Source organism: Vulpes vulpes, chromosome 16 (assembly GCF_048418805.1).
Source record: "Vulpes vulpes isolate BD-2025 chromosome 16, VulVul3, whole genome shotgun sequence".
NCBI classification, from domain to species: Eukaryota; Metazoa; Chordata; class Mammalia; order Carnivora; family Canidae; genus Vulpes; species Vulpes vulpes.
Window position 1 is genome coordinate 13,747,142 of NC_132795.1, and position 72,089 is coordinate 13,819,230.

The following is a 72,089-nucleotide window of genomic DNA, read 5'->3' on the forward strand; positions in this document are numbered from 1 at the left end:
ACTCCATGAGATGGTGCTATGCTACTGCAAGACAATATCCAAATCTCCAGTTTCATAAAACTTGGCATTATTTATCCTTGACCTGTTAGTTTACATCAATTTTTTTTTCTCAAAAACTGTTGGAGAAAAAAATATAGTTAATCAATCTAACTAAAAAAGGACTTGACTTATGATAAAATCTATTACTTAAATCAGAGGTTGGCAAATTTTCTTAAAGGACCAGACAGCAAATACATTAAGCTTTGTGGGCCATATTGGGGTTTCTGTCACTACTACTTAGAATGCCATTGTATCAGAAAAGCAGCCAAAGACAATTTAGAGATAAACGCATGTGACTGTGTGCCAGTACGACTTTATTTACAAAAGCAGACGACGGGCTCACGGGCTGTAGTTGCCTCTGGATATAAATCACAGATGAAATGGAACCACCATTTATGTCAGTTTGCAAACCGGCCTCCATATACCGGGCAGAGAGAGACTCAAGGAAGAAGCAGACCATTCCAGACTGGCAGGTGGCAGGCTTTTATAAGCAATGCAACTCACATATGACACTTGTCTTGTGTAGCCACAGATGAATAGACCTCTGCGCATGTCTGCCAAAATCTGGAAAGTTTATATAGAGGCTTCAATGGAGTTGAATCACATATTCAGTCCAGAGGGTCCCAAGAACACCTTCCTCTCTCAAGGCTATGTCCTTTACAGTTCCCACTGTGAGGACGGTAGGTCGGAGAGCGAGTGAGGAGCCTTTGATTACCTGGCACTAGCTTTCAGTCCATCGTGGTCATGTCCTCTTGATGATCTCCCCCAACAATTTATCAATGAACATGTTTACTGCACTAAAACTGATATTTCTGTAAGAGAAACAGACTCCGGGGTGGACTCTTCATGATCCTTTCCTCCTGACATTCATGCCTTTCTGTGATTCTTTCCCCTTGAGTGTGGGCAGGACCTGAGACTTCCTTTTAGACCATAGAATATTACAGTGGTTTGGGGATGTCACAACTGTAATTAGGTTTTGTTATATAAGACTCGGTCTGCTAGCAGACTTGCTCTTGGAGACTGTCCTTGCTGATGTGATAAATAAATGGCCATGTTGGAGGAGTCCACATAGAAAGAAGCTGAGGGTCACCTCCGACGCATAGTCGATGAGAAACTGGAGCCCTCAGTTCTGTAGCCACAAGGAAATGAATTCTGCTAACAAGCTGGGTGGCAGAAATTAGACCCCTCCCCAGTTGAACCTCTAGATGAGAACCCGGCTTTAGCTGACACTTCATTTGTGGTCTTGCAGAGGACTCATTTAGGTTGTGCCTGGACTCCTGACCCACAAAACTGTAAAATAATGTGTGTTGTTTTAAACTTCTGTTTGTTATGCAGCAATAGAAAACTAATATATCAAACTAATATATCATAGTTTCATATATGTACTATATCTAACTTTACAGTTATAGCTCTATACATATGTATTTATTTGTATTAATTCTATTTATACTTAAATATTTCTTTACATCTTTGCCCTTCCTCTGAAATTCATTTGCTTTGACTGTGGCTTTTGCCTTGCTTTAAAGATGTTATAAGACAAAAGAACAAAACCAGAAAGGATAGGAATTTCAAAAACTGGATTATAGTTTTAGAAAGCTATCCTCTTATGAGAATAGGATAGACTTGTGGGAAAAAACCCAAAGGTCAAAAATCGATAGTTCATAGTGCAAATCTGGTTTCTATTGTTTTGCTTTGTAATATGTTTTCAAAGAATTTGAATGCTGTCCACCTGACGTCTTTACATTGATGTTATGTATCTGAAACCCTTTGAGTTTGCATCCCATGGCATGGAGAAAAAGGAAAACAGCGAACACAAAACAAAGGAAAAAGGGAAGGAAGGGAAGAAGGAAGGGAGAGAGGGAGGAAGGAAGGAAGGAAGGAAGGAAGGAAGGAAGGAAGGAAGGAAGAAAGGAAGGAAGGAAGGGAGGAAGGAAGGATGGAAGGAAGGAGCATGCCAATGATAGTAAAATGTCTATGGTAGCTGGAAATGAGTTGCCTTTCTTGTGAGAAAGTAGAAGTCTCAGAGAAAGCAATGGGAGTGTAAATGACTGGATGAATGCTAAGATGAGGGGTCTTGTTCTCTGATCATCATGCTGGGTTTAGAGAAAGTAGAAAACAAAAGAAGATGTGAGAACTGAAGGGATTCTACAGCAGATGTGCTTCCCTGAAACGTCAACACCCATCTGGCCTCATCTTTCATGACCACACAATGTGCAGAGTATCAGTTGGGATCTGAGGGTCATGTTTGGAGTCCTGAGACTTCTGCTTTGTTGTTGTCTTGATGTCCATTCTGTAACCATTTCTAAAGGTAAATGAAACTGATGCCTAGTGGAATCTATTGTGTCACAACTCACAATGTGAGTTTGATTTTAATATGATTCCAAGAGTACTAATGCTGGTCGAGCAAACAGCATAGAATGACTGGAAAAGGTAAAATAAGAGAAGAGAGGAATCTGGAGCTCAGTGTCATGGAAAGCCAGCAAATATATGAACTTTAAAAAAAGGAAATAGGCAAAAGGAAGTCAAGTAATTGAATGAAGATTGGTTGCACATAAAGTTGACTATTGACTGAGTTGGGGGAGGGGAGAGCCATCAGCATCCACTTCTCTCTGCCCTTGAACTGGTTCTCTCTTCTTTTTCACTTATGCCCACACTATCATATCTCTGTCCTAAGATTTCCTTTAAGATATAGACTATTTCATGGTGCGCTGAGGCCACAGCTACTGCTTAACGTGATGGAGGCTAACCCCAGCACCCTCGCTCCACATAGAGAATAAGAAGAGAATGGATCCTCTTACCTGCACTGCATTTGAATTATTCACAAATTTCTTCATTCTGCCTTGTTCTTTCCCTTTTCTGCATCTCTGTGTGTCCCTCTGTTTCTTTCTCTGCATCTCTGTCCCTCTTTCACACACACACACACACACGCGTATGTGCACACACATGCATATACACACAGAGCTTTGTTGAAAGTATTTCCTAAGTGGCTTCCATGAAATTGTTGTAGGGATGAGGAAGTGGGGAAACAGATCTTTCCCACCTAACTTTGGATTTATTATTGAGTAAATTGGAGTGAAGATGACCAAGAAGAGATGCATAGAGGACATAGACATACACTGGCTGAGAGGTTTCCACTTTTAGGAGCCATCACTGGGGATAAAAAGCAATGTTAAATTACGGGAGATAAAATATTGAACTGTTGCAAAATTTTTTCTCATATTTTTGGTATGATAATTTGAGATTGTTTTCTAATTTATACTGTAATGTTCTATCCAGCAAAAACAATGTGGATGCTTTTTTCTTGAAGAATTTCAAGGAGAATTATCTTTGTCTTTAAAAGTTATCTACACAGATAATAATAGTTCATTTTGGTTTCCAAAATCCTGTTATATATCTTTATCAATATTTGAGCAACTGTAATTCTTTCAAGGTTATAAGTAAAAATATTGACATAATCTCCGACTTATAGCAAATACTACCCTGATGCATTATGATAAGAGTCTCTTCCATGCTTATGGGTATCATTCCTATTCCGATTTTTATCTCTAAGCTGCTATTACTCCCAGGGAAGTTGATGAGAAAGTGTTTTATTTGGATTTTTCAGGGTTTATCAAAGATTTATACTAGGAATTCAGAGTTTTTGACCAATGTCATCCACTCAAAGATAATTCTTATTCATTTGACTAATGACATTATCAGTATTGTACAAGTACACTTTGCATATAATTTATTTACTTTTCACTTTGGGAGTTTTGTTTTTTGCTTTGGTTTTTAATTTTCATTTTCTTCTTTGATAAAGTCGATACTGTTGAGTAAAAGGTAGATATTTTAGAAAAAGTCAAATTCTAGATGAGAATATTTAAGAGGTAAGATTTATGCCCACTCTGTGAAGCTAATAGGCTCTTTATAGTTCCGTGTGACAGAGTAGATGATAATCAATGGGTCATTGCAAAGGAATGACTGTTGTCACATTGTGGCAACAATGACCCAAGCTTTCTACATTGACAAGTTTCCTGTTCCTCAGAAAATAGCATTATAATAAGCTTCTATCTAAGGGAAATGGTGTCAGATGATGAAACACTACATTTTTGTTAAATTGTGGGTAATAATAGCATCTGGCACTTTGTCTCTCATTGACTAAATTAACTAGTAAAAATCAACTATGTACATATGACACATATATACATGCATAAATACATAATTATATATTTTTTCTTCTTCTAGGTCTTTTATTTTTCTCTGATCATAGAAGTTAATTGTGGAAGTTCGTGGAATTGTCTGCATAGGCAGTGTGATTTGAAATCTCACTGTCACTATCTGTGAAAGATGACTGCACATAATTGGATAATTGGAATGTAGAGTTTTTTTCAGAAACATTAGCATCTATTCATATCGAGTCACTAAACTGGATTGCTTCAAGGAATGTAGATGACCAGAGAACAATCAGTTTCAGAATTTGCATTAAATATGAGTTAAGTGATTTGTTTACCTCACAAGTGATGGTATTTATGCAAAATAATGAGTGGTTCAGTAAGTCAAGGAGAGTTTACCCTCACATTTACCCTCTATCAGGTCTAAAACTATTACAACTATCCAGAATGCATTTTCTGTGCGATTGTGGCTCCTTGAATCCTAAAGTGACACAAATTAATACTACAGAGACAGGCCATAGAATTACAGAGATATGCTATCCTTCATGTTCTGAATGTGACTTTTCCGGTCAATATTGTCTTAGAGATGGAGGCTTTCACAGAACTTGCACTGACTTCAAAATTGCAACCGCTTTACTGTCCTTTTCAGCTGCTTCTTATTCCTCTCAACACCATTGGTCAAGCATCTCTTCTTTTAGGACCACAGAGAAGAAAAGAAAGAAATCATTACTCAAAGAGCTTGCAGTCTATGGGATGTAGGGGATAAGGTTTAACTTTGATTTCAATCCTTTTTCCCCCTCCTAATGGATAACAGTGAGAAAAACATCAGTATGTATTTGAGGAAGGAACATACCATGTTATGTACCTCTTACTTGGAGATGAAATAAATGCTCCACTTATTATGCACATTATATGTGATATGTATAGAGAAGATAGAAATGTAAGTTCCTGTCATAGGCGGTGAAATTGCACAACTTATATAGCACATGCGGAGTGCTCTATAAATACCGGTAACATTTCCTCGTCTTCTGTCCCCATATATGAAATTCAGAAGAGGCCCAAATATGTTGGGACTGTGTCCTTTAGTAGGAGTTGGGATTTTAAGTTCTTGGTTGAGAAGTATTAGTGAAATCAACTTCTATCATTTTCCAGACACTTAGCATTGAACTTTCCACAGTGCAGCTTATTCAAATGCAAGGAAAATGATTTTTGCAATTACTCTAGCTTGTATGGAGACAAAAGATATACTTTGATGGAGCTGTTAACTCCTGAACGTGGCCTCATAAAGCGACTTGAGCAAGTGCTTACGTGCTAACAGAGGGGTTAAGCAAAGATTATGTCATCTAAACCAAACACTCATTATTCTCAGAAATAATCGAGAGACAATGTATATTTATGTATATACACATGTGGGGAGGAGTTTATATCTGAAATCTAGACACATTGACTGGACTAGATAGCATTTTATGTACAAAAAACTAAAGATAGACATGATAACTTAGAGTGTTTGCCTATCTTGCAATTAAAAATTTTATATTAGTAAAATGTATATAGTCAAAATTTATAAATATATATAAATACAGTTATATAGACACATACATGTAAATCTACATACATACACTATGGAGATGTATATCAAACCAAGAAGAGTAGGCTTATTAATGGCCTGTAATGACCATACATCATGGTAAATCTTTCTCCTTTTTACCTTTACATTTTCTGGAACCTGATCTATAAGGTGTGTTTCTTTCCTTCAGCGTATCTTTGTTTGCCTTTTAATTTGGCCTGCAAAGCTTTTTCGTATTTGAAATATTTGGTCTACTTACAGCTGTAACTGAAGCTTCCTCTTTTTGTTGTCCTTTTCTGTCCCTCCTATTTTATGTCCTTTTCTGTCTCCCTTCTTTTGCCTTTTTGACTAGCGTTCAGAAGTTTTTCTGTTATTTCCATTCTATGAACTTCTTACTTTTACCTCCTGATTCTTCCTTCAGTGGTGACCTTGGATATTATAATATGCAGCCTTGCCTTGTTGCAATTTAATACAAATTAGCCCATTTACCACTTCCCTCAAAATGCAAGGACATTAGAATAGTTTAACTTAACTTGCCTCCCTCCTGTGTTTTTAAAATCCCTTTGACATTTTTTGTATACATAATTCAAGCACTCAAAATATTGTTACCTTGTATAGCCAAGATTCATTTATATTTATTATATCCTTACTATTTTTGATTTTTCTTTTTTCTAAAGCCCTAGGCTTCCATCTAAGCATCTACATTTATTCTCTTTATGCCTGAAGAATGCTTTTGTAGTAAAACCCGCTACTCATGAATTCTATAATCTTATTTTTCTGAAAATGTCTTTATTTTGCTTTCATGTTCATGGCTGTTTTTACTCTATATCAAACTCTAAATTATTATTGTTGTTTATTTACTTATTTTTACTTTAAGGATGTCATTTCATTATTTTCTGGCTTCCATTTATTCTACCGAGAAGTTAACTTTTGGTTTCATTGTTGCATCTTTGCAAGTAATATCTGGTTTATAGTAGCGTTACTGTGATGTCCTCAGATGCAATTTGCTCCATAGTTAGGCTGCTTGGAGTTCAGAGTGTTTCTTGAATCTGTGTTTTTCATCACTGGAAATATGGAATACTATTCCTGCCTCAGGTTCCTCTCTTTCCTTTCAGTGACCCTAATTATACGTATGTTAATCCTACTCATCTTTTCCCATAATGCTCTAATGATCTTTGGTATGTTCTTCATGCTTTTTACTTCCCATGCTTTACTTTGGAAATTTTCTATCTTCCAGTTTGATAATTTGCTGTGAGAGATATCTATTGAATTCTTAATGTTGATTAGTTTAGCTTTTGGCTCTAGACATTCCATTTAACTTGTTTTTATGGTTTATGGTTCTGTGCTTAAATTCACTAGATTGTTTAAATTCTTGAAAATACGAATCAAAGTTAGTAGAGGATCCATGTGTAATCTTCTGTGGCTCTGTTTTGGTTTTCTTTTCTTTAAATCTTGGGTTTTGTTAAATTTTCCCATCCCATTAATGTAGAACTTGGCCACATGACTTATTTTGGCCAAAGGGATGTTAGTGGGTACAGCAGAGTGGAACAGTGGAAAGTGCTTTGTGGCTTGGTTTGGTCTCTTACATTTTTGTCACTGCCAGGAGAAGAACATGTTTTGGATAGCCTGTTACTCTCAGGAGAATGAGAGGCATGTAGAACACCCAAACTGATCCTAAAGTCTGGATATGAGCTCTCTTGATTTTACCTGAAATCAGATGAGCCCAGCAGATTTTTCCTTTTTCTTTTCTTTTCTTTTCTTTTCTTTTCTTTTCTTTCTTTCTCTCTCTCTTTTTTTTCTTAAGAGAAAATGCAAGTGGGAGGTAGGAGCAGAAGGAGAGAGAGACAAAATCTTAAGCAAGCTCCATGCCCAGCATGGAGCCCAATGTGGGGCTCATTCTCACCACCCTGAGATCATGACCTGAGCCAAAATCAAGAGTCAGATGCTTAACCCACCAAGCCACTCAGGTGTCCCTGAGCCCAGCAGATCTTAAGTCAGGTGAAGGAGAAATAAATCCTTCCTGTGGCACAACACTGTTTTGGGGTTGTTGATGCACACATTTTTGTGGAAACACCTTACAAATACACAAATCTATAAATAATTTGTTAGTATTGGCTTGTTTAAAATTAACATAACAAAATAATTCTTTCTTCATTCTTTATTACTATTCACAACTCTTGGACTAAAATATAGTGCTAATTTGAATTCTGAGTAAATTCCAAATCAGTTTTTATGAGTTTTAAATTGGTTAAATTGTCTTTATTTCTTAGATTTTCTTTTCTTTCCTCTTCTTTTGATTTGGCCTTATCCATATATGCTTTTCTCAGAAAAACTCTGCCAAGTAATTTTTGATGTTCTCCCCTTAAATCTGACAAATAATATATTCCGAATTCAAAGGAATGGCATTTTTCTCTTTTTGAATGACTCATTTGGCAGTTTCTTATTCTACCACTGATTATTTCTCTAATGTTTTTAAAAATAAATTATTTCCAGTTCCATAGTAATCACTAATCAGAATTTTCCAAGCAGGTATATTCTTAGAATTTACTTTAATGATAACATACCTATCTGAAATACATGGTACACACTCTTGCACCTTAAGTATTAACCTGAAAATAAACATTTCAGTGCATTATCTCCTGATAAACAGTATTCTAATAACCTCAAGAATTATCAGCCCACATCTCACTTGCTATCATGAAGTGGTTTCAATACACACACACACACACACACACACACACACAATCAAATCCTAAATAATAATACAAGTAAGATCACAACGTTGAAGTTGTGTTTGCAAAGTAATTTTTGGAGTCATAAAATTTGAGACTTAATTCTTTTGCAAGAAGTAACACATTCCCATTTGTAAACTTCTCATCATATTGAAATTGTATTATGGTCCCAGATCTTTAGGGTCTTTCAATGTCCACCAGTCTCTACAAATGACTCTGACTTCCATAATTCATTGGTTGTCTTAGACCAACCCATTGTTCACTTCTAGGGGCAACGCAGCAACTAATTCCAAGTGGGGAGGAATGAAAGACAAAGATAAACACCATTCTGAACTGGGTCATTCTAGACTGAAAACATTGAGAAGACTCATGAGTGCTTTATTCTCCTACACTTAACATGTAGTCACAGGTTCTTCTCTGTAGGAGCGTCCCTTGAGCCACACCACTGTATTTGCCTCAGGCAACTCTTCTCTTCATAAGAAGGAGCATAACTATTTTTGTGAGACCTTCTCTAAGTGACCCACCTAGACATAAATGCTTTACTACTCTGTTCTCATTACTGTTAGCTACACTTTTGTTCATTAACTGCTTCTAGTTTTGCTTTCCATTAGATGGTAAACTCTAGGAGAGCAGAGGCCATGATTCATGTTAATATAAAGGTAGGAATCTCCTTGATACCCAAAATGTATCTTAGAATTAAAGGAAATCCTCAGATACAGAACTAAGAATAGGAATCCAGTTTTTCTCTTCTTTATTTTCAACCACACAGATAAGTGTTGTAAGAGTTAAATATTTTCATTTCTAGGTTATTTACTATACATGAAACAAAAATTTGACTTTGTGGTTTGGGCACACGAGTATCTCATGTATACTTAACAGTTTTCAAAATTATCTGAGAATTGCAGGTTTGGGTTTTTCCCCCCATTTACTGAGTTATAAATTTGGGTCAAAATATTATCTTTGAATGCGCTAAAAGTATGTTGTCTTTAAAATAATTTCCCCAACCCAAATAAGCAGTATCACTTTCCCACATACTTAATTCTTTATAACTTGGAGATATTGGCCATCCATCATCAACACACAAAGCTGACTTAAGAGAGACTCAGCATCAATGAGACATTTCTCTAGAAGAATCATATATCCTTACCCTTACAATTATTATCCCCTTTTTGCCTTAAAATTTTGCAGATAGAAGCTGGAAATTTATGGGAATTTGTATTAATTATGGTCTTCCTAAAATTTTCTGTTATTGTCCTGTGTTTATAAGTGTATGAAATTGGCTTCTGAAGGATGGTAACTTTGGATATTACTTTTTGAAAACCTACATAGTTAATTCCAGCTTCTCAGCTTTTTCTTGTCATTATAGGGACCTTTAGAAAGCTATTGTAGTCTTGGAGGCATCATTATTGGCCAACTGTCATTTACCCTTCCAGGAAAGTGGCTAAAGCCCAACAAACGACTAGCTATCTAGTGGCCAGAATGACTTCTCTCTTGCTCTCACCAAGTTGTAGATCCTCATGACCCACTCTAAACCATGACCACAGTAACCACATAGAATAGCTTTTCCAGAATGATCCTAATTTTCACTGTATGTTTAATTATCAGGCTGGGTGACAGGAAATGTGTGCCTACTTTTGATTTAGAAGACAGTGTCTAGGCTTGGTCATAACTTACCGCTAGCTTAATCATAGAAAGTAAAAGAGAGGGGAGCTTGGCTGGCTCAGTCAGAAGAGCATGTGACTCTTGATCTTGGAGTCATGGATTCAAACCTCACATTCAGTGTAGAGATTACTAAAGAAAATTAATAAATTTTAAAAAATAAAGTAAAGAAAGATATCATACTAGCTCCAACCTAAATGATCATTTATTCCAAATTAGAGTGTCTTAGGTAAATGTTAATTATTTGGAATTCAAAGACACTCATATTCAAATATGATAGATATAAAACATCTTCCAAAGACAAAACTAAATAGTTTTACCTTTTCTAGAAATTTGTGGATGATAGTATGTTAAATATTCCATGTTTAAAGAGGGTTCTTGAATGTGAACCCTATTTCTCGAGATGACTGGAGAAAACACAATTCTATTTGGGTTCTTCATATGATAAATATGACTTGAAAGACCTAGGTATTTGCTATTCTTATTTTCTTATTTCCTTGCTGCCTATTAATTCTTCCTCCCAGTCATATTTGTTTTCTGTTTCTGTCACTTTACCAAAGCTGCTTTTTGTTAAAATTACCAGTGCATTATTTGCTAGAGCTTCCATAACAAAGTACTGCAGGCTGGGTAGTTTAAACAAGTATTTTTTTGTTGTGTTTTCTCACAATCTTGGAGGGTGAATATCTGAATTTAAGGTGTTGGCTGGATTGATTTCTTCTGATGCCTCTCAGTTTGAAGTTGGCCATCTTCTCCCTGTGTTCACATGTTCCCAAGAGGTGTATTTTTTATTTCCCAATTCCCTCTTCTTATAAGGACTCCAGTTATGTTGGATTAGATTATTATCCAATGATGTCATTTTAACTAAATTAACTCTTTAAAAATCCTATCTCCAAGTATAGTACACAGCCAAACATATGGCCATCCATAAACCATCTACAAACCTGGTCTCTGGTACTTTGTTTTGGCAACACTCACAAGTTAAATTAAATTAAATAGATTAAATTACAGAGTTTCAGGTAAAAGGTAAAAATGTTCAGTGATCTTATTTGCCACCCCGAGTTTAGAGCAAGGTAGCTCACTAAGTGTGTAGGAGAAAGGTAGTAAAAATGAGGAGACTTGAGATGCAAGAGAGAAGTGTATTTATACAATTTTTTAGCCTTGGGACTTGTAACTTCAATAGATACAATATGAGAAGCAGGCGAAGACCAAGTTTCTCTGAGTGAAGAGAGACTTAGGAGCCAGCTCAGCAAATAATAAAGTTTGAAGATGAATTTTAGATTTCTATACAGATACTTGATGGAGGTATTTTTGAATAAGGGTCTTGGGACATTCTACCCAAGTGGCTGCTCTGAGAAATCCCCATTAGAAGGGTCATATTAAGCATGTATTATAAACAATCATTTTGGAGTCAGAAAGATTTTATTTGAATCCTGGCTCAGTCCTTAGAGAATGATGTGGCTTTGGACAGCTTAATTAACATTAACTTGTTCTCTTCTATGGAATGTGATTGTAGAATGATGTCTAACCTCATGAACATGCTATAGAATGAATGAGCTGGCTCAGGTAAGGAGGCAATATATTTCCTGCTGTGATCAATAGATGCTGATGTTAGCCGACTCTGCTAGAGCGGTAAACAGGTTTCTTGTTCCCATTCAAGCTAAAGATTTCAAAGTGACCTTAATTTAATTTAAATTAATAGTTGAAAAGGAATTGCTGGCTCTGAGAACCAGGTGTTCACAGAGTAAATGTCCAAGAATCATCTATATCTTTTATAGTGTCTATTAGCTATTCACCATTTTCTGAAACCATTTAATAAAAAAAACCTTACAAGATCAACTCTCTTCCTTCCCACAAAAAGAGACTGGTGGGAATTTTTGGAGAATATTTTGCAGACTATAAGAAATCTATTTAATCATGAGTGTGATGTGTTTCTAAATCCATTAGTTCTGAAGTTGTATTTCACACAACTCTACTAAAGTGCTACCTGTGATTATTTCCTTGGTAGAAGAAAGAAAAGGAGAACTGTGGTAGCCTACAGATAGATGCAGAGTGTTCTCTGTAAAACATTTCTATGATTATATATCCTTGGAAAAGAAGTTAAAGGCCAGTACTGAGTATGTTCAAAGTTAGAAATTGAGTGTGCAGTGTGGGTTTTTTTTTTTTTCTTTTTGTTTTTAAAGATTTTATTTGTTTATTTGAGAGAGAACCAACTAGAGAGAGTGAAAGCATCAAAGGGGGCAGGAGTTGGGGCTAGAAGGATGGGCAGAGGGAAAGGGAGAAGCAGACTCCCCTGCTGAGCAGAGGGCCCAATGCAGGACTGGATCCCAGGACTCCTTCAATCATGAACTGAGCCAAAGGTAGCCGCTTCCCTGACTGAGCGCCCCTGACTATGTTATATTTTAAATAAGGAGACCAAGCTAGAGGAATGTAATTTCCCACATTACATAAAGAGACTGAAGAGTCTTCTTCTGAGTACATGGTAAGAGAAAAGGAGGTTTGAAAGGCAAGCTCCCATGTGTTAGGTAGCAGCCTGGGAGAGCAGGAGGGTTCAGAGGCCTGTTTCTGGTGGACAGGATTGCAGTGGGAAGCCCAAGAGGATTTCATCATCATTGGGGAATGGAGCCGCTTATGATGAATTGGAGGCTAAGCAAGGCCTCTATGTAATCATCTGAAGAAGCCATGCTGTAACCCAAGAAGGGAGAGAAATATCACAAAGGTCAGCAGCCATATTCATCATGAGAGAGATGCTGGGGAGAGCCAGAGCCCTCTGTGGTGGGGGGTGTGGGGGTGCTCAGAAATGAGGGAGAATTGCCCTCAGTGCCACTTGTATGATTTCCTTCTCTACGGAACCCTCATGCAGTTCCTTATTTTCTTCTTTTTCTTTTTAAAAATGCTGGGTGTTACCACTTAATCCAAACTGAGGATAAGAATGATTTGGATGAGGTAGTCCAGAGAGACTGTTCTGTGTGACTCTGTTTTGTTCCTCAAAGTCAGTGAATATGAACCTGGAACTTTGAGCCCTGTGGTCAAAGCATAGATATCAGGAGATGAACTCATGTCACTTGTTAGGAACAAAGGACATTTTCTATGACTAAAGCCGTGCTCACATTTTCTCAGCTTCCTGAGCTTTCAATGAGGTGATCGCTTCAAAAGACACACTAAATAAGAAAAATAGAGATATAAGTCACAAAGTAATGAATACACGATTGCTCACATTTATTTACTGAGCAGAAAAACTTGCTCCTGCAAGGTTGTCATTCTGTCACCTTTTGTAAACTTATCCTTAATCTAAAAATTTGACAAGGATGAAGTCTTTTGAGTGAGGTCAATTTATTAGCCCTCCACTCCAGTTGAGATGGAAAAAAAATAAAATGAAACTTCAAAGTGGCTAGAATCTCTCTTAACTATAGTAGAAAGACTGTATTAAAGCCTGGAGCATTTCCCCCTCCTTCTGTGCAAAAGATGTGATTATTGGATTGTGTGATAATAAACCAAATGAAATTCTGCTTGAGTGTCAGTGTGCAAGCCCCACATGTTCTTTGGGTTTTGTTTTGACAATGCATTAAAGGCTGACAAGTAGAAAAGATAATTTTTGAAATTGTGTTAGTTTGATGAGGACTCCCTTGCCACTCCTCTATCAACATGTGCTATCCCATTATTTAGAACTTCCACTCTGACAAACTGTAAGAGACTCTTAATCATAGGAAACAAAGTGAGGGTTGCAGGGAAACGTGGGTGGGGGCATGGGGTAACTGAGTAATGGACTTTAAGGGTGGCACGTAATGTAATGAACACTAGGTATTGTATAAGAATGATGAATCCCTGAACTCTACCCCCGAAACTAGTAATACACGATACGATAATTAATTGAATTGAAATTTAAAAAAAAGAACCTCAGCTCTGCTCTTACAGAGTTTATATTCATTGTGTTCTCATCCTGGATGATATGACTTCTCTCTAAATAAGAACTCCTATCTGTACTCTGTTATCTCAACTATCTCAAAAAAGTCAAGATGTTTTTGCAGCCTTTTTTATAAGACAATAAAGGAGTCAATTCTTTGACAAGGCTTCCCACACAATTCCTCTACTAACTTAACATTTTCACAGCAATTTGGAATAGTTATTTATAAGTGCTATGCATTTTATTGGATTAACTTTACTGTTTTTTCTAATTAGTAGAAAATCTTTAGCATTGGCATATAGATTTATAAGGACTCATTAGATCGTTCATATTTAAAAGGACTTGTTCCAGTAACCACATCTACTTTCTTTCCCACACATAGATTCTGTTAATAAATTTTCTCACCTAATTGCTCCTTAAAAGAGAAAACAGAAGTTTTTTTACATGCTCAACCGCAGGGAGCCATTTTGAAAAGCTTCTCCACATATTGAGAGGTTTAAACTCGTATTTTTGTCTGAAGTGAACAAAAATCAACTCAGATCAATAAAAATATTAATCTAAACAAACTATTAATCTAAAATAGTTGATCTCATAGTCATAAAAAATTATTGAGGAGCTCATTTGTTCTATTCTGTCTCATTTTAGACATTTATGAAGACATTTTAACATATTTAATTTTATTCCTTCATTAAAATGAATCATCTTACCTCCCTAATTTCTCTCAGGAACACCTAAAACACATACAGTGGAGTGTGAATAGGGTTTGAGGAGCACAGTGGAAGGTGAGAAGTAAAAGCAGGGAATTTGAATAGTAATGATGTAGTTGGGGATGGTGAGTGCACTGAATCACAGTCATGACTGTGAATAGTTGGGGACTGTGAGACAGCAGAATGGACTTCAACTACTGTGAGAAAATATTAAGTGTGATGGTTTGTGCATTTTATTTTATTATTAAAGGGGAAATTATATTTATTTTTAAAAATATTTTATTTATTTATTTGAGAGAGAGCACACATGAGATAGCACAAGTTGAGGGGGCATTGGCAGAGGGAGACGGAGAAGCAGACTCGTCACTGAGTAGGGAGCCTGACGTGGGGCTTGATCTCAGGACCCCAGGATCATGACTTGAATTGAAGGCAGCCACTTAACCAACTGAGCCACCCAGGTGCCCCTGGACTGTGCATTTTAATCAGAATCACACTACTCTTGGCTTTCTATCCAGGAAATGAAGTTTCAGTCCTTCTAGTGGTGAAGATGATAGAGTTAGGTAGATGCAGCCACATTACTATTCGATTTCCTGTTCAAGAGTAGTGGAAATGGTTTCCTGAAGCTAGACATTCAAAAGTAAGTCCCTTGGGGCATGTGAGTGGCTCAGTTAGTTAAGCGCCCAACTCTTGGTTTCTGCTCAGGTCATGATCTCAGGGTCCTGTGATCCATTGCTGCCTTCAGTGCATAGTCTGCTTGAGATTCTCTCTCCCTTTCCTTCTGCTCCTCCCCCGCTCACACTCTTTTGTCTCTCTCTCTCCCTACAAAGCAAATAAATAAATCTTAAAAAAAATAGTAAGTTTACATGTTTCAATAAACCATTTCAAATTCTAAAGAAAATATGATTCATACTTTTATGGAAATACCAAGGACTTTAGATGGTTGATCGATTTTGAAAGAAAAAGAAGAGAGTAAATTAAGATGATGTGATATCACAATGAAATTGATGGGATTGCTGGTGTAAGATTTTATAAACATTTTGGGAAAGTATCTGGCAGTGTCTAATAAGTTAAAACTCTCCCTATCCCTTGAGCAAGCAATGCCATCCTTAGGTATAGACCAAAGAGGAATGAAAGTATCAGTGAAAGACTTTTAGAAGCGTGTTCATGGCAGCATCTTAGCGAGAACACCGAGGCAACCATGGACAAGAGGATGGATAAACATTGTGACATATTCATATAGCAAAATATGTAAATCACAAAGTGCTCAGCATAAAAAAGAACTGGATAATGATACATGGAATGATAGGGATAAATGTCAAAAACATACTGAGAGAAGCTAGCACATGATTCAACCCAGCCTCATCCCCATAAATAACACAGGTATCAAAGAAACTAAAATTGTTAAATTTGTCTGTTTCCCATTCCCTTGTTATGCAACTTGCTTCTAATTGTTTTTGTTTTTTGTTTTTTTTTTGTATCTCAGCAGATGGCTTGGCTAAAGTATCTATTTTTCTTCTCTAGTATTTCCCCCATTCTCCAGCATAAATGCTTAAGTAATAGAGACTACACTTGTTGTATGATGAAATTTTATTTTTATTTGAAGTAGTTCTGATCACAGTTTCTATTCATTGGGGGCAAAAAGGGTCTAACTTCTTTTAAAGCAATCTCTTGAAGTTGTATGGCAGTACAGCTACTAGCTGTCAAACTTGCAGGATGAAATATCCCCCTATAAAACCTCTTCAACATTTCAAATTGAGTAGTTTTCCTTATGAAATTTCATTCATAATTGATCTGTAGCACCAGTTTATTAAGACTGAAAAGCTCACATGAAAAGAAACAGACAATGTTAAAAGGCTTATATCTATTAAAGAAATTCAATAGATGATGACTGATCTTCAAAAGCAGAAAACACCAGACTCAGAGGGGTTCACTGGTGAATTCTACCAAACATTTAGGGAAGAGACTCTATCAATTCTCCACAGTCTTTTCCAGAAAATAGAATCAGAGGAAATACTGCCCAAGTCATTCTTCAAGGCCAAAAGGTAAAATACACAGAATAGTTTACACAATATTTAGGGAGAGAAAGTCAGAGGACTGATACTATGCAATGGCAAGATTTACTATAAAATCGCAGTAATAAAGGCAATGTCTTATTGGTGAAACAATAGATAGACAATAGAACAGAGTAGAAAGCTGAGAAATAGACCCACACGAATATAGTTAACTGATCTTTGACAAAAGAACAATTCACTACACAAGAGACAATCTCTTCAAAAAAAAAGGTGACAAAAAAAAGACCTAAAAGTCAGCATCTAGAATTTCTAATATATTTCAAAATTTAAGAAAGAGTTACTTCACCTGGAATTTACAACACTACTGTAAGACAGGACTATATATCTTTGTTTTTTTTTTCTATCACTGTAGTGATCGCAAGCCCAGCAAGGTTTAGTAAGTTGTTCAACATTTCTGATCATGTTAGCAACATGGCAGGATTTCAAGTAATAGTTAAACATTAAACTACAGTGATGTCTTTTCAACAAAGTAGGTATCTTTTTATCACAGGCACAGATTTCAAAAACACACATATGTTACTTGTTCTAATTTTTACGAAGATAGAATTCTACTTTTTCATATATAGATATATCTAAGTCTCTGACTTTATGATTAAAAGTTCCTTGGTTAGTATGAACACACATGAGAAGGTCCTGATAAATTTATGGAGGAAAAAGATTCCTTTTCCCTCCCACTATAATACCAATTGGAAGATTATCTTCTACATGTGAAACAAATCTCATTTATTTGTTTGGTTCTTGTTTTTAGTAAAATTGTGTATATTACTTTTCAGTTTGGTGCAATTTTGATGATCATGATTCTCATGAAATTCATCTAAATTTGAATTAAATTTTTCCTTACATACTATCATATTTATTTAGACACTGTATTACATATTAATTAGCAGATTATTATTATTATTATTATTTTTTTAATTAACTTTTATTGGTGTTCAATTTACCAACATACAGAAAAACACCCAGTGCTCATCCCGTCAAGTGTCCACCTCAGTGCCCGTCACCCATTCCCCTCCAACACCCGCCCTCCTCCCCTTCCACCACCCCTAGTTCGTTTCCCCGAGTTAGGAGTCTTTATGTTCTGTCTCCCTTCCTGATATTTCCTGATTATTAAGTAGAAGTACAAGGTCAGACTCAGAATTACCAAATACAAAAATTAGAATATTTACAAATGCCACCATTTGCAAATAAATCAAGATCTTTAATTTCATTGCATTAGCAAGAATTCCCTTTGCCATCTAAGATAACATATTCACAGGTCTGGAGAATTAGGGCATGAGTAAAATTATTTTTTGCACAAAGGGATCATAATTCTACCTACCACGCTCCTATAAAAAGATAGAATTGCTTTGAGCAATTTAATATAGTTAAGATCATTTCAAGTTGCTTCTTTCAGTTGTGAAGGATTGGGGAAAATATTATTAAATTAAGATACGAATGCAGTATCTAGAATAGCAGCCTTTCACTCATAATAAAGGCATCAAACGAAAAATAATTCGAGGGATGCCTGGGTAGCTTATTTGGTTAAGTGACTGACAGCCTTTGGCTCAGGTCATGATATTGGCGTCCTGGGATTGATCCCAGCTTTGGGTTCCCTGCTCAGCGGGGAGTCTGCTTCTCCTTCTCCCCCTGCCCCTCACCCTACACTCGTGGTCTCTCTCTCAAATAAATAAATAAAATCTTAAAAAAAAAAAGAACTTAAGAGAATAAACAAATGGAATGTCATATTTAAAATTCACATTAAAATAAAATTGACTTCACACCATATTGATGTGGAAGAGATATTCTAGGCACTCACCGTGAAATCATAGTATAAAAGAAAAAAAATGAAAAATTGACAGGATGGATAGACTTAGAAATCAAAGAAAAACCATGTCATTACATACTTTTCTAATAATAATAGTGGAAAATAATCTTTCTAAAATGAATATTAAATAAATATATGTGTTTATTAGTGTATAAATCAATTTTGTTGAATCACTTAAGTACTGATACATAGGCATTCTGGTAACAATTTTGAATTATAGCTATATCTATATATATACACACACATATACAGATAACATATCTATATCTTAATAAATAAAATAAAATTAAAAAAATACAATATTTGGGCTGCAAAATATCATTAGTATTGTTATTATAACCCCAAGAATACTATACAAGAATATAAGAATAAAATAAATATCTGGATTGCATAATGATAAAAATAAATACTTAAATGCATAAATATAAGAAGGGACAACTCTTCCTTACAAAACGTTACAACTAATACATGTGCGGGGAATGAGAATGTCATGGTCTGAATTGTGTCTCCCTAAAATTCCTATGTTGAAGCTTTAGCCCCCAGTATGGTTGTATTTGGAGACTGGGTCTTTAGGAAGTAATTAAGGTTATATGAAGTCATAAAGATAGGGCCCTAACCCAATAGGACTGGTGTTCTAATTAGAAGAGGAAGAGGCACCAGAGATGTCGCTCTCTCTGTGTTCACACTGATAAGAGACCATGTGAGGACAAAGGAAGAAACTGCTGGCACCTTGCCTTTGGACTTCTAACCTCCAGACCTGTGAGAAAATGCATTAATATTGTTTAAGCCACCTGGTCTATGGTATTTTGATATGGCAGCACAAGCAGATGGAGACAGAGAGAAATAGAAACTCACCATTAAAACCACCACAATAAAAATAAAACAAGACAAAATCAGAGAGGAAGACAAACCATGAGACTCTTAGCCACAGGAAACAAATTGAGGATCTCTGGAAAGGAGGGGCTGGGGAGATGGAATAATTGGGGGATGAACACCAAGGAAGACAGTAAGCACTGGGTATTGCATGCAACTGATGCATCACTGACCTCTACTTCTGAAATCAATAATACATTCTATGTTAATTAATTGAATTTAAATAAACATTTTAAAAAAGAAAACAAAATAAAAAAAAATAAAAATTTAAACAACCATAGTAATCATGGTTGCAGTCATGGTCCACTGATGTCTTTTTTTTTTTTTTTAAAGTAGTCCTCACCCCTAGCGTGGAGTGGAACTCAGGGCTTGAACTCCTGACCCTGAGACCAAGACAAAAAATATACATATTCGTTAAATACAAAGAAAAAAGTAGTAACTTCAGAGTGGAGAAGCCTTAAGCAGGTGGATGAATAAACACTTGAATGTGAATAAATGGAATGCATACATGATGCTGCTCCCCTGACACCGAGTCCCGGCAGTAGATTGGCTTTCAGTGGCTCCCCATCGCCCCGGCTGGGTGTGCCTTGCTCGGACTTGTCAAGAGGAAGTTTGTGTTTAGGTGTCATCAGAATCTGCCCTCTCTGTGTCCCTTCCTTAAACAAGTTATATCTGCCTGAGCATTCTAATGGTTGGTATATGCTTTTATTTGCTTCTGTAGAGTTCCACAAACTACCATTCCTCCACTGGCCAGGCAAAGCGGAGGCTACTCTCTGTACCCACTTTTGTATGGTTGGAACTCAAGTTCTCAACCCAGGTGTCTGTTAGGCTCCACCAATCAGGGGTGAGTAGAGGACTGGGTGGAGGAAGGAGAAGCAGGCACTTAATCCTTTGTTTTTTGTTTCTGTTCCTGTCAGAGGCACCACAACTATATATGTATATAATATATTTTATATATATAATATTTTATATATATTATATATTATATAAATACATATATAAATATATATATTTGAACAGCTTTATTGAGGTAGAACTGCTCTACAAAGAAATGCACATATTTAATGTGTACAGTGGGCTGAGGTTGCTCATAAGCAAATGACCCGTGTTACCCGAGTCTCCTTGTAGCCCTTTCCTGTGTGGTGAGAACCTTACGGTGAGATCTACCCTCTTAACAAGTTCTGCAGGGATCAATACCATCGTTGTGACTGGGGGCGCCATGGCCTACAGCAGATCTCCAGACCTTGTTCTTCCCACTTAACTGAAGCCCATACCTACCCAGCAGCTCCCCATTTCTCCCAGGCCCTACCCCTTGCAGCCACTATTGTGTTCTCTCTTCTCTGACTTCCACTGTTCTAGGTATCTCATATAAGCCAGATCATGAAATTATTTGTCTTCCTGGGACTGGCTTATTTCCCTTAGCACCATGTCCTAGAAGCTAGAGAGCCATTTTGTTCTAGTAGTAGCAGCAGCAGCAGCCGCAGATTTCGATTTGCTCTTCTCCCAAGCCCTTGCACCACCCTCATTATGCCTCTTGAATGTGTCAGTACCAATTTTGGTGTTTTTCTCCTCAGATGTCTGGTTCTAGCTTAGAGGTGTCCTACGTAAGTGTCTGAGGCACTAGAGGAGCCAGACAGCACGCCCTCCTCAAAGATCCGAGTCCAGCTTTGTTCTGTCTCTCATCCAGGCATTTCCATTTTAAAATTGCAAACTTGAGGTACCTGGGTGCTCCGTTGGTTGAGCGTTGATTCTTGGTTTGGGCTCAGGTCATGATCTCAGGGTTGTGAGATGGAGGGGCTCCACACTCAGTGGGAAGTCCACTTGAGATTCTCTTCCTCGACCCCTTCTCCACTAGCTCTCTCTCTCTTTCAAAGAAATATATAAATCTTTAAAAAAATAAAATAAAATTGCCAACCCTTTTGTTCCCTCAGACTAACTTCTTTCTGCACTGATTGCCTCAGCGATACCATTATATTCTCCTTTTGCCTTTTGTTTTCTAATAGTACCCAGTTAACTATTCTTTATATTAAATTCTCTGTTAAAATAACAGATGTGTTTCAGTATCCTGACTAGAGCTTGAATGATATAGATTCTATTTCTTTCCTTTTTTAAAATTCATTTGAGAGACAGCATGAGCCAGAGCACGAGCAGGAAAGATAGGGTCAGAGGGAGAGGGAGAAGCAGGCTCTCTGATAGGCAGGGAGCCTGATGTGGCGCCAATCCCCGGACGCTGGGATCATGATTTAAACCAAAGGCAGATGCTTACCAGACTGAGCCACCCACGTGCCCCTATATTCTATTTCTATAATAATATCGAGATAGAAAAAATTGGGGGAACATTAGTTGTGAACATGCTGTAAGATTACTTTTGCTTCTTTTACTTTTGCTGGTACATTGTCAGCTTGGGATCATTAAATGCATTTTGTAGACACAAGGGAAATTTTATCAGAAATATAAAGGAAATACTCTCATAAAGCTTCAGTGTAATTCCTAGCAATAGCTTAATGCTCTTTTCCCAGTCCATTCCATCCAACACATTTGGAAACAAAATATCTTTTATAATTTTGGATATTATAAAACTTGTAGCTTTTAAACTTATTTCTCAACATAGCAGGATAAAAAATCTTTATCAAGAGAATTCCCAAAAAGAAGGTTCTATAATTGCATTATTAAAAATTTACCTTATGGTACTTTATGGCACATAAAGGTATTTCTATCTGCTGTTTCGCTCTGAAAAGTACCTAAATTGTCAAACAGAGATGAGGCCTCACAGCAAATGGTTTTAAAGGAATGCCTTCCTATTATTTGGCAAGTTGGTAACTTGTGCAGAAATGAAATAGGATGATTTTTTTGGCTTCATTTTATTATGTAATTTTTATCAAGTGATGATGACAATTTTTTTTTTTAGAGTTTGAGCAATTTAGTCAGGATTTTATAAAGGTAGAGCATTTAATGAGCCGAGAACTATCACTTTAGTTTAAACAATGTGTCCAAGAGGTGGACAGCATTGTGGCTTAAACGTGAATGTATATGACATGGTACTTTTACTCTGTAGAGACACAACAGATACACATGCTACCTGAATAATAAAGGTCATTATCCATGCCCATTTTAAAGCATTTTAACTTACCTATATGGGTTTTCAAATTTTCTCCTTTTCTTGAATAAAAGTTTAATAAAAATGGCTGTATTAGTTTTCTATTGTTGCTGTAACAGATTACCATAAGCTTCAAGTTTAAAACAATATGAATTTGTTATCCTACAATTCCATGGGTTAGAAGACTGACATGGATCTCTCTAGCCTAAAATCGAGGTATAAGCTGGGCCACATTTCCTCCTGGGGGCCCTGAAAGAAAAATCTATTTCCTTGCTTTTTCCATGTTTTATCCATTGCTTACATTACTGGGTTTATTCCTCCCTTCTTCCATATTCAAAATAGTAACATTAACCCTCTGATCATTTTTAAGAGTTCACATCTCTCTCTCTGGGAGAGAATCATAGACACTAAACATCCATTGATTTTAAGGAATCATGTGCTTAGATTGGACCCTGTCAGATAATCGAAGATAATCGCCCTATTTTAAAATCTTAAGACTCAAATTCCCCTTTGCCATACAAGACAGCATAATCATAAGTTCTAGGATCTAGAGTGTGGACATCTTTGAGAGGCATTATTATGTCTACCAGAATGATCACCTAATAATTTTTTTTTTTGCAGAAGCGAAGTATCTTTTGCTTAGATTATAAAATCTTATTAACTGATTATTAAATTGCTGCTTCTATAATGAGACAAAATTCGTGCTGCATATGCTCTACTTTTGTCACTCATTTAATTCATTAATTCATCTATGTTTTTGGTAAAGATCTAACTCTCTTAGATACCAAGTATGTATTAGCTGATGGGATCCTTGTATTCTCTCTTTTTCATTCTCTCTATTAAATAACAATACAATTGGGCAGCCCGGGTGGCTCAGCCATTTGGCTCTGCCTTTGGCTCAGGCCGTGATACTGGGGACCCAGGATCAAGTTCCACGTAGGGCTCCCTGCGTGGAGCCTGCTTCTCCCTCTGCCTGTGTCTCTGCCTCTCTCTCTATCTCTGTCTCTCATGAATAAATAAATAAAATCTTTAAAAAATATAATTAAATTTCCTTGATTTTTTTGAAACATAGAGATTCTCTCTATAGTCATAGATTAAACAAAACATTAATAAATATTTTATTTTAAAGTGCTGTAAGGTTCTCATAAGCTATTTCTCCTATATTAATCTTTCTAGCATTTGCTTAGTCTAAGAACTGATTTGTTGAACCCTTAAATGTATATATAAAAGATGAAATGGAGATAACTGATAGTAATATTTTCCTTTATTTCATCTTCTCTATGATCAAATGAAAATCCTTCAAGTTCTGGCATTAGTATGTACATAAATTTTAGAATTTTGTTTTATTTATTTATTTATTCATTTATTATTTATTTAATTTAAAAGGTTTTATTTATTCATTCATGAGAGACATACAGAGAGAGAGGCAGAGACACAGGCAGAGAGAGAAGCAGGCTCCATGCAGGGAGCCCGATGCGGGACTTGATCCCAGGTCTCCAGGATCACCCTGGATCTGAAACCCTGGGCTGAAAGAGGCGCTAAACCACTAAGCCACCTGGGTTGCCCTCCATGAAAATTTAGAAGAGCCTAAATTATGGGTTGTTGGAGGAATGTCAATATGAACAATCTGTGGGTTATTCTTAATAACAGATAATATAGAAAACAAACACAAACATTGAGATAATATAGAATAAGAGAGCTTTAGGACACCCAAACAGTCATATGTCCCATTCACCTGCTTTTAGCTTAAATGATACCCAAATCGTGATTGTCAAATGGACATCCGTAATTTCCCCACCCCCCAGGAAAGCAGCAACTTTTCTCATTAATCTATTCCTAAATCTCATGATTCTTGGATTTAAATAAATTCTAAGATATAAAATATTGGATTTAAATAAGTTCTAAGATATACAACATTGGAAAGTAACCTTTCTGAAAAATAGCAATTAAAATTCATTTTCACTTTTGTTGCTGTTGTTTTTTGTTTTGTTTTGTTTTTAGTGGTGGAGAAGGGGCAATGGGGAGGGAGAGAGAGAATCTTAAGCAGACTCCACCCAGTGCAGAGCCCTATGCAGGCTTGATCTGACAACCCTGAGATCATGACTTGAGCCAAAATAAAGAGTCAGACACTTAATGACGGTGCCTCTGTTCTGGGATTTTTCAAGGGGAAAACTAATGAAAGTAATTATCTCCAAGATGTTATTTCATATAAATGGACTCATGGCCTGTATATATTTTAGACATTATAACCTCCTGGCCCATGGGTTAGGTTTGGTCCTTATATGTTCTGTCTGTTGTTTTTTAATCTATTGTCGAATTGTTTTGGATAATTTTAGGTAAAATAGCAGAAACATTTTTCAAATTGGTCTAAATAACAGGCAAAAATATTATCTCACAGAAAAGAAAGTCAAGAAATAGGATGGATTTAGGTCAGATGTCCGGTGGCTCAAAGATCACATCAAGTTCCTGATATTCTATAATTAATTATTTGAGTTTACACAGCTGGTTGGCTCTGCCAATAATTGTTTCTGAGTATTTTATGTGCTCTTCGATTTCTGGCTGGGAAAGGAATGGAATTAACCCCTAAGCTAATCAAACCTCAGCTCAAGAGCAGAAGTTCAGCTTTTCCAAGGCACTTGGGCCATGAATGTGTGTGTGTGTGTGTGTGTGTGTGTGTGTGTGTGTGTGTGTGTGTGTTGGGAAGCAGAGGGTGGGATAGGTGGAAAGAATAGAGCTTTAAATGATATTCAATGCTCTGTTAGGAAGGAGAAAGTGGAGAATGGGTTTTGAGTAGGCAATCATCTATTGTTAACATTTCAACATCAGGAGATTATAAATATTAATATAGATTTTTAAACTATTTTGAAAAATCAAAACTGGAAATAATAGCTCTAAATTCCTACAAGAAAACAATTGACCAGGGCTAGAAAGCAAAATAACCCAGGACCCCTTAAGACCAGGCATACCCTCACGAGTTTATCAAGGTCTATATCCCTCATTGCTTTTCCTTTACATGTTTAATTAATTGACTAGCTTTGTAAAACAACCAAATTTATGACTTATGTTGAACTTTAACTAGATTCTATAATATATGTTTCTGTAAACTTCCTTTGAACATTTTGTATTCTGACCTCCTAATTCATGTGAGATTTTCTCTTTAAATGAAAATTCAAGATTTAATAAAGATGTTTAAATATCATTGTTTTCAGTATTAATGCATGAGATTAAAACTTTGAAACCTCTGATTTTCCATTCCAAAGTCAAGCTTGTTAAACATAATAATTTCATGTGAAATTTATGGTTTTCAGTATTGACATTTAGTTTTTTTCCTAAAAAATATACATCAGCATTTCAATTTTACATGCACACACATTATGTCTTGACATTAACTTGTATTGACTATTTCTAATTTTTGGTTTCTTTATTTAGCAATGCACCATAAAATATTTCACTTGATTTACAAATTTGTGTTTCTTATGTTATCATGTTATTCTATTTTTATATAATATAAATAATAAATAAGTAAATAATTCAAATGAAGCTAAAATTATTTGTATCCAACAATGAAGTCTAAAACTTGAAATGTCCTGAAAGGTATGTATAGCTCATCAAATGTGAGCGTTTTCTATTTGTGTGTAACTTTAGATTCATGACATACTAATATTACTATAACACTGCTCTATATCTACACTAATGTTTTTAATCTTATTTTCCTTGAAATAGTCCCCTCTATTATGTCATCTTTGCAATTGACCTTATTTAATCATTAAGTGCATTTTAAATCCGTTCTGATCAAGGCTTTGACAGAAAGTTGAAAATAATTTCCATCTTGTAGATCCAAAAATGCTCACCAAAAAGCATTCAGAAAATAATTTGCAGTTTCTTCTTCAGCAACAGTTTTTTAAACAAACTGCACAAGAGGTGATTATTTTTCCATGTTGTTTGATACTTTGCTTTCCATGTCCTACAATCAAGTGCAACATCTTGTTCAGAAAGAACGGTGACTTGTGATTTGAACAAAATACCATATTTTATAATGAGAATGTTCTAGTGAAAAAAGAAAAAAATGATAGGTTAGTAACTCCCAAAAAAACCCATTTAACCAAGACATGACTCAACCCAGTGTGAAGTGGGATGAGATGCTTACTTCCGCTAACTTACTTTATCACCTCCCCAGGAGGGTGAATAGTTATTGTTGGAAAAGTGGTCATAAAAGTAAAAGTTAGATTCATAGTTCTGTGAAAGTTCTTGAAACCTCTATCAAAGTGGAATGTTTCATTAAAAAGAACACAAGAAAGCAAAGTCCTTTCAGCTTTAAATAGTTCTACTCCTACGAAGCCACTTTAGATCTTTCACTCTCTACAGAAATCCATTACACAAGTAGATCATTCTTACACAGTTTCAAGTCACCAAATATTTTCCTGAGAATATTCACTGAAATAAAAATTTAAAGGGCTGTTCATTTCAGTTTTATAAAAATTTCAAGGTGGAATGTTCAATGGCTGAAGAACTTTGGGAAACAATGAGTTAAAATGAAGTCATTATTATGAATCCCAAGAGTGGGGAAATTGTATCTATTTTTGTATCTTTCATCACCAGTGCCTTTGAATATGCTCCTCTCTCACATTCTTAAGATGTCCTACATTGCTACTGCAAAATGTTTTATCTTCATGCATTTTAAATCTCTACAGTTTTTGTCAGGACAGAAAATTCTAAGAAGCACATTTCCTTGGAGATGTTAGTTAACATTAAATGGCATGAAGGTGGCCAGTGAAATGTGTCTTGACAGTCTGTCCAACTCTAGAACGTAATGACAGTACACAAGAAATACTGAAAAGATTTTAAAGTAAATATTTTGAGTAGAATGGTGCAGTCTTTAAAAAAAGTAGTTGTGCAAGACAACACTGATTAGCAAGATATTTACATTGGTGTTTGTAGATGGGACAATGATATAACTTTCTCCTTGTGTCTGAGATCAACTGAGAACTGTTCCAACAAACAGAATTTGGCTTGGGTCTGTGCCCAAATACTTCCCTTACATTTGTCCTTTGGGAAATCTCATCCAAAACTAAGTGGCAAAACAAAAACAAAAACAAAAACATTAAATTCCAGAGCAGATTTACCAGAAAACTATGAAGGGAATTAATTGGCCTGTTAGCTCAAACAGAGAAGGATGGGACTTCACTTCTGCTTGATGAAGAAACAGTTGGATCCTTTTGTGGAGCAATTGCTGGGCGGAGGATGGAGGAAGGCAAAGCCCACCTGCTCTTGAAGCAGATAGCTTTTTCACAGGGTGTCAGCTGGGAAAAACCCACTTTCTTTTTCTAGCTTCAATAAATCAAGGAAAATTTTAAGACAAGAAAAAATTTAATTCTCTAAAAAATAGGTTGGGTGATGGGGGGGGAAGGGCAGAAGATATCTCTCTGTAGCAGTTTGACATTTTGTGTTTTCTTTCAAATAATTCTAAATACCTAAAATTTCAGTGTCAGACAAAATATTTAGTTACCTATAATTTTGGACATTAATGAAGTTAACATGATCTGTTTGTGGAAATTTGAGTAGCAAAGCATGGTGGCTAAGGTCACTGAACAAATGGGGTAGGGGCTTTCAAATACTTAAAATCCGTGATATACAAAGCTCAAGTTATGTTTTATGTTGGTTTAGTAATATTTTACTATAATCAAACTATGGACTGACACATGAAACATCTATCTAAAAAGTTGATTATAGAAAGTAGCTATCATGAACTCAAATTAGTAGATGTAGCCAAATCAATAATTACAAAATAAAACTATATGGAGAACATGAGTGTCTGTGATAAATGTATATGAGTCAATACATAAGAAATAAACAACTTCATATATAAGCAATAGGCAATTTATATATTATGTAAGAAATATTATTTTGCTATTTTTATGTAAAACATTGCTTAATATTTTTAAAAGTTCAAATTTTAACTGGACAACTAACTGATTCCTTTTTTTATTTAAAGAAAAGAACTCTTTATTGTACAATGAGAATGTATTTTAATTGTAATAGCAATGGTTTGAGCTTTTTAATTTTATATTAAAAATGCATTGTTTCATACCTGGCAAACTCTGTGATTTCATGTTGGTATACAAACTAATATTTTCCGTTCATTTTCCTTCAGAACCATATATTTATTTATAGTAATTTCTATAAAAAGAACTTAGGACTAGAGACTTGGACACTTTGGATATGAACCAAGTTCTTTATTTTTAACTTAAAAAATTTCATTTAAATTCAATTTGCCAAAATATAGTATAACACCCAGTGCTCATCTAATCATGTGCCCTCCTTAATGCTCATCACCTAGTTACCCAATCCCTGCATCCTCCTCTGCTTCTGCAACCCTTTGTTTCCCAAAGTTAGAAGTCTCTCATGGTTTGTCTTCCTCTCTAATTTTTCCTCACTCAGTTTCCTCCCCTTCCCTTTCACTATTTCTTAGTTCCCACATTTAAGTGAAACTGTATGGTAATTGTCTTTCTCTGATTGATTTATTTCACTCAGCGTAATACCCTCCAGCTCCAACCACATCAACATAAATGTTAGGTATTCATCCTTTTTGTTGGCAAGTACTATTCCATTATATATACACATATATATAATTGATATTGATATATATTAATATATATATATATCAATCACATCTTCTTTATCCATTCATCCATTGAAAGGCATCATGGCTCCTTCCACAGTTTGGCTTTTGTGGACATTGCTGCTATGAATATTGAGGTGCAGGTGTCCCATCATTTTGCTGTATTTGTATCTTTGTGGTAAATATTCAGTAGTACAATTGCTGGGTCAAAGGGTAGCTCTATTTTTAATTTCTGAGGAACTTCTACACAGTTTTCCAGAGTGGCTACACCAGCTTGTATTCCCACTAACAGTGCAAGAGGGTTCCCCTTTCTTCACATCCTCGCCAACATTTGTTGCTTCCTGTCTTGTTAATTTTACCCATTTCCCGCTTGTGGTGGTATCTCATTGTGGATTTGATTTGTATTTCTCTGATGCGAAGTGACATGGAGCATTTTTTCATGTGCTTGTTAGCCACGTGTAGATCTTCTTTGGAGAAATGTCTGTTCATGGCTTCTGCCCATTTATTGACTGGATTGTTTGTTTCTTGAGATTTTTTTTTTGAAGATTTATTTTATTTATTCATGAGAGACACAGAGAAACAGAGATAGAGAGATAGAGAGAAAGAGAGAGAGAGAGGCAGAGACACAGGCAGAGGGAGAAGCAGGCTCCATGCAGTGAGCCGGACGCGGGACTTGATCCCGGGTCTCCAGGATCACACCCTGGGCCGAAGGCGGCGCCAAACTGCTGAGCCACCGGGGCTGCCCTGTTTTTTGGGATCTTAAGTTTGGTAAGTTCTTTGTAGATCTTGGATACTAGCCGCTTATTTCATATGTCATTTGCAAATATCTTCTCCCATTCTGTAGGTTGCCTTTTAGTTTCGTTGACTGTTTTATTTGCTGTGCAGAAACTTTATCTTGCTGAAGTCCCAATAGTTCATTATTGCTTTTGTTTCCCTTGTCTTTACAGATGTGTCTTGCAAGAAGTTGCTGTGGCTGATTTCAAAAAGTTTGTTCTCCCCTGTTCTCCTCTAGGAACTTGATGGATTTTTGTCTCACATTTAGGTCTTTTGACCATTTTGAGTTTGTCTTTGTATGTGGTGTAGTTTCATTCTGCAACATGTGGCTGTCCAATTTTCCCAATACCGTTTATTGAAGAAACTGTCTTTTTTTCCCCACTGGATATTCTTTCCTGCTTTGTCAAAGATTAGTTGACCATAAAGTTGAGAGTTCACTTCTGGGTTCTCTATTCTGTTCCATTGATCTGTGTGTCTGTTTTTGTGCCAGTACCACACTGTCTTGATGATCACAGCTTTGTAATATACAGCTTGAAGTCAAGGCTCTGCCATTTCTTGAAGCAGGACTGTACAGAAGGCAAATATGTGACTTTGGAGTCCAGCAGCCCCAGTGTACGCTAAATGAATGTCACTTGTAATTAATTTAAATTGTACTGCGGCAGGCAGATTTTGGAACTGATAGGACAGCTTAAAAAAACAATTTGTGGGATGCCTGCGTGGCTCAGCTGTTGAGCATCTGCCTTCCGCCCAGGGCGTGATCCTGGAGACCCGGGATCGAGTCCCACATCAGGCTCCCTACATGGGGCCTGCTTCTCCCTCTGCCTAGGTCTCTGCCTGCCTCTCTCTGTGTCTCTCATGAATAAATAAATAAAATCTTTAAAAAATCAATTTGTTGTGTTTCAATAACACGTTAACAACACATTTACAACAAGATATGTAAATAAAGCTAGAAATTTTCAAAAAAAGATTTTTAGTAAAAAATGGAAACATTTCAGAGATTAAAATTTTATTTCAAAGCAGCCGAGGTGGCTCAGCGGTTTAGCGCTGCCTGCAGCCCAGGGTGTGATTCTGGAGACCTGGGATCGAGTCCCACCTCGGCTCCCTGCATGGAGCCTGCTTCTCCCTCTGCCTGTGTTTCTGCCTCTCTCTCTCTCTGTGTCTCTCATTAATAAATAAAATCTTTTAAAAATTACTTAAAAATTTTTATTTCAAATTAAATCTTGATGAAAGAAATATGATGGATATTGCATATGGTCTGAAATTTCTTATTTTCAAATTCTTTCTAAAGAGGTTGTGATTAACCAGAAACCCACTGAAGATTTAATTAATGATAGCCAGGGAATGAGGTCTTATTGTATGAAGAGATGCCTGGGGTTGGGGGGTAGGGGGTGGCATGATGGGAAGAGGAGTGTGGAGGTAGGAGTGTTGTACAAACAAATGTTTCTCTCTGGGTTGTGAGAGTGCAGCTGATTTTTGCTTTTCTTCCATTTGTATATGCATTCAATAATGTTCTTAATAGGGACGCCTGGGTGGCTCAATGGGTGAGCCTCTGCCTTGGGCCCAGGGCGTGATCCTGGGGTCCCCGGATAGAGTTCCGTATCGGGGTTCTTGCCTGTGGAGCCTGCTTCTCTCTCTGCCTCTCTCTCTCTGTGTTTCTCATGAATAAAGAAATAAAATATTTTTAAAAATGTTCTTAATAATAAATATGAATGACTTTGAATCACAGAATAGTTTAAGTTTTAAAATGATTATTTAAATATCCTCCTAAAATTCAATTAATTTTTATATTCTGGTAAAAGGTTAGAAAAGAAGTTAATGTTCTTTGTATGTTTAGTTCCATGGCCTCATGGAATGTAAGTTTGTTGTTGGTCTGTGAATTGGAAAGCTGTACTGAAACATCTTCCTTTGCTTACATTTTGTGACTATGGGACATCTTGGCAAAATTCATGGTTTTTGAAGGTAGAGATATTGCTTTCCCTGTGACACCAATGCTAATGCTCTAGGTGGAAAGTGTACTCATACTGCGGACTCTATGCCCTAAACTTCACACCTCTGATAAACTCATATAGTGAAATTTTTATGTGATCTATAATTCTGAAATGTTTTGGTTTAGTCTACTCAAATTTGTTTTTTTCTGGCTAATTTTAAAGACCTTTAGGAGAATTCCAAAGTACTTTGAGAAATTAATTTTTCCAATTATTTTAAAACAAAAGTTAGATGATGAATATATATGATTGTGTTCACAGAATAACAAGGAAAAGTGATATAAGCAATATATAATACCTAAATTTAAAAAAATCAGCCCATTAAATGACAGCTAGCAAATTTTTTTTTGCAACAAACTAAATCATCCCAAACATTTTTTGATCTAGAGAAAATAATAATCAGGACAATAATAATTTGACTAACATTTACTGGATGCTAACTACATATACATTGGATGCTAATTAATCCATTACACCTATTCACTCATTTTATTCTCAAAACAAGCTTATGGGTAGGTACTCTCAAGTTCCCATTGTACAGATGAGGAAAATGAGGTACAGAGGTTAAATAACTAGCCCAAAGTCACACAGCTAGGAATTGATGAGCCAGAATTTAAATCTCAACACTGGGCTCCAGTCTCTATGTTATTAATCTTACACTACGATGAAATGTAATGAGAAATGAAATAACATCTTTAGACTTGCTTTCCCTTTTCTAGTTATTCCAAGCAGCTAAACAGCTTGGGCTTGCATGTGGGATGCTAAGATATCTAATTAAACTGTCACCTTTTTTCCTAGAATTTACTCAAAATCTACTCTTTGCTTTTCCATTATAGTCCTGTCTTTTGTGACATTTTATTAAGTAAGAGTATGACATATTAAGTGGTATTTACTGCCAGTTTGAAATTTCTGGAAAAAGAATTCTTATCATTTGTTTGAGTGATAGTATCTATTGTCGGTAGTTTAACTTATGAATGTTATGTGGGAATAAATGCTTGTACTTTTAGTATATTTTAAATTAACTATTAAAGCTACCTTTATATTCTAGCAAGATTTTATAAGTGAAGCAAGAAGTTTACAGAATTGTTTAAGGAAAACTAAGAATGCCTTAGCTTCCAAATTTGACACTCAGTAGTGGAAGTCCTAGAGCTAATTAATTGCAGACTTATTCCTGTGAATTTATACATATATATTATATAAATTCACTCATTCATATTGTACTTTTAACCACTAACATCATAAAATTTAATTACAAATTCCAAATGACTAGTAACTAAGACCAATTACCTTTTACAATAAAGGCGAAGGTAGTAAAACCATGTACAAAGGCTTAAAATCATTTGTTTTTAGTTTAACTTCAGACTAATATAATAAGTAAAACTTGCCATTTTCAGGAAGACTAACTTAGAGTAAACTAGGCTGATTGCATTTATTTATCTCAGATAACAACCAACAAGTATGGCATAAATGGATCCTATGCTTTAATGAAAAGGTATGTTGTGAATGGTAGAGGAAGCATTCTCTGACACTGTGAAAGAGGGTAGGGCTTGCTGCATTCTCCCATATAGCACTTAACACTGTTCTGGTTTATGGATTTGTGAACATATTTCTTTCATACTCACATGCCTATGACCGTATGCCCCAGGACTTGAATTCCCAGAACACAGTAGCTGCTCAATAGTCATTTTTGGATAAACAAAAGAAAACATAATTGAATTAATCTTTCCATTTTTTAAATAAGAATAATTTCCAGGTCTGAAATGATCACACAGAAATAATTAAGAGAAATCTCAAAAGAGAAGAGAACCATGTGAGATAACATAAAGCTCTTTCAAGCGAGTGCAACAGGTAGATTTAATCCTTAGGTGCTAAATTTCTCTCTGAAGTTCTTTATTTTTCTTACTAGTTTACCAATTTCATCAAAAAATGACATGGAAATTTTAAAAATAGGTATTTCTGGACCCCACTCCTCGATTTTGAATTTAGCTTGAGATGGAGATCCGGGAGTCTTGATCTTGTCAAAACATTCCAGTCGGATTTCAGAATCACTGCATGGAGTTTGAAGTAGAGGTAAGATTCGCTTTGCCCACTTGGAAATCACACTAATCCCACATCATTTACAGAAATAAGGAAGCATTCTCACCGCTTCACATTTATTATAAAGTGACTGACTATACATATTCTGTCTTCTACTATAGTTACTCCGGTGTCTGAAATGAAAGGTCCAAGGGTCCCCTATTTCGACACCAATTTCTTTTGTCAATAAAAATTAGAGATGCTCAAGTTAAGCTTGCTTTTCAGCATCAAATTCCCATCTCTATAATAAGTTTTGTCTGTGTAAAGTGTCTCCTTTTCTTAAGTTCTTAGCATCATCAGATATCTCCACATGGAAATACTTGATGAATGGCACGGTGAGAAACTTTATGGGACATTATTGCCTTAATATACAAATGGAAAGGCATTTGAGATTTTAGAGTTTTATCTTGTCAACTGTTTTTATAACTGCCCAGGAATAGACATTTAGATATTATTTTCATGACTTTTGGTAATAAAAACTGTGAGAGTTCATGCTTCTAAGAACTAACTTACCATGAACAATAGCACTTACCATCCATTTACCTCATATTCAATACTCTATTCTACTTAAAGAGCACTTTGCTCTTTATCACACAACTTCACATCCTTTTAAGATACTTCACATAAATCACTGAATTTCTTCACATAGGATTTCTATAAGTGGTACGTTTTATGCCTCTATAAAAATAAATCATCGTTATAGGAAAAGAAAGAAACATAAGTAGGTGGTAGTAGCATAAGCCTATGACGCTCTATGTTATGAGTAGGGAAGTGTTCCGGTAATTGTCATTATAGCACAGGGCTATTCATTTTTCCCTTTTGGAAACACGGAACAGTAATTATATTTTGATGAAAGAAAGTAAGTGATGAGTTTGCATAAATATCACTAGACATGTTTTTATTTATAGCAATCAGATATCCAAGCCATTTTGTGACATGTTTGGTTGTGTGATAGGCTTTCTATATTTCTGAAACAGTTGAGCAAATTATTTTTTCTGTGTCTATAGAAAACAATGAGATGGCCTTTGAGTCCACCTTGTATCCTGCTTAGATATCATTTATGATATTTATTATTTTGGGCTTGTATTAAAAATCTCACATGAACATCATCACAAATTTTATTTCCCAGTGTTTCTTGGGGATCTCTGGGTGGCTCAACAATTTAGCTCCAGCCTTGGGCCCTGGGTGTGATCTTGGAGACCCAGGATCAAGTCCCACATCAGGCTCCCTGCATGGAGCCTGTTTCTCCCTCTGCCTGTGTCTTTGCCTCTCTCTCTCTCTCTCATAAATAAATAAAATCTTAAAAAATAAAATAAATATTTCTCAGTGTTTCTTATATAGCATTGCACAATATCTTGCTGTTTAGTTGCCATTATTCACTTTCATTGGCATCATCAAATAAAAATGAATGGAATAAACTTAAATGCAATTTACTAAGTGAAATAATCCAATATGAAAAGGCTGTAAATTGTACAATTCCATATGTATGACATTCTAGAAAGGGCAAAACTATGGAGAGAGTAAAAAGATCAATGGCTGCTGAGGCAGGGGAGAGAGTAGGGATGAACAGGTGGAACACAGAGAATTTTTAGGGCAGAGAGAATATATGAAGCTATAATTGTTCATATATGTTATTATACATTTGTCCAAACCCATAGAATGTAAAACACCAAGGATGAACCCTAATGTAAATTATGGACTGTGGATAATAATGATGTTTCAGTGTAGATTCATCTGTTGTAAAAAATGTACCCTGTGGCTGAGGGTATTGGCAATGGGGGAGGCTCTGCATGTGAGAGATTGGGGATATATGGGAAATCTCTGTACCTTCTGTTCAATTTGTGGTAAACCTAAGTCTGATCTAAAATATAAAGCTTATTTAAAAATGAATGGAATGCTAGCATGTAAGGGTTTTCTAATTTAATTGTAATATCACTGTTTTCCATTGTGGTAGCAGCTGATATCTATATTGTGAATTGTAGATAATAAGCAAGACCTTAAGCAGAATAAAGGAATATATTTTTCCAAATAGTAGCAAAAACAATGAATTAATTTGTTGTTCTATTTGTAAAGAAAATAAAGTCACAGCAAAGTTATCACTCAGATGGACTGGAGTTATAACCAGGTCAGACACTTACATTAGATTTTAATGCAAATAATAACTACCAAAAAGTAGCTCTTAATCTATTATTACTTCAAATGACTTTGAAAAATTCAACCACAACCTCCTAACTGAAGTTACAGTAATGGCAACAAATCAGAATAGATGCTATGAATTGGATAGGCCTTCCAGTCATATTAATTCAGCATGCAAGAATAGGGGGTGAGGTTCCATATTTTTATGGGCCACCAGTTGTAGTGACACACATACTCAGATGCAGCAGCATCAGGACAGAGCATATTCCTGGAAGCAAGCCACCCTGAACCACACTCCTGGAGTTGACACCACCTTTGCTTACTAGACTCTCAGCTTGATAAAGGCACTCATGAATATATATGCCTGGAACCTCAGGGTTGTTCAAGAATGACTCTTTGATTATTGACTGTGTAGATAGATGTCCCCAAACTCAGGAACCTGGGAGGTGACATGGTTTGAGATCTCTAACCCAGTGAGAATGCTTTGTTTTGGACAGTGACTAAAGAATCTATTCTGATCCTCTTTCTCGAACATTTTGATTCTAGAGAGGGCAGCAGAAGCAAGAACTGTGTGTAAGCAGAGTTATGGAGGGGGAGACTGATGAGGCACTGGTTTGTAAGCAACATGGAGTCACCAGAGTGGGGAGCAAGGGAAAGCTGGCTTCCAAGGGGATGATGAGACACTCGGGTCTCCAGCACTTCTTTTTGCTCATCCAAGTTGTCATTGTCTGTTGAATGTTACATCTGGCCTTCCAGATATCTATACAGGCTCAGACAGGTTCCTAAATTTCTCTAGTTTCTGGCATACAATTAATAAATCTCTGTGGTGACTCTGGTGTGCCCTGCTCCTCGTAAAGTGAAAGATTCTAACATAATGAAAAAAATAAATGAATGCTGTACTGTGATAACATACATCCCAACAGCTGGTCAACATCACACCACACTTACTATTACCATTTAGCCGTATGATGCTTCTACTGTACTACAGTAAGCAAATATTATATGTTTGTGCCAAAATGATATGAGCAGTGTCAAATGCTATTAGTTAAAATATCAGCCTTCTTTATGACAGCAGATATTTATTTAAACAGTATTGCAAAGAAAACTAACTAGGAAATCTTGAGAAGGGATTTTACTATCGATGCTAGGTTAGAATAGTAATGATTTAAATTAAAATATATACTTTAAAATTCCTGCTTGGAAATTTAAATAGACTCAAAGTAGACAAATATGTCATTTTCTCCATTGGCTTTGATGAACTGAAGATTAAACACTTTTGCAAACCTTCAGTATATTTGCAGTTAAAATCTCATGTCACCACAAGAATTGATGAGCAGAAACACATATAGAATATGCAAAGTGATTTTGAAGGTACCTATGACTTCTAGTTAGAATTTAGGACTGACATTCCAACCCACACAGATAATTTAGTAACAAGATTATTAAAGGAAAATTTTTATCTGAATCATCTATCTATTTTGGCTAATCTCAGTGATCCAGTATACAGTTTCTTTAGCTCATATTAGTTAGCATAATGTCTGAGTTGTGTTCAAGTTCAATGAATTGGGCTCCCTGGTATGCATTCTTTTTTTTGTCCCTTTCCTATCTTACCTACACCATATGTTCCCATCCCATCCCCTTTCCTGGGAAATGCCTTTTAAATAATCCACTCAACTATGCGGGTACATTTGGTCCCCTGGACAAAATTGATAACTTTATTTGATACCTAAGGTCAACCTGAACTCTGGTAGAATTTAGATCTATTCTTAGTAAAAGATGGTAGGCATTTTAATTTAATTTATTTTGTTTATAAATTCAACTTTGGGAATATAGCACTCTGCTATTTTTAGATAGAACTGGCTAATTCAGATCATATGAAAATATGTTTACTTTTCCTATTTTCAACCACTCTGTGGATCTCAAAGTATTCTGCAAATGTGATGAATTCACAAACTCAGGCCTGTTACACACGTTATATTGGGGGAAGAAAACAATATGAGCCCTACAGATATATAAAGGTTAGATATATGCTGGCAATTTCACTTTAAATTCAAGAAATTCACACAAAAAAATTGAGAATGTTAAAAAATGCAGGAAAGTGACTAAAAAGCTAAGGAAGTTTTACTGTCAGATTTTTTTTTAGCTCATCTTTTTTTCTTTTCAGTCCTTATTGTATGAACAGATACATTTAGTGAGACTAAAATAATGGAAATACTATGCATACTTAGAGTCCTGTTTCACTATTTGTAGACTTCTCTTTATTAACCCAAGTCATTTTCAAATATTTACTCAATAAAAAATAATGTCTCACATATAAAGAATATTTACCATGGGAAATTTATATTTGCTCCAATAATATTTTAATATGTTGCTACTTTCTTTCAAATATTTGAAGAGACTGCAGTACATTCTTGAGATATATGTTCTTGGGTATTCTTTTTGGATTGTGTCCAGGGTTTATTGAAAAGTTGGAACTTGATATCAAACAGAAAACATTGCCTTATTACTTAAAGATTGCTGTTTGGTGTCCTGAAATTTCACTCATATGAGAATAGGAAAAAATTCCTTTAGAACATTCAAAATATTTATTCTGAAATGCTGCCAGCTCTCTGGGTATGAAATGTATTCCATCTTCAACCAGAGGTAAAATACTAGCCTTTCTTTCAGAATTAATCAAATTTCCTACTTTTTCTGAGAATTTGTGATTAAAGAGAAATTAAAAATCTTCATAAACTAGAAATACTATCAAAAGCATATTCTCTGGAGCATCCAGTTATATCATGCTAGTTAATTAAATGGAAAATTAACTTACATACACATTTTCCAAAGTAAGCATCATGCTTAACTTACGTGCAATAATGGCTTTGTATCAGGGCTGTTATCATTCCCTTCTGTGACAGTCTTGGAAAGGAGAATTTTGGTCTCCATAGATCTACCCTGCAAAACATTTTCAATAAATAACCATTCCCCAATTTTATGTCACCAACTCAATAAAAAATAGACTGAACATATTAAATAATAAACTATTTCAATAGCACAAAGGGAATAAAGGGTGGTAAAAATCACTCTGGAAACATGCCTAGAAAAAAATATATTCTATTTAATACTAAGATGTTAAATTTTTTTTTACTGTTCCTTCAAAACTCGTCTTAAGTAAAAATCTGGACAAAATTTCATTTAAAAAATTACTTATTTATTTTAAAAAGAGAAAGAGGGAGTGCATGAGCATGGGGGGAGGAACAGAGAGGGAATCTCCAGCAGACTCCCTGCTGAGCGAAAAGCCCAACCCCGGGCTCCATTTCATTATCCTGAGATCATGACTTGACCCAATCAAGAGTTGGAGGCTCAACTGATCAAGCCCACCCAGGTGCCCCAAATTTTCATTTTTATTTATTTTTAAAGATTTTATTTATTCATGAGAGACATAGAGAGAGAGACAGGCTCCCTGTGGCAAGCCTGATGTGGTACTTGATCCTGGGAACGCCCTGAGCAGAGGGCAGATACTCAACCAGCGAGCCACCCAAGTATCCCACAAAATTTCATTTTTAAAGGTGGTACCTTGATGTAATGTTGTGGGAGGTGTGGGGGCCAGGTGGAAGCATCTGAGATCTAGTATCAACTTCACTGCTCACCAGTTCTGGCTGTTTATTAAACATCTTCAAGTTTTGGTTTGCTTTTTTATAACTTGGAGATAATAACACCTACCTTGCCGGGTGGTTGTGGGGGTTAGAGGACCAGTACCTGTCCCATCAGTACATTGTACTTCAAGCAGTGTAACTGAAGAAACAGTTGACGACTGAAGATAACCAGCAAAATCCATTGTTCTCTCTACACATCATACAACTCCTCAGTGAGTTTCTCAAGTGTGACTGAAGTTTATACCATTATCTGTATTGAATGTCTAATAAGGGACACCTGGGTGGCTCAGTGATTGAGCATCTGCCTTGGGCTCAGGGCATGATTCCAGAGTTTCAGGATCGAGTCCCGTGTCAGGCTCCCTGCATGGAGCCTGCTTCTCTCCCTGGCTCTCTCTCTGTATCTCTCATGAATGAATAAATAAAATCTTTTTTTAAAAAAAAATGTCTAATAAATAATTCTGATACCAGGCTGAATTCTTTGAATGGCATTTATTAGCTCCTGCCTTGCTGGGCTTCCATGGAAAACATTTTATATTAAACCAAGTACAGTATTAATGTTCTTGGCACATGGGTTTTTTTTTTCTTTTTTCTTTCTTTCTTTTTCTTTCTTCTTTCTTTCTTTCTTTCTTTCTTTCTTTCTTTCTTTCTTTCTTTCTTTCTTCTTTCTTTCTTTCTTTCTTTCTTTTTTTGCTATACTATGGAGATACAAAGGGAGAACCATGTGAAAAACACATTTATGCAATTGAGTGACAATATGTCGTTGTGACTTTTCTAATTACTCAAGGAAGGTTTTCAGTAACTTAGATTGTGTTCTTTAGTTAATCAACTTTGGGACTCAAAAGCAAGTATGAAATTATTACCTGCCTTTTAGGAAGATATTTACTTCTTTCAAAGTCATCGAAGAGGCAATACAATAATAGTAGTAAATGGCTTAATATTTATAATGGATTCTAATTTTAAAAGGTTTTGATACTTAAAAGGGATTCAAAATGCTTAGCTTAGAGATAATTGGAATAGAATGTTCCTTGTAGAAAATATCTAGTCTATTCTAACCCAGTGGAAAATATCACAGAATTATTCGTTTTTAAAAATATTTTATTTATTTGACAGAGAGAGAGAGAGAGAGAGAGAGAGAAAGCACAAGCAGGAGGAGCGGCAGAGGGAGCTGAGGGAGAGGGAGCAGCAGACTCCCCACTGAGCAGGGAGCCTGGACCTGGGGCTCTATCCTGAGATCATGACCTGAACCAAAGGCAGCCACTTAACTAACTGAGCCACACAGGCACCCGTCACAGAATTATTCTAAATCAATTTCAGCATTCCACTGGCTTTTTCCCAGATTTCATGCACACTCTCAATATAAACTTGAACACTTCCATATCTTATGTGAGCCACAGAATTTCATAATAGCTAACCTACAGGTTAGTCATGGATATTAAATGAACAGCACACATCAAGTCTCCCTGGTGCAATGTAGGTTCCTCCTAAAATGTTAATTTCCTCCAGCACACTTTAACATCAGGAATATTTACTTCTGACTAGCCTATGTTAAATGGAGGTTTCACAGAGCTACAGGATGAGGAAACATGCCCAAAATCATGCTAACCTAAAATTCCACAGATTACTCTTTCGTACACTGAGAAGACTTATAAAGAAATTTGAAGTTTTAAAAATGTTTTTCTTTTATCTTATCTCATGAGGGCTTTATCCGTCCTGCATGAGGCATAAATGACAGTAATTTTTTTCCCCACAGAATTCCGAAGGCAAAAATATTTAGTTTCATGTGCAGTAGAATCACTAATTACATGAATACGTGATACTGTCTCATCTTATTTAAAATATCGATCCCTTTTCCATTTGAGAAAGGAAAATTTCCCTGAATGGTCCCCATTGTTTTATAGGAAGAGGAAGTATTGATTCCCTTTTGCTTGGTTCATGCTGCTCTTGTGGAAACAGCGAGCTGGATAACTTTGTATGCTCAAAGAACGAAGTTTCTATTGTGTGGACAAATCCAAAATCCCCTGGGAGTGGGTAGCAGATTGAAGCTATATTCTCTAATATGAATTTTACAGTGTTAGATGTGATGGTTTGATTTCCATATGTTCAATTCCTGTGTGTCTCTGTAAACTGGCTCTGAATTTATTTGGTGATAAATGGTATATTTTCCCTTCTCAATCCCCAACACTATTTTTTAAAAAAGGCTCAGAGGTTAGTAACTACCCAAGTTTACACAGTAAACAGGGCATTCAAATTGTAAATGTATGTTCTTTCCAAACTATTAATTAATGTATTTATAGTGTGTTTTTTGTTCACATATGTATATTTTGCCTGGAAATATTATCTCTTGGGCCACTGCTTACTACCTCTGTGATTTATGAGCTTTCTGAGCCCCAGTGTCCCTTTCTAAAATATAGATAATAATAAAAATAGCCTCACTAGGTATGTGTGTGGGGGCAATCTGTCAAATATATGACATCATTCCATCCCTGATATGGAGTAGGCACTTCAGAAATGTGACTTCTTCCTCCTTCACTCTTACTTGTATGACTTCTAGCCTAAAAATGTTTTATTTAAATCTTGAAGTTAGACTATGAAATTAAAATATTTCTGGGGATCATCACTACTGGAGTTATATATGTTCTTATTGTTAATCTATGTAAAAAAAGGATATCTCATTTCATGAGTGTTTATAAAAGATCACATAATTTATTGCATGAGTGTTTATAAAAGATCACATAATTTATTTCATCAAATAAATTGATTAGTTATTTCTCTTACAATATAAAAGTACTTTATTCTATTCATAAATTTTGAGTAAATTACATTAAGCAATCATGCTACTATCCTTAAGCATATAGGAATTAAACTGTCTTCTGATAATTACTATTTTTAAAAAAAGAAACTTGGAAAGAAAATATCACAGAGAAGATATATATGTTCATACATATATATTTTTTAAAGATTTTCTTTATTGATTCATGAGAGATGCACAGAAAGAGGCAGAGACACAGGCAGATGGAGAAGCAGGCTTCCTGCAGGAAGCCCAATGCGGGACTTGATTGATCCCAGGACCCTGGGATCACAACCTGAGCTGAAGGCAGACACCCAACCACTGAACTACCCAGGCATCCCACAAAATATATTTTCATGGAAAGTTTTGTTATTATATGAAAATCTCTTTGTAGAATACATGCAAATGGAGAAGTCAACTTAAGAGAGAGGTTGCCAAAAACAGTGGGAGGGAAAATTCTGGAAACTCATTAAGCCTAATTGTTCACTCCTCTGTACTTTCCTCATGTCCTTTGCAGTTTCTCTCACTGATATAGTTGCTTCCTTTCTTATAAATGTGATCATGTGCTTTGCTCTAGTCATTAAAATGTGATGGAAATGACAGGGTGTTAGTTCTGAGCCTAAACACATTCCTGCTCATTCTGTGTACCTCTACCATCGACTTAATGAGAATACAGATCAACTGTTCGGTGGTTGAAGGGAGATGAGAAGAAACATGTGGAATGCAGTAACACCAGCCTCCCCAAGGACCTTCAGTAAGGGGCACCAGTATGCAGGACACAGAGCCGCCTAGCCAAGCACACCCTGAATCAATCAGACCCCAACTGATGAAAAATAATTATTATATAAGCCACACCAGAAGGGATGGAAGAGAAAGAAGTGCCTTGGCTTTCTCTTTTCCCACCCTTTTGCTTGTGGCTCCTATCAGTGAAAAATAACTGGAAACTATAAGCTAGAAAAATAACTGGGAAGAAAGCACAAGTCAGGTAATTCAGAAGGGTCAGCCTTCCTTGTGACTTAAGAGGTTACAGACAGGCAAGGAAATAATATAAGGAATGGCAGGGAGTGGCAGGCAGCTAAATGACAATGAGCAACATAATACATTAGAGGAATCGAGACTCAGTGTTTGGTTTTGAATTAAACTTGAAAGAAATTTTCTTCATGTTTCCTCCTTATGTCTTTCTTATTCATTCATTCATAGTTTGTTTACTGAAAACATTTGCAAGTTGATAGACTTCCATCTCATGCCACAGGACAGACTTTGCTTGAGCCATGGAGACCTTGATTTGTTTAACATATGTATATGGTGCAATATATGCACATTGGGAGATTATTCAGTTAATAAACATTTATTGCAACCTATGGTACCTTATTGTTATATATTAATAAATATATAGTAATATTGTGTTATATATATATATATATATATATATATATATATATATATATATACACACACACACACACACAGTAGTAAAAATCTATTATTCCTGGCTAGACGATATAACATATATTTAGTGTTGGAATCATGTAACTTGTTTTTCGAGAGTAAGATCCTATGATTTGAGAAGAAATTACATTTATAAAACTGGAAAAACCAAACAGCCATGTATGTTACCAAAATGCTGCAAGAAATGAGTTAGTATATTGTGGAGTCATATCCAGGATAAAAGAGCACCATGGAGCTTTGCTTTATAAAAAGGCTACAAAAACTATTCAAAAGATTTTGATAGCTCTGTCTTTGAGATATATTTTTCCTAAATGTAGTTTTCTCATTTTTGGCTGAACTGGCCTTGCAAAACTGCAGGGAATGTGATCATGTTCAGGCCATTCACCTCTCAAACACTGTTAAGTACTTATTTTTTAAAAATATTTTATCTATTTATTTGAGAGAGAGACAGAGAGTGTGTATGCAGGGGAGGAACAGACGGGACAGGAAAGGGAGACAATCTCCAGCAAACTCCATGCTGACCGCATAGCCCAACCTACGCCAATCCCATGACCCTGAGATTATGACCTGAGCGGAAGTTAAGAGTCAGACAGACTGACTGGGCCACCCAGGCGCCCCTCAAACACTGCTAATTACTAAATGTGCTGCAGCACCAGGCCAGAAGGTATAGCATCACCATCTTAACTCTGAACATTTCAAACCTCAGTTTTTCTTAGTGATTCATTGGAAGACTTTGTTTCTGCTGAGTCACAATTGCCATCTGACCTATTCTCTGGGCATGTTGCCCACTGGTTTCATGCTTGCATGCTCATTTTAACTAAAGATATATTTTGGTTTTGGAGGCTGGAACTCATGATTTTTATATGTATAATCACTGCATGGTGGTATGTTAAAAGTCTTTGGAAAAAATTACAAAAGTGAAATATCTATAAATTTGAATCGTTTACTGTTTAACTAGAGCATTATTTTCAAATTTCAAGCTACTGTAAACAAAACCTACATACAGAGAAAACAATATATTGAAATATAACTGTTGAATTTAAATTGAAATGATTGAAAATTCAAAAGAGTAAAAGGTATTTTGATGTTAACATCATACAGAGCATAAAAACATTTTGCACAATTCTAAATGTCACACAATTCAGACTGCCTTGAAATTACTGTGAACATGAACTTCATATGATGAAGTTGATGAACATGATGAACATGATGTATGATGAACATGAACCAATGATACTTAATAACAATCCTTTTTTAAAACTCACCTTCTTGAGGCACCTGGGTGACTTAGTTGGTTAAACAACTGCCTTCAGATCAGGTCATGGTCCCAGGGTCCTGGAATGGAGCCCGGCATCAGGCTCCCTGCTCAGCAGGTTGCATCAGGGTCCCTGCTCAGCAGGTTGCCTGCTTTCTTCTACTCCCTCTGCCACTCCCCCTGCTTGTTCTCTCTTTGTCTCTCTCTCAAATAAATAAAATATTTTTTAAAAATTCACCTTTTCTTATATAAATTGGAACGTTTTCATTAGCTTTTCTTTTGGTAGGATATGTCTAGTTTATGATGAACGTGTATTTGATAGTTTATGAGGACCATGTACTTACTAGCTTAAACTTCAGTATTATTTGACTTTGAATAAAGTGAATTTTCCTGGGCTCTAAGTAGTGTCCAATTCTTCTTTATTACCATCAGATAAGCTACCTCAGTTCCTCTTTAAAGTAAGTGAAACATAGAAAACTACGTCATTGTTGTCCATGCTGGGATAGAACGAAGGAAAGAAAATCTAGAATCTTGAACATCCTGAGATGACAAAGTCACAGAATGACACAGATTACTCTCCAGAATGAGTTCAAGAGAATTCAGAAGCACTATATACCTAATATAAACAGTTTCTTCAAAGTATCTCTAACATTATTATATATAACACTTGAAATTATGAATATATGTAAAGAAAAAATGGCTTATCATTCTTGTAGGATTTCATTCCTCTTGTACCTTTTTTTTACTTCAATAAAAAAATCACTAGATAAATGAAAACAATAAGTACTTAACTTTTATTGAAATGGTACCATGTCTCAGGCTCAAATCCTGAATTTCTTTTTCTTCTTTGTATTTATGACTTCCTTCTTAAGATAAGCACTTTTATATCTAGTGATGTTTGGGTTCATAACAGTGCTCAATAAGAAAATCTGTCATGGGAAATTGGCCAGAGGATTACATAAGATAAAATTTTACTATTTGAAGTAGTTTTGCTGATGTAGGAATTACTTAAGTCTTTTTGAACTTGAAGTATGTTTGGCCTTGTGGCCTCTTCTCTGTGGTACTTACATATCTCTCCATGGAATAATTGCCTTGATTTCTTAGTGAGATGTGATGATGGAATCATAATGCTGCTAAAGGAATAAAAAAGGCTTTCTCAGGGACAAGAACAGTAAAATTCCTTTCAGTCGTGAATCAGTGTATTTTCACTTTACAAGACATACAGCAGACTATGGTTCTGACCAATCACACTTTCAAGGAAGTGGAACTGGTCTGAAAGGATATCACAGGCTCTTTTCAATACTACCTAAACAAATCCAAAGCAGTGTTCAATTTGTTTATCAGAGATGAATTGCTTGTCAAATAAACACTGAGAAGTTTGGATTGCTAATGTCCCAGGCAAAATGAATCTTGATAGTTTCTATAGTGACACAGTGGAAACTATTCTTTTTATGCTGGAAGGGGGCAGTATTGCTCATTTCAAATAATATTTTGAGAGTATGTACTTCAGAGTTACCAATACCGGGGAAGTAAAACTTTTTGCAAAACAAAGCACATAGATTCATGTGAAACTGATTACAGTTTTTAATATCTGAGTTTGCCGTGTAGACATGCCTATGTGTCCCTCAGAGTCTCTGCCTTCTAATTCATTCTTCTTATTCTGTGAGCAACACTGTCTCAGTGTACTGCGTTGACTTCTATGAACCTTTACAAATTACTAGGACACCAGGTGAAGAGTCATGAGAAGTCTGCATTATCTATCAACTTTTATATACATATATATATAGGCATTATATATATTTAGATTAAAATAATGGAAAATTCAGTTCACTAAGTAACCTTTATTTTTAGTGACATTTGGAAAGCAGCCATCTTTTCATATAGCAAGATTTTTAAAATATTTTATCAAAGGAGAATAAATATATTCCTTAAAGGACAATAAATCAAAGAGTATACCAATCCTGGGGGCTTTGATATGTGTTGCTATTGGTGTAATATCCATTTCAAATAGACTTTAATTTTTAGAGCAGTTTTAGGTTCATGGTAAATTGAGCAGAAGTTACATATACCTCCTTCCTCCACACATGCATAGCCTCCCCCATTATCAACATCCTCCACCACAGTGCTACATTTGTTATAATTAATGAACCTACACTGGTGTAGAGTTATCTTCCAACATCTAGAGTTTACATTAAGGCTCACTCTTAGTGCTATACATTTTATGGATTTGGAAAAACTTATAATGACATATATATCTATCTTTATATTATCATACTAAGTAGTTTCACTTCCTTAAAAATCCTCTATGCTCACCCATTCCTTCCTTCCTTCTCTCTAACCCCTGGCAACCACTGATATTTTTCCTATTTCCACAGTACTGCCTTTTCTAGGATGTTATATGTTAGAAATATACAGTATGTAACGTTTTCAGATTGGCTTATTTCACTTATGAATATGCATGTAAGTTTCCTCCTTGTCTTTTCATGGCTTGACAGCTCATTTTTTGGACACTAAATAATATTTTGTTGTCTGAATGTATCACACTTTATATCCTTTCCTCTCCTGAAGAACATCTTGGTTGCAACATTTGTGTGCAAGTTTTTGTGGGGACACACATTTTCAATTCTTATGAGTAAATACTAAGGAATGCAATAGCTAGATCATATGCCAAAGTATGTTTAATTTTATAAAAAAAACTACCAAATTGTTTTCTAAAGTGTCTGCACCATTTTGCATCAGAAATACATGAACAGAACAGAATTTTTAATTTTAGTGAAGTCCAGACTATCAATTTTTTTCCTTCATGGATTGTGCCTTTAGTTACATCTAAAAAGTTATTGTCAATGCTACTGTCATCTAGATTTTCCCCTATGTTATCTTCTAGGAGATTTTTAGTTTTATGTTTTATATGTTAAGTAATAAATCCATTTCGAATGAATTTTTGTGAGTAGTGTAAGGTTTCAATATAGTTTACTTTTTCTCATATGGATGTAAGATTGTTCCAGCACCATTTATTGAAAAAGCTACCCTTGCTGTACTGTTTTACTTTTGCTTCTTTGTCAAATTTCTTTTTTTTTTCCTTTGTCAAATTTCAATTGGCTTTAGTTATGGGGATCTATTTCTGGTCTGCCTATTCTATTCCACTGATCTATTTTTTCACCCATACCATACTGTCTTAATTACTATAGCTTTATAGTAAGTTTTAAAGTTAAACAATGTTTGTTAGTTCTACAACTTTATTCATCTCCTTCAATTTTGTTTTCGCTATTCTGGGTCTTTTCTTCTCCATATAAACTCAGAATCAGTTTGTCAATATCCACAAACTAACTTGCTGCGGTTTTGACTGGGATTGCAGTGAATCTATAGATCAAGTTGGGAAGAACTGACATCTTGACATTACTGTCTTCTTATCTATGAACATAGAATATCTTTCCATTTATTTAGTTATTCACTGATTTTTTTAAATCAATGTTTTATAGTTTTCCTCAGATACATCTTGTAAATATTTTGTTAGACTTTTACCTAAGCATTTAATTTTATTGGATGCTGATATAAATGATATTGGGCTTTAATTTCTAATTCCACATTTTCATTGTTAATATACAGGAAAGTGATTGACTTTTGTGTGTTAATCATATAACCTATAAGTCTACTATAATCATTTGATAGTTTGAGGAGGTTTTTAAAAAAATTTCCTGCATACACAATCATGTCATCTGCAAACAAAGATAGTTTTATTTTTTTCCTTTCTAATCTCTAAAGTTTTAATTTTCTTTTCTTATTATATTAACTGGGACTTCCAGTAAAATGTTGAAAGAAGTGGTGACAGGGGACATACTGTGGGAAGTTTTATTCTAGAACAGTTTTGTCCAAAAGAAATAAGATATGATCCATATATGGAATTTGAAAGGTAATGAAGAGAAAGTGATATTATTTTAAGAATATATTTAATTCAATGTATATCAATAATGATATAAAATACACTGAGATATTGTATGTTCTATTTGTTTTCATATTGTCTTTGAAAGTTGGTATGTGATTCTTATAGCACATCACAATTTAGATATTACATTTGCATCAGAAATGCATGATAATTTGTGCATATTAAGTAAATTTCCTACCTCTGTGTATACATGGTATTATTAATATTGAAATCAAGCAGTAAAAAAAAAAGAAATCAAGCAGTATTGAGTAAATTGAAAAGCAACCCTAAATTTATATAAAACAAAGCATTTTTCAAATTTATCTAGCATATTTTACAGCAAGTTTACATAATACTGTTGATTAAAATTAAAATCTTCTGCATTTTGATGTTAGAAAATGTTTAAAACTATTTTTACGTATTTGTATCAAGCTGTTTTAAATTCGATGTAAATTTTTGGAGCCTGTCTACTAAGTCTAACTTTTCCTTTCCTGGGAGCTTCAAATTTAGTTGGTTCATATGTAATGTGGTAGCAGTGAGAGAATGTAAATTACATTGCCATGTTTTTTGGCCTTTGAATATTTGTCAAGTATTCTTTTGTTTCAAACAAATTTTGTAAAACTCTTCTAAAGTTAAACAATGAGCACTGGCAAGCGAGCATTAAATAACTCATCTTCTGTCCTTTCAGTAATTCATAAACGGGGGATAATTCATCCTTTCCCATGTATATACTTCATGATTTTAATAAGTGTATCTGAAGCATTCTGTATAGCTTGCTTTAGGAGGATAAATCCTTTTTTTTTTGTTTGTTTGTTTTTTGGAGGATAAATACTTTGAATATGAATCACATAGTGAAATGTTGCATTAAGGACGACAGCAACTTTTTCTTACATTTCATTACGTAACCGAAGCATCATCCACCACGACGAAAATTCATATTTTCATATCTAGGTAAAATTTTTCTTTAATATAGAACTTAAGTTTCTTTAATATAGAACTTAAGTTTCTTTAATATAGAACTTAAGTTTCTACATCACCGGTTCAGTATTTTAGGCCACAAACTGACATCTCTGCACAAATATTGAAGTGTTGATCTACTTTGCAACGGAGGCCATCGGAGGACTGGAGGGGGCCGGGAGACCGGCCGCACCAGCGGGGCCCCCGTGACCCGGGGCAGCGCGCGGCTGGGCGCAGGGAGCTCCGGAGCCCTCCCCGAGCACCGGGGCGCCCCGAGGGGCCGAGCGGACGCACGTGCCGACGGCGCGAGCTGGGGGCGGCGGCGGCGGCGGCGGCGGGACGCCGGGACCCCGACGGGGAGCGCCCCCTGCAGCCCCGCGGGGCGCCCCGCGATCCGGGCCGGGGGTCCGCGCGCCCCCTCCTCCCACCGGGCCCCGCGGGGCGGCGCGTCCGGGCCGGGAGGCGGGGGGCTGGGCGGGGCGGGGCGGACCTCGGCGCGGGCCTCGGCGCGGGCCCGGGATCCGACGCGCGCCCCGGGCCGCCCCCGCCGCGCCGCGCTCCCGGCCCCGAGGGTGCCCCGCGCCCGCCAAGTTGCGAGCGGCGCCGGGCTCCGGGCTCCGGGCTCCGGGCTCCGGGAGGGCGGGTCCGGGCATGGCCGGGCCGGGAGCGGCGCCCCACGCGCGGGCGTGGCTGCTGCTCGGCGGCTGCCTTCTCGCCGGAGCCCAGGTAAGAGCAGGTGCGGCGCTGCCCCTCGGCCCGCGGGAGCCTCGGGCTCGGGCTCGGCGCTGGCGGGCGGACACCGCGCCGCGCGCCTCCCGCCTCCCGCCTCCCGCCTCCCGCGCACACGGCCCGGCGCTCGCGCGCGCTCACACCTGCGGACACATCCAGGCGCTCATGCACACACGCACACACGCACACACGGAGACTGAAGAGGGAGACCAAATTGTTGGTGATGGTAGTGGAGAATATTGATTTCCTAGTTAAAAAAAAATATGTCGGTTTAGGCAATGCGTGTGGCATTATTTCACAAAGGACCCTCTCCAATTCGGAAAGAAGTGTTCACCCACAGATCCGCTGAACCAAGTAAAATGTAAGGTTTGCACTCATCTTTGTCGTGAGCGAAAGGAAGCGTGTGTAGTAAGTGATGCGAGAGAAAGTTCATTGTTATTCCATTTTAATACATATTTTAACCGCTGTGCCATAGAGGGCGCGCTGAGACCGTCCAATGAAAGTCTAGGTGGCTCAGTCGTGGACTCGTAGAGGGGTATAATCTAAAATAATCCTGTGTACTTGGCTTTCAGGTGATGAAAGTTCAATTATCCCAAAATAAGACACCCCTCTCCGTTTAAAGTGTCAGTGGAAATAAGCTAATTCTACTAAAGCAAATGATAAGTGCTTTGGTTTTTTTTTTTTATCTTTTTTTTTAAATTTTTATTTATTTATGATAGTCACACACAGAGAGAGAGAGGCAGAGACACAGGCAGAGGGAGAAGCAGGCTCCATGCACCGGGAGCCCGACGTGGGATTCGATCCCGGGTCTCCAGGATCGCGCCCTGGGCCAAAGGCAGGGGCCAAACCGCTGCGCCACCCAGAGATCCCGCTTTGGTTTTAACCAATACGGTCAGGGGTTTAAAATAGATTGATTCTAAAGCCAAGTCACTTGTGTTTCATGTATTGGCTAACTATATGAGCAACAGATTTCTGAGTGTAAATTAATTTCATAATTAATTAATTTAGTCTAAATCTCGTCACTGAGTTAGTAGGAGGAATATGAGTGTAGAGAAATCTGTCTATAAGGATTTCAGTGCTAAATTTATATGATATTGGTATAAAGCAGATGGTCCTTTAAAACTTTTCTGTTTCATGGGAAACTTCTACAACATGCTTAAACACATTTCTTCTGCAAGTGGCACAAATGAACTGCTGTTTTGTCTCTTCTTTATCAAAAGTGTTCCAACCTACCTCTCCTAAGAGAGTGGAGAATTGCTATTTTGTGGAGCAAAGAGAAAAAATCACTACAGGGATCATATGTACGATGTTTTTTACTGACAACCCACAGTTTGCTTCTAGCTTTAAATAACAAAACGATGGTTGTAAATGATTATATTTATAAAAATAACCTCAAACGGATGTATATTTCTGGTTGTAGCTTGCAAATTAGGTAAGATGATAGATTACGTAATTTATGATGATGACATAACAAAATGTGATCCCGTGTTTGGTGCTCAGGGTGACTGGCACCTAGCAGGTGCTCATTGAATGTCAGATGATGTCTGTCGGGCTGTAACTCTGAGTCATTACAGACTTCAACTTGACAATTCTCAGCTAACAGGTCAGAACTCTTGATAAGGATAAGGTGGAAATTGGTCACTTGCATTGCTCATATGGTTAGATTAGCTGTGTCCTATGAGAGTTTTTGAGTTACTTGTACTTGCGATGTCTTTGGACCAATTGAATGGCCACGAGATACCTCAGGGCTTGCCAAGTTTTCCACCTACACTAAAAGGGAATGTGGTTTCTACAGTTTCAGAAAGACACTCATACGTATAGTGAGTTCCAAAATGTGACTTCTAGTCTCATCACACAGTCTGGCAGTTCATTTCCTGGATGAGTAAAATCTGTAACACACAAAAGCCCTCAATAGCCTATGGTCGTCATGCACACAAAACTTCAGTGTGTGTGTGTGTGTGTTTTTTAATATTGACTAACGTGGCCTAGAGCTGTCTGAAAGCCGGAAGAAATCTCAAGTGAAAACTATGCTTGAAAAATTTTCTGGTTCTTTTCTTGCAGGAGAAGAAATATCTACTAAATCGGTTTCCAGTACATCACAGAACACCAGTACCCAGCTGACTGGTGACATATTAGCAGTGGCATTCCTTTTGTGGGCCTATTGCTTTGGGGACCACACACAGAAGCTGTGATATAGTTACTTGTATCACAAATGCTTGAGAATGCATCATTCCTCCGGAGCTAGCTGATGGCTCTAACTTTGGCATTGTCCATCCACCTTCTGCCACGGTGCCCAAAGAGAACATCTGGGGGTACATTTGAGGAACAGATAAACTCAATAGTCCCTGCTGATGCACCAGTAGAATTTGGTCCAGAATGTAATTAAACCACTGGCCGATGGATTTCCCAGACTTAAAATTCTTTTTTTTCTGGGTCTTCTCGTTTTCAAAACAACACATTTACTGAGATCCTGGGCATGATATTTATTGTGAATGTTCAATGATTAATCCCTGGCTTTTACCCCAGAGGAGCTTAGGAGAGGGCACAGATGAACTGATGCTAATACAAAGATGTGCCCTTTGCTGCCACCCTTGATTTCAGTGTCTCCCTGTACTATTGCTTTTCCTTGTCCTTAATGTTTATCATTTGTGTGTCTCTATTTTTTAATTCCATGTGTGTACACAGTGAATGTTATGCCTTAAATTAGAGATGGAAAGTTCTACTTGATATCTATTAGATCCTTCAGTCTCAGTATTTTAAGCAATGTTACTAAAATTGAACATGTGCCTTGGAAACTCATGTTAATACCATCTCTGGAAGATGCTGTTTCCTTGAGAGGGTAATTGGCCAGCAGTCTCCTTTATGTTAGATTTCTTCTTCTTTTTATATCTCTCCCTCCCCCAAGTCTATTCAAAAGGATGCTCCTCAGTTTACAAATATGACCCTTGTTGTCCTGTCTGAGCTAATTTTCCTTTGCTTTAGGTAAGGTCTCACAAACTCTTACCCCTTAAAACACCTTTGTTTTTGCAAAATGTTTAAAATTATCTATTCATTTACCATATTGCTTCCTCCTCTCCTGGTGTTCTCTGGTATTATCTCTAAAGTCCAAGAACAAATCCACCCTTTGCAACTTTTTCTTTCTTTCTTTCTTTCTTTCTTTCTTTCTTTCTTTCTTTCTTTCTTTCTTTCTTTCTTTCTTTCTCTCTTTCTTTCTTTCTTTCTAATTGGAGTTCAATTTGCCAACATATAGTCTAACACCCAGTGCTTATATCATCAAGTGCCCCCCAGTGCCCATCACCCAGTCATCCCAACCCCCTGCCCACCTCCCTTCCCACCACCCCTTGTTCATTTCCCGGAGTTAGGTGTCTCTGATGTTCTATCACCCTCACTGATATTGCCCACTCATTTTCTCTCCTTTCCCCTTTATTCCCTTTCACTATTTTTTATATTCCCCAAATGAATGAGACCATATGTTTGTCCTTCTCCGATTCGCTTACTTCACTCAGCATAATACCCTCCAGTTCCATCCACGTCGAAGCAAATGGTGGGTATTTGTCATTTCTAATGGCTGAGGAATGTTCCATTGTATACATAAACTACATCTTCTTTATCCATTCATCTTCCGATAGACACCAAGGCTCCTTCCACAGTTTGGCCATTGTGAACATTGCTGCTATAAACATTGGGGTGCAGGTGTTCTGGCGTTTCACTGTATCTGTATCTTTGGGGTAAATCCCCAGCAGTGCAATTGCTGGGTCGTAGGGCAGGTCTATTTTTAACTCTTTGAGGAACCTCCACACAGTTTTCCAGAGTGGCTGCACCAGTTCACATTCCCACCAACAGTGCAAGAGAGCTCCCCTTTCTCCACATCCTCTCCAACATTTGTTGTTTCCTGTCTTGTTAATTTTCCCCATTCTCACTGGTGTGAGGTGGGATCTCATTGTGGTTTTGATTTGTATTTCCCTGATGGCAAGTGATGTGGAGCATTTTCTCATGTGCATGTTGGCCATGTCTATGTCTTCTTTGGTGAAATTTCTGTTCATGTCTTTTTCCCATTTCATGATTGGATTGTTTGTTTCTTTGCCGTTGAGTTTAATAAGTTCTTTTGCAACTTCTTTTTGATTAATAAACCCAAATACATTTTTATGACTATAGTCAGATATTGGAAGTTAGGAAAACCAAGCTTTTATTTCAGTTTTCACTCCATTGTTGAATGGCCATAGCAAGCTGTTTATAGGACTTCTTGGCTAGTGTTCGCCTGTATGTGGTTCTTAAGACATATGCATGATAATTATGGACAATGAGGAACTGAAGTTCTAATTTTTTACTCGGGATGACTTTGCCTCATTGTTTTTTGTGCCTCCACTTAGCAGATTGCTATCAAAGGTGGTTTTCCTCCAAACTGTTGCTGTTTCCCAGATGCCTACAGCTGTGCTGAATTCAAAAAGATGGAAATCAACATCTCACACCCAGTTTGCTCAGGGAAACATTTTGGAAGGCTGGAGTATTTGCATTTGTTGCTTATGGTCATAATGGCATATGGCAGATCCTACAGCTATTCTATGTAGGCAGGGGGCTTGGTTCTCTGTTACTTCAAATTCTAAATACCAAAGGCCTAAGGATTTGATTTTTATTGTTTTTTTTTTTTTTTTTGGTCACATCTTTGTTGAAAATTACAATGATGCAGGCACTACTTTGGTAATATCCAAATAATCAGAAAATAGTAAACATTTACAAATAAGAACCCAGAAAAACTGAATTATGGATGTTAAATCTGCTTTGATCTTTCAATAAGATCTAGTATTGACACTCCATCTGATCATCTAGACACTAAAGTTTCAAGAACAATAGTACTTGGCAGATAGAAACTGTTTCTTTTCCCAAAATGAGGGCGCACTGACTTTCATTGTGGAGTGTGGGCCAATATTATTCTTTATATTTAGTGACAACTTGCTTCTTGTTTACTTCAGAAGGGATATTGGTCAAGGAAAATAGGATTGAAGTACTGAAAGCATTTAAATACTGTCAAATGCACACATTTGGAAAATGAATGCACATCTTACCTTTCTCTACACATTTATTAATTTCTCCACAAAAAAAAATGTTTTCATAGTGAGTGGAAACTAAATCAGCCAAGTATCACTATTTGACATTTTTATGATCAAACAGTTTAATCAGTTGTAAAAATAGGCTATTGTTGGGAGTTTGCTCAAAAGTCCATTAAATGCAATATGATAGATAATTAGCTAATATCTGCATCAGTAATAACCAGTCTTTTTGGTGCCATGGTTCTCTACTTTTTGCAACTATATTCTTTAATAATACGTAGTGCATAGAATATATTCTAAATTGAATTATGTAATGATCTTGTTTGAGGGTTTTTCTGTCTCTATATTTCGGCCACTAGTTGAGCAAATACTTGAAGGTATTTTCAGTAATCTTTAAAAACATAATTATATCATTAATGATAGGATGCCTAATCTCTTTCTTTCCTATGCAATTTAAAAAATACTATTTTTACTCTGAATTCCTCTTCCAAAATCTCTTAAGAAATACAACAATCCACAATATTATAGCTCCTTTGTAGAATCCTTTGTAATTCATAATGAATCTCATTTTAAACTTTATTCCAATGAAGTGATTTATTGGTTTCATTAGAGGAGTTACTTGAATGTCTTTGCTCCATTTGTTACACACATGAACCAGTTAAGGTTTTAAGCTTTATCCAGCTAGATACATTCTCAGAACTATATTATTCACACTGTGTTGTTATGTGAAGCTATTTTATTTACTTTGATTTTGCTGAACTGAATACATTTGGATGGAAAATAAATTACACTCTTACGGAATAAAAATATTGTATCTTACTTGGGATCTTTATTAAATTAAATGCAGATACTGAAGATGAATGTTTTTACATTTACTTTTATTATAAAACATGATGTATAGACAAGTAAAGGTGAATATTTACTTTCTTTTTTTTTTTATCAACAAGTTGCATTCTTATTTTTCTCTGTCCCTGGCTCATTATCTTCATAGTAAAAAAATTTGATTCTTGGTTCCGTTTTCTCTTTCAACTTCATAATTTTTGAATATAAAAGTAATTGGTATTATTTCTCCATTTTAATTTTAAGTGGTATTTACCATGATCATAATGGCCATCCCAATTTCCCACTATGAGAAGAGACTACAATGTGTATGCTATCATACGGAAGTATCCTGAGAACACCATGTAGTCACTTCTGTATTGCTAAGGATTTGTTAGAAATAAGAAGGCTCAAAGATTCCAGTTTATTATCTATGGGGAAAAAAACAATTTCTATTTTAATTTAATAAATATTATGGAATGTATAAAAGTATATGTATATATATCTATAAAATGAACATTTGGTGTTCATTAATCATTTAGCCCCTAAAGAAAAACACAGACTACTGGAGGACTCTGCCCAAAGTCCATATGAAACCAACTAAAAATTTCCTCTAGGCATCCTGAAGACAGTCAGAGAGGTATGTAGGGTAGCCACAAGTACATCCTGCCATACTTTTATTATGAAGAGTGGGAGACATGCTATCAGGGTTTTCTTTTCTAATTATATTGAACGACCAGATCTCACCAGTTTCTCAGTCTCTGACCAACTAATGTTTATCTAGAACTTGCAGTTTACAAAACCCTTTTAGAGATGGAACTTTGCTGGCACCATGCAGATTCACAACATTAGTTTTAGGTAAGAGCATTGTTTTCATTTTACTCTTAGTGAGCCTCACAGCTAATAAATGGAAGAGGTAGTTCTCCTAATCACTCTCAGCTTGTAATAACCCAGAGCTTAATAAATAGTATCAATTCAAAACTATAATAAATGTATAGTATTTAATATATAAATATATAGTATCCATCCAAAGCAATAGCTAGTAAATAGTATCAATCTTTATACACTATATGTTCAAAATTGTAAACTAATAATTGGGTTTTTCTTTTCTTTTTGTTTTTTGGGAGGTCAATTTGCCAACATATAGCATATCACCCAGTGGTCATCCCATCAAGTGCCCGTCACCCAGTCACCCCAATCCCCCGCCACCTCCCTTCCCACCACCCCTTGTTCATTTCCCGGAGTTAGGTATCTCTGATGTTCTATCACCCTCACTGATACTTCCCACTCATTTTCTCTCCTTTCCCCTTTATTCCCTTTCACTATTTTTTATATTCCCCAAATGAATGAGATCATATAGTGTTTGTCCTTCTCCGATTGACTTACTTCACTCAGCATAATACCCTCCAGTTCCATCCACGTCGAAGCAAATGGTGGGTATTTGTCATTTCTAATGGCTGAGGAATGTTCCATTGTATACATAAACCACATCTTCTTTATCCATTCATCTTCCGATAGACACCAAGGCTCCTTCCACAGTTTGGCTATTGTGAACATTGCTGCTATAAACATTGGGGTGCAGGTGTTCTGGCGTTTCACTGCATCTGTATCTTTGGGGTAAATCCCCAACAGTGCAATTGCTGGGTGGTAGGGTAGCTCTATTTTTAACTCTTTGAGGAACCTCCACACAGTTTTCCAGAGTGGCTGCACCAGTTCACATTCCCACCAATAGTGCAAGAGGGTTCCCCTTTCTCCACATCCTCTCCAACATTTGTGGTTTCCTATCTTGTTAATATTCCCTATTCTCACTGGTGTGAGGTGGTATCTCATTGTGGTTTTGATTTGTATTTCCCTGATGGCAAGTGATGTGGAGCATTTTCTCATGTGCTTGTTGACCATGTCTATGTCTTCTTTGGTGAAATTTCTGTTCATGTCTTTTTCCCATTTCATGATTGGATTGTTTGTGTCTTTGCTGTTGAATTTAATAGGTTCTTTATAGATCTTGGATACTAGCCCTTTATCTGATGTGTCATTTGGAAATATCTTCTCTCATTCTGTAGGTTGTCTTTTAGTTTTGTTGACTGTTTTTTTTTGCTGTGCAGAAGCTTTTGATCTTGATTAAATCCCAATAGATCATTTTTGCTTTTGTTTCTCTTGCCTTCATAGATGTATCTTGCAAGAAGTTGCTGTGGCCAAGTTCAAAAAGGGTGTTGCCTGTGTTCTCCTCTAGGATTTTGATGGATTCTTGTCTCACATTTCGATCTTTCATCCATTTTGAGTTTATTTGTCTGGTGTAAAAGAATGGTCTAGTTTCATTCTTCTGCATGTGGCTGTCCAATTTTCCCAGCACTATTTACTAAAGAGACTGTCCTTTTTCCAGTGAAAAGTCTTTCCTGCTTTGTCGAATATTAGTTGTCCATAGAGTTGAGGGGCCATTTCTGGATTCAATAATTGGGTTTTTCATGCATTAATCTCATAGATTATGTAGAAACAGAATGAAGGATCACAAACAAAAACTAGCTTGAAAACTAGCTTGCACCTGGAAGGGGCCATGGACTTGGTTTAGGTGACTGGGATATTATAATTTATAATAACAAATACATATTTTGTCTTTCTACCTTTTCTGGCACAGAGCTCCTAAAAACTTTGAAATTTTCCATCATGAGACAGCTAAAGGTGTCTTTTGTTCTGTTAATGAGATGACTTTTGGACTGCACTTAAGGATGAGGACTAGTTGCCAGTTGAGCTAATCATAATCATGTGATTAGACACACAGTTGGAACTTCGAGTCCCCTCACCACCACCACCTGGGAGGAGAGAGGAGCTGGAGGGTGAGTCAGTCACCAGTGACCAGTGATTTCATTAATCTTGCCTATGTAATGAAACCTCCAAAAAACTCTAGAGAACTAAGTTAGGAGAGCTTCCAGGTTGGTGAACACGTGTACGCAGAAGAAGAATGGCCTCAGAAAGGGCATGGAGGTTCAGTGACCTTTTCCCACTCTGCATTTCTCCCATCTGACCGTTCTTAAGTTATATCCTTTTATAATAAACCAATAATCTAGTCAGTAAAATGCTTGAGTTCTGTGAACCACTCTAGCAAATTAATTGACCCCAAGAAGCTACTCGATCTATATAACCAATTGGACAGAAGCACAGGTGACAACGTAGGGCCAGGGGGAAGTCTTGTAGGACTGAGCTTTTAAACTAGGGGATCTGAGGCTATCTCCAGGTAGATAGTGTCACAATTGAGTTCAATTGTAGGATACCAGTCAGAGTCAGAGAATTGCTTGGTGGTTTAGGAAACTACCCTGCCACACACTGGAATTAGTGACAAAATGGGTACAGAACTTTTTAAAAAAAGATTTATTTATTTATTTATTTACTTAGAGAGAGAGAGAGAGAGAGAGAGAGAGAAAGCAGGGGAAGGGCAGAGGGAGAGGAAGAGAATCTCAAGCAGACTCCCCCCCTGAGCACTGAGCCCAATTTGGGACTTGATCTTATGACCCTGAGGTCATGATATGAACTGAAACCAAGAATCAGATGCTTATGGACTGAGCCATCCAGATGCCTCTGGGTACAGTTTTAGTGACTCTCTTCAGCAGAGGGTATTGGCCACGAGCAGAGCTGTTGGCCATCAATGCTCCCCAAAGTTGAGGGTGGTGAGTCTTCTGTCCTGAAAAGGATATTTCCACAAATTCTTGGGACAGTAATTATAGTGATTTTAGGTTGAAAGTGTGACAACTATTTGTTACAAATTCTACTTTTTATTTAGTCACAATTGAGTGAAATTTTCTGGGAACTAATAAAATTAGTCTTCTGTATATGAGACTGATTTCTATCAGGAAAATTTTGTTGCTGTATTTTGTTTTAATGACAACAAAAGTAACTTTTTATTGCACTATATTTGGAAAAGTCTTAATTGGCTCAGTTGCTCTGGTATTCTAAATATTTTTAAAATAAAATTATTTCAGAAATAATCACAACAGTTCCCTTGTTGCCATGAGTCAGTTAACAATATGGACCTCAGAACCCATTAATCCTTTATTATTTTGGTTGTTTAAAATTATTTTCCTCCTTTTTTTCTTTATTATCAGCCTATAACCAGTTGCATAAAATATTTTTGGAAGACTTAAAACATTACTTAATTCTCATGGCCTCTGCTTTGCTTATTGAGACATTAAAATTCTCATTATAGATGCTGGAGACATAGTGTTGGAGATATCAGATGATTTCAGCAAGCCCCCGTCTTAGTGACTAAGGGGTAAATTTAATAGCTTGAATGACTATATAAAGAAGAATATTTGAAAGGCACTCTATTCTGATTTGTGAGATGTAGAGCAGAGGAACTAGCTGAACCCACCCATTCTTCTGATCTATACAACTACAACATAATTGATTCGCATCATTTTAAACCACTAAATTTGTGATACACACATACACACACACACACATTTCCCAGGATGACATTTTATCCATATGCAAATGGGAATAGAGAATATAGCATGAATGATTAGTTTCTCTGCTTTGCCTCATTTGGGGAATTCAGTTATTCAATCAGAAGTCTTATAGGTATGATGTTGAAAAGTAAGATTTTACTTTGTAAACAGAGACTTAGGAGAAGGAAAGTCTGTGAAGTGTAATTTTATTTTGAACGTAAATATTTAAATTTATGTCTTCTATTATCACCTGTGTATCAAAACAAACCTAAAGAAGCTTATTAAAATAAAGGGGTGTCTGAGTAGCTCAGTTGGTTAAGTGTCTGCCTTGAGTCAGGTCCTGGATTCGAGCCCCACATTGGGCTCCCTGCTCAGGGAGGAATCTGCTTCTCCCTCTCCCTCTGCCTGACACTTCCTCTGCGTGTGCTCTCTGTCAAATAGATAAATAAAATCTTTAAAAAATAAAAAAGTAAAATATAAATAATAAGCATGATGACATGTAAGGCAGTTAAGCTCACCTGCATGGATATTACCTTCTGGAAGACTGATGATACGGTGTCAGATTGAGATAGTCTCTTGAATGGAGTTGAAAATGGAAGAGGTATGTGGTCGACTTGTGTTTGAACACATAAACACACACACATACACACAGAAACACATACACATGTATTTGCATACAAGGACTTCTATAGAACAGAAGTCTCTTTTTAGAAAATTGAGCCTTGAATTAATTCAGGTAGTTATTTTAAATCAAGATTGGTGTGAAGAAAATCAAGAAATGCATCATACTAAACATTGTAACTAATATTTTTTCCCTTAAATCCTGCAACTCTGTCTTTGTGAGTGAGACAAGGCAATAGTAATTAGCAAAAGTGAATGAATATATAAAGGAAAAATTCAAAATTTAATAGAGAAGAAAACTTGCTGATTTTTTCCATTTATGTAGATGTCCAATAAGCATTATATTGAAAAATTATGATTTTTTGTTTATGTATTTTGGTATAAATTCACCCCTTATTTATTGTAGAATATAACAACAATCGTATGTTTAAAGTCTCAAGTCACCATTTTATTTTGACTTTGCCCAGCAAGTACTTACCATCCCTGGGCTGCTTTCCTCGCGGACAATGGAATCTTTGCAAGGATGGTGACTGGAAGAAATGGGACGACTGTGAAAGCCAAAGCACAGTCTCCAGTATCTGTGCTCAATGGGCAGCTGCTTCATTTAGAATCTTCCTTGTAACACATACTGTTCTAGATGCTTAGAAGGAAAGGGTGAAAGATGGATAGACACGTCCTAGCTTTGGAAGAATCCACAATCCAGCAGAAGAGACAGGAATCTAACCAGAGCATTAGGATAAACCAGGGAAGTGCCAGGAGGGGCATGTATACAAAGTGCTTTGGGGAAGTGGAGGAAAAAGATTGCTTTATCCTCAGGAGAAGTCGAAGGAAGTTTTAAAGGAGTGATGTTTCTGGGCAAAATGCACAGTTGAAATTGACCATGTGGAAAAATTTCAGTAGGACAGCACAATGAGGTCCACAGCACTGCTGGTCAAGCAGATGTGAATGTGGAAAGATGAAGTCAAGAGACAATGCCATATATTGGAGGGATGGTAAGTATCAAGGTATTGTTTTTCTGAACAAGATCTGGGAATAAAACTTTTTAGTTCTTTGATTTCATGGCTTTGACTTTGGACACATAGTCATCTCCCTGTGCGAGAAGAAGCCAAAAGGCCATTTTAAGTCAGTGCACTCCTGAGTCATCCCATTAGGCAGCTGTTCTTTTCAGAGAGCTGGGCTGCAACGTTGTGAGTGGCTGTGCAAACAGCTGGATGGGTGACCAGATGTATGCCAACCAAATCTGTGCCCTAGAGAGCTGGATGATGATGTCAGTAGAGAGGTCTGTGTTCATAAGTGAAGGGACAGACAATGACCAATGCATTTATTTAAAGCTTGGCACAACAAGTTACTATATTCACAGTTTCACTGCATTGAACTAAACGGGCTCTACATTCGTATGTCTGTGAGCCTTTCACACCATATGTCCTTATGTTCCATTTTAACCTATTTTTCAGATGCTAGTATCATAGAATAGGAGCAATCAGAGTCAAGTTTTATTTGGAAAAAAAAAGGACTTCCAGGAATATTTAGAAATTTAGAAAAGCGGAGAAAAGACAATTTTCTATTTAGAATAATTTTGAACAGGACTTGAAGGTTTTTTTTTGAAAGTGCAATTAATACTGTTTTTCTTTAGGGTGCCTGGGTAGTTCAGTGGGTAGTTCAGTGGGTAGTTCAGTGGGTAGTTTCTTTAGGGTGCCTGGGTAGTGCATTTGGCTCAGGTTATGACCCCAGGGTTCTGGGATTGAGCCCCACATCAGGCTCCTTGCTCAGTGAGGCGTCTCTCTCCTTCTCCTGCTACCCCTCCCCTCCTTCTTGTGCACACTCTCTCTCTCAAATAAATAAAATCTTTTAAAAATTACCTTTTTTTTTTTTTTTTTAGCAATTGTACTGAATCGAACTATAATGCAATGAGTATCTTCCTGATCCTCAGCCAAGCCCAGGCAGTGACACAGAAGGCACCCAAGTAGTTCTGGTTAGAAGCTGCATGAGCTCATTCCAGGGAATACATGACAGTTGAATTAGGAGACTATTATAATTAAAGTTAAATCCACGTCAATTGAGAACATCCGGTGCCTTTTACTTCATGGATGTTTATTCATGGATGCAGCCACAGATAACATGAAGTGACCAAGTCTGCCTTAAAATTCTCCTTACCTTCCCTAACTTCAGTCTTTTTCCTGTTCCTAGGCCATGGCCTCCCTTTCATGGATTGTTTACTTTAGAAAACGTGTAATTGTGTTTCTTTCTTAGCACCTAGTGATAAAAATCTTTTTAAAAACCTCTAGAAAACTTTACAACCCAGGACCATCCTTCTCAAAGACCTAGAAGCATCTCTTTAAAATATAATCTCATCATCGAAGAAGATCGAACCCCCAGCTCCCAGTTTCTGTGGAGAGTAGGAACCTGACTTTGATGGGGCCCTTGTTCTAACTTATAAAACTACCTGTTGTTGAAGATATGAGAAAATATTCTTTTCCTTTGGGTAAATCCATAGCAAACACATATAGGCCATATGTGTCTCTCATATAGACTCATAGGCCTACTGTCTCTCCCTGTCCCCACCTCTTAAAATTGTTTTGTCTTTTGTTTCAGCAGAGTTAAAAGTAAACTGAATAACGGTGAATCAGGTTTTCCTAGCCTGTTTAACTTTGGTGTAGTTTTTGCTTCAATAGGCTCTAAAACTGAATTTTCTAATTGAGTGGGTGATGGTTAACTCAGTGTGGGGGTATGAAGACAAGGAACCACTAAAACAAAGGTCACAGTAGGGCTCTGGTGGATCTGTGAATGTGAGTAAAGCAGATGACCTTGAACTAAGAGGAGTAGGTGGTCAGTGCGGGAGGAGAGATGCAAGAAGCAAAGGAGAATGGGCAGGAGCAAATAGTCAAAATTTCTGAACTGGACACTTGCCAATGATTTGTGCTTCTTTGGAGTTTCTGTATGATTAGAAGACGATGATGTCATCAGGAAAACCAATAATACGTCATTTAGTAACATCGTAGAAGCATTCTTATAGATTTTGTCTTACATGCTATCCTCATATATTTGGAATAACTAAACTAATTCAAGCAATTTTTCTATGGAGGAAAAGCTAGAGGATATTGAAATAGTCCTCGTTTAAAAGGTGAGTTCATCAGGACTTCAATGAGTCAGGGAGTTTACCTGGCCTTCAGAGAGAAAGGGAGATATTGGAGACAGTAATAGAGAGGCATCCTGATTTTGCAGTGTATTAGATAAATAGTAAGATCAATCAAATAACCAGCACGTGGGATTAGGAGCTGAGATTGAGAATGGAGGGTCTTGTAAAACACAGGAAGATGTATAAAATGTGTAACATGTGTGAGTTGACAATTTGGGGGATTTGTTAGGAATTGTTGGTATTGGTTTAAAAATGGACAAGAGGAGGGGTATCTGGGTGGCTCAGTTTGTTAAGTATCTGACTCTTGATCTTGGCTCAGGTCATGATGTCAGGGTTGTGAGTTCAAGTCCTGCACTGGACTCCACATTGGGTGTGGAACCTAGTTAAGAAAATAAAAAATAAATAAAAATGGACAAGAGTGATCTATATACAATTTGAGATATAATGCCTGCTTGTTAGGAAATGTGTAGAGAAAGAAAAAGGATGGGGGGTTGACAAATTAAATGCCCCCAGAGAATAATGCAATTGGTGAACCAAGAAAAGAAAAGGAACAATGGAATTTGTTCCAAGAAAAACAAAACAGAACAAAAGCCAAAAAACTGCTATGGATATATAGGTATTTAATTTGTAGTGATGATTTTTTTAAGACTTTATTTATTTGAGAGAGAGGAGAATAAGAGAGAGAGAGAGAATGAGAAAGAGGAGGGTCAGCGGGGAGTCTGATGCAGGGCTCCATCCTGGGACTCTGGAATCATGACCTGAGCCAAAGGCAGATGCTTAAAGGACTGAGCCACCCAGGGGCCCTTGCAGTGGTGATTTTAATGACTCTTTATTGTTAAACAGTGTTTAGGATAGAGCAGAGGGACTTGAAAGTTCCGTGAAAACGGTATCATCTAAGTAATTAGAATGTAAATGAAGTTAGCAAGAGCTAGACACTAGTAACTATAGGAAGTGAAAGTAAATGACCTTACTGAGTGTAAATGTGACTGAAACAGGAGGAAGAAAAATAAACAGTGGCTAGCAGAAACAGAGAGGAAGAGAGAAAAAGAATACTCTTCTGAAAAAAAAAAATAAGAATACTCTTCTGGCTCTGGTAAAGTTCTGCCCCCCCCCCCCCCCAACACAAGCTATCTTGACTAAAAGTCATTTGAGTTGATTAATATAAGGCTTGCCATCCTCTTTCTGGAAACTCTACAGATGGACTCTGGTCCTGGCCCTGGTCTCTGGAGGGCCTCACACTGTGTCCATCTGTCTATTCCACTCCTTTGCTGGTTCCAGTGGGAGATCAGGATGTGCTATGAGCTTTTCTTCAACTTCTTTCAGGAAAAGAATGCTTTGGCCAATCTTGTTCTTGTAGTTGGCTTTTGCATCTTGGCAGTCTCCTCCTCTCCCCCCTCCTTTCTCTTAAAGCAATTCATTTATAAGATTTGGTGCACCAACCCTATGTAACTTTCTTGCTCCAACTTGAGCCATGCTGGCCCTTGCCCATCAAGTTCCATTTTCTTTCTACGACTCAAATATACCAAGCACATCCTTGCCTGAGAACATTCTACTCGCATTTCCTTTGCCTGAAATGCCTTCTCCTTAGTAGTCTCAATGTTGGCTCGTTTTCATTCAAATCTCATCAGATGGGATGCCTGGGTGGCTTAGTGGTTGAGCATCTGCCTTTGGCTCAGGGAGTGATCCTGGAGTCCTGGGATCGAGTCCTGCATAGGGCTTCCTGAATGGAGCCTGTTTCTCTCTCTGCCTGTGTCTCTGTCTCTCTGTCTCTCATGGATAAATAAATAATATATTTAAAAAACAAACAAATCTCATCAAATAGGACTTCCCTGAAGTCCAGTTGGTCATCCTCTAACATAGCTAACAGGTCACTTCCCTGCATAGCCCTTTTTTACTACCTTTTATTTATTTTTTATGGTTATTTGTCATTTTTTTATCTGAACCATCTCATGCCAGAATGTACACTGAGAGAACAGGGGCCTCCTCTGTCTTCTCTGTCACTGTATCCCCATCACCTTGAATGGACCTCATATATGGGAGAACCAAATACATATTTTGAATGAATTTAAAAATAGGGTTTTTCTCATGCAACACCATACCCATTGTTTCCATGATTCAGTGTCCAAATATTTCTGAGTATACACGGGATTTGCATCTTGAGGTATTATATTCTATCATGTGTTTGGTAAATTTATCTCTAAGAACAGAGCTCAAATAGGAGAGAAAGCAAAATAAAGTTTGGATTTAGAAAGATTGGGAGAGAATAATTTTATACCTTGCTGAAGAAATCATGAAAAAAAAGTGGATTTAAAAAATTCATACATTTTAATAAAAGACAGTTTAGTGAATTTTCAGTTTGCCTGAACATTCTGATTTCTGTTCTCTGGGATTTCTTTGTGTCTATTATCTACTGCTACAGTAATGGAGAGGTAAAAGTAAAGCAAGGACACCTATTCAGAAGGTTCAGCTCTGGATTTGCTCACCAATGACTACCATCATTTGGATGAATTTCTTTAGTCTGCATCAGGAATCCCAAAATAGAAGATACACAAAAGAAACTGAGAAAGGAATCAAGTCATTTCACTGTAAAATTTGATGAAGCATAAAGGAATGTAGCAAGAGAAAAAACAGAGAAAATAACAAGACGTACAGAAAATAATTAAAATAGTAAGTCTTTCCCTATCAGTAATTACTTTAAATGTAAAAGGATCAAACTCTTTATTTGAAAGATAGAGTGGCTGAATGAGTTAAAAAACAAGATGGAAGTCTATGCTGTCCACAGGGAACTCACCTCAAATGTAAAGGCACACAAAGGCTGAAAGTGGAAGGATGGAAAAGATATTCCATGCAAAGGGTAACTGAAAGAGAGCAGAGGTGGCCATGTTTATTCAGATAGCTGGCTACTATGAAAAAATATAAAATAAAAAAATTGGCCAGGATGTGGAGAAATTAGAACCACTGAGCAGTGTTCTAGAGATTGTAAAATTATGCAGCCACAATGGAAAACTTTAAGAAATTTCCTCAAAAATTAAAAAAAATAGATTTACCATTTAATCTAGCAGTCCCACTTCTGGATATTGAAAGAATTGAAAACAGAATCTTCGAGAGAGATTTGCACACCCATGTTCATTGCAGCATTATTTACAATAGCTAAGATATGGAAGCAACCTAAAAGCCCATCAATAGATAAATGGAAATAGGATCTAGAAATACAATGGAATATTATTCAGCCATAAAAAGAAGGGAGTCCTGGCATATGCCCCAAGGATGAATCTCGAGGACATTATACTCAATAAAGTCAGTCACAGAAAGATAAATAATATGTGATTATACTTACATGAAATATCTCAAGTAATCAGACACACAGAAATGTAAAGTTGAATGGTGGTTGCCACGGTTGGGGGGGACAGGAAACAGACTTGTTCAGTGGGAGTAGAGTTTTAGTTGTGCAAGATGAAAAAGTTCTAGGATCTATTGTAAATATTGTGCATATAGCTGGCAGTAATGTGCTGTACACTTAAAAATTGTTGTGAGGATATGTATTTATATTATGTGGTTCTTACCACAATAAAAATTTGCTAGAATACACTGATATTTAGAAAGATAGCATGGCCATTTGCTATTCCATCCTTAAAATTGCATTCAATTCAGACTTCTGTAATGTCACTTTTTTGTCTGAAATCCATTAAAATATGTCATTTGTCTTTTAAAACTTCAATCCGGTTATATGACAAGCCTAAATAGCTTAGGAAATTCTACTTTATATCATTTTTGGATATTCATTCAGTGTTCACTGGCACTGTTGGATGTATTTCACACTTCCTTATTTCAAATTTTAAATATTTTGTAAGCCTTGAAACTGTAATGAGAACTGTTCCAGTAGACTCCCCACTGTCTCTGGCCTGATAAAAGGACTGGAAGTTATGGCATTCCACCTTTGTCCCCATAGAAGGACTTGAATGAACAGTATCCCATTGGATCTGAATGCGTGCGTGTGTGTGTGTGTGTGTGTGTGTGTGTGTGTGTGTGTGTTGGCAATTGGTGAGGGGGGAATATGTTTGAGGAAACAAACATAAAATTTTGCTTTTTTGGGTGACATTAGCTGACTGATTTTCCACTGCCTTCAGTGGAACTTCCAAATCAGCATCCTTTCAGGAAATAATTACAACAGGAACAATGACACAGCAGCAGGAATTTCAGTGTGAGTCTTGCCCTAATAAATGTATTTTTGGTGCCGCTTCTCCCACAGCCCACCCCATGCCTAAGCAGATCACAAGTAGGGTCATCTGCCTTTACAGTTAGGTACTCTCCATAACGTCCCTCTGCCCGTAGTGGGAGCTGATTTTTCCCTTATTCCTTCTAAACCCACCAGCCCTCTTGCTTCTCTGCCAACATAGTTCATATTTCTATTACTGTACTTCAAATTAAGTGGAAAACTGATCTTAACCAAATCCCTTAACATCATTTAAAAATACTTCTAATTCGATGTAATTTTAGATTTACAGAACTGTTAGAAAATAGTGCGAAATTCCTGTATGTCTTTTACCCATCTTCCCCTAAAATTAATATCTTATAAAATCCTGGTAGATCTATCAAAGCTGGGTAATTAACATTGGAACAAAACTGTTAAATTACACACCTTATTCATATCTCACTAGTTTTCCCACTAATCTTAGCATCTATGTTTTCATCTTTAAAATGGAAATAATGTCACTTACCTTGTAAGATGTTTGTGCAGAGCAGAGAACATGCAGGTGAAGTCTCTGAGACTCAGTGAGACCTCATTAGGATTTATTATTTTGTTGTTGCTGTTTATGCATTAAAATTATTGTTATAGAAAGGCCAAACATCTAACAAGGTTGTAGGGACTGTCTGATGGTTTCTGCTACACAATGTGTGTGTACTGTGGCTTAGGTTCAGTCTTGAGATGAAGGTGAAGAGCCTGTGAAAGCTCGCCATCGGCTGGTCCCCAAGTGGTGGCCACAGATAGGCTCAGTGCTTACCACTGTGACTGGGCACCAGCAGTGTCTCAGATAATGGTGCTCATCTCCTTCTAAGCTGCCAAGACATTCCCTAGGACTGAAAGTCTTTAAGACACCAGCATGGACTAATTTATAACATTATTTTGCTATTTCTCTGGAAAGGGAAAATGATTACAGAGAGGAGTCACATTTCTGTTGGAAAAGAAAAGAACGGAGAAAGCCCAGATCATGGTGAGGGTGCTCAGAAAAGGGAAAGCTTTAAAAATTCACTCCTTTATAGAGCCCTGGGATAGAGAAGGACACGAGTATCTCTGGGGTGAGTAGTGCAAAATCAGAACACATGAGAGGAGGAGTCACAGAAGACAGTCTATATTCAGAAGCAGGCTATGGCAATAATCAAAAGATTATTAATCAGCCATATGTGTAATTATGTATATGTACAATAAAAATATATAGCATTTGGACATTGGATACTGGAAGAAACTCAGGATTGGTGGAAGCGTATACTGTGTGGGTCACTTGCAGAGCAGTGTGGAAATAGTAGATCACGTTAAGAATAATTCGATTCAATGCCCCCTGATTTGGGTGGGTGGAGGGATGCCTCACATATCTTGGCGGGCAGTAGTGCTGACTTCCAAATTCAGGATCTAAAGGGATCGGATCTTCTCTCTACCAGATGTAGACCAGTCAGGGGCAGGCATGTGACCTGAGCTGGACCAATCACACACACTCTCCTGCAGAAGTGATGGAAGGAGGCTTGGTGGCTCCTGGTTGGAGGAGTGCTGACCCTGGTTGTCCCCTGCTGCAGCAGCTTTGCCATAATCCTTGCTGTCTGGTCCTCTGGGGCTCTCTCAGTTCTAGCCTTGGTTTTCCATGCCTATTACTGCAGCCTCTTGCCGAATGTATGGACCCCAATAGTCTTCCGATAAAATCTTTGTGCTTAAAAAAAAAAGGAGGAGAATTAGATCATGTAACTCAGACATCTTATTCCTAGTTCTTTATAGTGAGCGAGATTGGATGGGATTAAGAAATGGAAATAAAAGAAAAAAAATACAACTAAAATAAAGGGGCCTGGCAGATATGATATTAGTGGGGTCTGAGCTGGGGACGAGGATGGCCTTTGCAATGAAAGCCAGAATTCAAGAGTGATGAAAAACTGCACCTTCCAATGTAACAACTTTCTAAGTAAACAAACTACAAGTCCAAACCATTCCCATATGTATGGATATATTCATAGTTCTCATTTAGGGTACTAACCTCTAGGGCTCTTCCAACAACATGAGTGAGAGCGGCATTCAGATGATCTTTGGTAATACCGTAAGGCAGTATCTGCCTGTTTCCACAGTAACACCCTAAAATAGTTTAATTTTTATAGATCTGATGTCAAGCCATTGAGATTAGTGATACTTTTTGGCAGCCCTCAATGGCAGACTCAGAACATAGGTTTTCGCTATTACATGGGAAAGAAAAGAATAAAGGCAAAACTAATATATATTATAAGAAAAAATGATCACTTGTGTCTCCTGGCCAAGAACTGACTGAATTAAAAAGAAAGGCACATTCATAATACACATTTTAAGTTAACTATAAAGGTAAAATCATAGCATGGCTCGTGGCGTTTGGGTCTGAGTAATGGACAGTATTTTTAGAACCATTTTTTTTTAAGATTGTCTAATTCGGATCTTCCCCTTCCGTGCTTATTTTTGGGGTACCATGTGTAAATGGAGAGTTCTGGTGCTTCTAGATCACTGACTTACTTTTTCTACAACAACTGCTAGCTGAAATTATCCAGACATTTTTTATATACTTCTAAGTAGATCAAAGAGGTGAATCCTAATGTGATTGGAAAGACTCTCTCAATATAATGGTAAGGTTAAAAGGCAAGCTCCAGAACAAGGCATATGAATGAGTCCCATTTTTATAAACATGTATGTTTATAGGTTCTTAAAGTTTTTGGAGGTATATAAAGCAAAATGCTAGGACTGGTTATAAATGGATGACTTTTTGATTGTATATAATTTGCAATATTTTCTGTAGTAATGCCTTGATTATTTGTATAAAAAGTTCTTTCTAAAATTTCTAAAATTTACCTTAGAAAATAAAAGACAAGACATATA